This window comes from Lutra lutra, chromosome 9, assembly GCF_902655055.1.
Source record: "Lutra lutra chromosome 9, mLutLut1.2, whole genome shotgun sequence".
In the NCBI taxonomy this organism is placed as follows: domain Eukaryota; kingdom Metazoa; phylum Chordata; class Mammalia; order Carnivora; family Mustelidae; genus Lutra; species Lutra lutra.
This window is the reverse complement of record NC_062286.1, coordinates 90,615,933-90,688,021: the sequence shown is the minus strand read 5'-3', so window position 1 is coordinate 90,688,021 and position 72,089 is coordinate 90,615,933.

Genomic DNA, 72,089 nt, shown 5'->3' with positions numbered 1-72,089 from the left:
AAAGGAGATCCATTTTGACATACATAATAGTCTAGATTTATGCGATTTTGGTAGGTTTCTTTAAAAGGCTGATTCTCTTTTTGAAGTTTAAATATGATTGAATGACTTTTTCTTTTTTTTTTTCTTTTTTATTTATTTTTTTAATTTTCAGCATAACAGTATTCGTTGTTTTTGTACCACACCCAGTGCTCCATGCAGTCCGTGCCCTCTCTAATACCCACCACCTGGTTCCCCCAACCTCCCACCCCCCACACCTCTTCAAACCCTTTAGATTGTTTTTCAGAGTCCATAGTCTCTCATTGTACACCTCCCCTTCCAATTTCCCCCAACTGCCTTCTCCTAACTCCCCATGTCCTCCATGCTATTTGTTATGCTCCACAAATAAGTGACTTTTTCTTTTTTTAAACAAAGCCATCCTATCAAACACATGAAAAAAATGTTCATCATCACTAGCCATCAGGGAGATTCAAATTGAAACCACATTGAGATACCACCTTACACCAGTTAGAATGGCCAAAATTAGCAAGACAGGAAACAGCATGTGTTGGAGAGAATGTGGAGAAAGGGGAACCCTCTTCCACTGTTGGTGGGAATGCAAGTTGGTGCAGCCACTTTGGAGAACAGTGTGGAGATTCCTCAAGAAATTAAAAATAGAGCTTCCCTATGACCCTGCTATTGCACTACTGGGTATTTACCCCAAAGATACAGATGTAGTGAAAAGAAGGGCCACCTGTACCCCAATGTTTATAGCAGCAATGGCCACAGTCACCAAACTGTGGAAAGAACCAAGATGCCCTTCCACAGACAAATGGATAAGGAAGATGTGGTCCATATACACTATGGAGTATTATGCCTCCATCAGAAAGCATGAATACCCAACTTTTGTAGCAAGATGGATGGGACTGGAAGAGATTATGCTGAGTGAAATAAGTCAAGCAGAGAGAGTCAAGTATCATATGGTTTCACTTGTTTGTGGAGCATAACAAATAGCATGGAGGACAAGGGGAGATGGAGAGGAGAAGGGAGTTGAGGGAAATTGGAAGGGGAGGTGAACAATGAGAGACTATGGACTCTGAAAAACAATCTGAGGGTTTTGAAGGGGCGGGGGGTGGGAGGTTGGGGGAACCAGGTGGTGGGTATTGGAGAGGGCACGGATTGCATGGATCACTGGGTGTGGTGCAAAAACAATGAATACTGTTACGCTGAAAAGAAATTTTAAAAAAAGTTAAAAACAAACAAGCAAACAAATCCATCAGTTGTATTAAGTGGAGTTCACCTATGTGGGCCTGATGACAGTCCCACCAAAAAAAAAAAAAAAAAATGTTTAAAATGAGCTAGTGTGTGGGCCGACTGGGTGACTCAGTGGGTTAAACCTCTGCCTTCGGCTCAGGTCATGGTCCCAGGTTCCTGGGATGGAGCCCAGCATCAGGCTCTCTGCTCATCAGAAAGCCTGCTTTCCCCTTTCTCTCTGTCTGCCTTTCTGCATACTTGTGATCTCTCTCTATCAAACAAATAAATAAATAAATCTTAAAAAATAAATAAATAAAAGAAAATTAAATGACCTAGTGTCTTCAGCAGGCTTTCTGGGCTCTGCAGATGGAACCTGACACAAAGAAATTCTACCCAGGTTTTATCCACTAGGATTTGTTTTCATTGTTATCCTAGTCTAATTTTGCATTTGGACAATGAAATTTGTTTTCCATGCAAATTTCCTGGCTATCCATCCTTTGCTCCATTTTTCAAGTTCCATAATGTAGTCACATTATTTTCATTTCCTTCTACTTGTTTGGTTTGTATGTTTAAGTTAAAAAGAAACAAAAACAAACCTTTATTTCCTGATCCCTATAATAAAATTCTGCTTCAAGTATTTATTTACAATTAAATCTGTTGTAATAGTTTTTGAGTGATTTCTTTCCACTTTTATTTTTAAAGTAGAAGAGAAATTTATTGAAATTCTCAAAATTATCAGGCATCAGTCAGATGTTGCACCTCATCTAAATGTGTTCGGCAATCTCCAGGACTGGCCTCATTAGCATCTATCTTCTCACTTGCTATAATTAGTGATTGATGAAGAAGGTTTCTAATTATAGGCATGACAGTGGTCCAGCCTGACTAGATGATGCCTAAGGCTGAAGTGAGCACTTCCTTCTCTGGCTCTCATTCCTCAGCTCAAAAATGATAAAATAATTTGCTATGGTGTTCAGTTGCTAGAATCTTTAGGGACTCTTCTTTTCATCCTACCCTTTAAAAGACCACCATGTGTGAGTATTCATACACAGTTCATACACATAAACCATGCACCAAAATGATTGGTTTGTTTATTTAGTAATTAAACCAACCAAATAAACCAAATAAAGTAAAATTTTTAGGTAGACTAGATTAAACAATTTACTTAAATGTCTGGTCTGGTTTCAATGATCAATATATACCTATAAATAGACATATAAGGAATATTTCATATAAAAATGAAAATGGACCCTAAATTTTATAGAAATCAATTTCAGTCATGTGACATCATGAGCCAAGTTTTACCTAAATAAAGCAGAGAATGGGGTTTAGTCTTTGGGTAGTAAAAGTGATCATGTATTAGAAATAAGAATTTTGGGAATTATTGATATATTTTTTCTTATGTTAGGAAAGCTGTTGTAGTGAGAAAGGCATCAAAGTTATGACAACCATCTAGTTAAAACTGAGTTACAATAATAGGCTACTTTTGTGAACACTTTGGCAAAACTCACTGGAATCATTGGAGAAAGGTTATGAGAAAACATGTACTGGCAGATGGATGCCTAAGTGATACTTATTGTTAAAATAAAACTAATATTGCTATATTTGGAAAAACATAGGAAACTTATGGGTTGTGAAGGCTTTTATGTAATCAGTGAAAATATAGGAACCATTCACTTAAATAACCCATTTCAATTACTTTTTTTGTAAGGCAGAGTGGATTAGGCCAAATCAGTGAGGAACTGAAAAGGTGAGGAGGAGGTGAGGGGGAGGAGGAGGAGGAGGAACTAGGAAAGTGAGGAACTAGAAAACTTCTAATAATATTATTTTCATTAACCACTGAAGTAATGGACAATACAAACCAAGAAAATATATCCTGCTTTGATCAGAATAATTTATTTAGTATGTAGTAAATGTACAGCTTACAAGTTTATTTGGGGGAAGCCATGTGGTGTATTTATAATCTGAGCTAAGCCTTAACATTAGAACTCATCCATCAAGTGCCAAGGGCCCTTAATAAGTGGTACTATAAGTCATCATTTCTTCTCTGTTTCATATGTGTAAGACTCTGGAGTGGGGACTGTAGGAATGCAAGGAACTGTAAGCCGTCACTCCTTTCATCCTTGGGTCTAGTTATAGAGATAGTCTTTCACATAAGCAGTGAGTAAATGGTAATGACAATGAGGGTCATCAAAATGTTGAGGAGACATGTATAATTTTTAAGCTCAGCTGGTCAGAGAAACCATCTTAGAGATTGGCCTTGGATTGGGTCAAGAAACATAATAGAATAGGAACAGACCTGCAAAAGAAAAGAAAAGATGAGCTTAAAGCCACAAGACAGAGATGACTTGAAGAAAATTGAGGAAGATAAAAACAAAAAAATGGGGGTGCCAGGGCAGCTCAGTCAGTTAAGTGCCAAATCTTGGTTTCGGCTCAGGTCATGATTTCAGGGTCATGAGATCTAGCTCTGTGTCAGGCTCTATGCTCAGCAGAGTCTTCTTGGAATTCTTTCCTTCTTTCTCTCCCTCCCTTTTGCCCCTCCTCTCTCTCTCTTTCTCTCTCTCTCAGATAAATAAAATCTTAGAAACGCAGACACACAAAATGTCAGGCATATTTTGGTACTCATCTTGGCTTCCTGCCAGTTTCCTATTCAAAGATAAAGAAATGAGACAGAATAAAGATTGAGACCAGATTCTGGGGGACAGGGTTGATTGTAGATAGAGGAGCTATTGAGTAGGGTAGCTTTCATCCTCAAATCTGTCCCAAAGGCACCTTTTCATCTTATCCCTTTGCGCTTCTACCACCTATACCCTTAAGTCTTTGCCCCCTCCATAGTCTTGTCCACCCTGTGCAGAACTCCATGCTTCATACCTTTTCTTCTATTTCTATTTTTTCTTTAAAACTAGTAGTGGGTTTCATTTTGCAGCACATTTTTCTGGGGCAAGCCCCAAAGACCAGAAAACTTGTGACAAATTTTTACCAAGAAGAGTTTTCTGGGCCCAGAACCTAAACTTAGGCATCAAAGGTATTACTGTAGAAACAGTAACAAGAGATTTTGCTGTATCTCCTCTTGTGCCCAAAATCCTGTTTTTAACTTGAAGCCCATGAGGTTTTTTCCCTGCAAGGTGACATGTGACTTATCCAATAAACTGAGTCTGAAGCCCCTACTCCCCATATCCTCCATTAAGTCATTAATTATTGCAAACTTAGCAACTACACTATGTTGGGAACCATGGCATGGAAGGCCAAGAAGAAGACAAAGAAAGCTCCTATACAGATTTCACTCTGAGAAACTGAATAAACAATGGATGATGGCCAGGTCTATATAAAAATAGAATGCTGACCTTCCAGGGGAGCAACCCCCCATCTGCAAGAGACAACCCAGAAATCCAGCCTGCTGTACATCAGACTTACAGTAAGCCTGATTGCAATCTCTAAAAAAATCCAAGAAGCTAAACAACAACTTTTGTAACAATTAGTGAAAAATGGTCAAGACTTTGCTAATAACTGACAGCTTCCCTGAATTTTGTTCCCACTTCAAACTTAGGACAAGTCCAGAGAAAGACAAATATGTACCCCTAACCAATCCCATGGGATGCCCTGCTTCTAGTTGGTCCCCAGTAACTCCCCCAAGCCAATAACCTCTAATCAGGGAATACTTGCAGCCTTCCTTTTTTTTCCCACTAGACAGCACTTCCACTCCCCTGCACACCTTTGAGTCTGCCAAAACACAGGTGATGGTGGCTGATTCCCTTGCTATAGTAAGCTCTGAATAATAATCTCTGCCTTTCTCATTTACTTTGTCTTAGTTTATTTCCACATTTTAATGCAAAAGAGTTGCTTTTGGCAGTTCAGACACTGACCTGGTGGGTTGCATGTCTGGAAAAAGTAGAACTCTGTAGAAACACCAGTATTCTCTCCCCCAAATACGGAGAGGTCTGGTCCAAATTCCCAGCCAAGGAAGCTACAGGTAACTTGGTTATTGCCTGAGTAATAGCCTGTAAGGTGCAGAGCAGGAAAACAACTTTATCATTTTGACTGCACTGCCCTTGAATCAGCTGTACTATGGGGGGAAAAAAATGCCCCTAGGATTAAAGCCAGGGAAGGGAGTGACTTGACCAGGGTCGTTTAAGTTGCCATGGAAACCTTCTAGCCACATAAAATAGCCACAGAGGCAATGCTATGGCAGAGGTGATACTTTAGAGGACTCTAGGGAGCAGACTACAACCTTGCCTGTAATCTTGCTGGTTCCTACAGCAGAACCCATTCTGCTGTGGCAAAGGTGGAGAAGATGGGATTTCATGTTACCTTGCATTCAGGCCTTTGGCAGCAAAGACCCTAAACCTGGGATTAGCAGACTTTTACTGTAAAGGACCAAGTAGAAAATATTTTAAGGCTTTTCATTCCAATATTCAACACCACCATTGTGGCTTGAAAGCAGATATAAACATTGGGCAAATAGTGCAAATAAGTGTGTGAATATGCAAATTAATGTGCTTGTACTGCAATAAGTCTTTATTTATAGACATCAAAATCTGAATTTAATATACTTTTTGTATGTCGTGAAAGACTGTTCTTTTTATTTTTTTCCACAATCATTTAATAATATAAAAATCATTGTTAATTTGCAGGCCATAGAATAACAGTCTGTGGGCCAAATTTAGTCCACAGACCATTGTTTGAGGATTAGAGCCTTATAACATCAGAAAGGCATTATATATAGCAGCACAAGATGGGAGGGAAGGATGATTCTAGAAAATGGCTCCAGAGATGACATTTAGATCCAGGTGTATTTTGTCAAAGGAAGCATGAAAATACCAACTGCAGTTCTGGAAATAGAAGGGATCAAGGTATCCAATCAGCAGCCAGGCCATAGTAGGGGCACTGAAATGGAGTTCAGTACAAGGAGGTGAGGAGCTATTCCTACAGGAGAGCTGTTATGACACAGTAGGAAATCAGGATGGGGGAAGTGAGGGCCAGGTCCTGAATGTTGGAAAGGATGTTGTTAGAGCTCTTAGCCCTGGGCTGCAATCCCAAGTTTGGACCCAGGTTCTGTATAGTAGCTAATCAGAACAAAGGCAAGTCACCTAGCAAGGACTTAGTCTTAGCTCTGTGTGTCAAACATGCAGGAACAATCTCTGGAGGCAGTACTGAGGAGTAGTTAAGATCATGGGCTCTGGTAGCCTACGTACTAATCTCATCAGCACCCTTTCTAGCTTGGTGACCTAGGGCAAGTTGCTGGGAAATAAGGAGTAGTATCCCTCTATCCAATGTTGTTGAGGAAGTTATTGGTGTGAAAATACCATCTACTTACTTAATCACTTACTACATTAGACAGATTTTACTATTCCGCTGTTTTCCTCAACATAACTTTACTATCCCAGCTAATTCTTGGTTGGAATGTAAAAGTTGTAAGTAACTTTATTGTTTATCTCAAGAACCTTCTGAAGGACCAAATAACTCTTCAACAGAAAGCATCAGATAATAGCTTATACCCCAGGACTCTTCGACTCTTTGCTCTCTTTGCTGTGCCCAGTAATTCTAAGCTATGATGTCATGATCTGTACCCAATCCCTGTTTGAAACAGTCCTCTGTTTGAAAGACCTACCTTAAGTCAAAATTCAGGAATATCCCAACATTGCCTTTCTCTCTCTGAGATACAACTCAGATCCTGTCAAGGTAGTGCTCTCCCTTATAGCAGTGAGTAAGAGCCTCAGCTTTGTCTTATCAACATATTATTTTGGTGACATTTTTGAGAGTCAGCATATACAAAGCTCTAAGCTTGATGCTGATCTTATCATAAGTACTCTATCAAGTTAAGTGCACGGATGCCTTGTAGTATTATTCACAATAGCCAAAAGGTGGTAGCAACATAAATGTCTATTAATGGATGAATGGATTAACAAAATGTTATGCACAATAGTGTATACATACAATGGAATACAATACTATTCAACCTTGAATACAAAATTTTGACACACACAGCAACATGGATGAACCTTGAAGACGTTATGCTATGTGAAATAAGCCAGTCACAAAAAGACATATGTTATACGATTCCACTTATGTGGGGTACCTAGAGGAATCAAATTCATAGAGATGAAAGGTAAAATGGTGGTTTCCAGGTGCTAAGGGAGGGGAGAATGGGGAATTATTGCTTAGTGGGTATGACATTATAGTTTGGGATGATGAAAACTTCCTGATTGATTGATGATGGTGTTGGTTGCACAACAATGAATGCATCTAATGTCATGGAATCGTACGCTTTAAAATGGTTAGGTTGATAAATTTTGTGTTATTTATATTTTATCACAATAAAAAAAATATAGAGAGATGTCCTAAAAGACTTGAGACTTTTTCACTGTGGCCTTCACATGTCCTTGTCCCTTACCCTTAACTGTTCCATTCCATTCTTCTTGATACAAGTACAGAACTCTGAAATAATAACTGCTAATCTCTAATGTCTGTATCCTCAAAACTAGCTATAGTTTGACCAATATGCATCCTGCTGAAACCCATAAAATATTTGGTTCTCCTTCCACACATTAGAATGAGCTCCTTTGTGACTGTCTCGTTCTGGGAATATTTTAACAAAAACTTATGTTAATGATGGTCTGGTTGATTTTCTTCATCTGTGTGGGTTTTATGTGAGGGTGTGTGTGTGTGTGTGTGTGTGAGAGAGAGAGAGAGATGAGAGAGGGACAAAAGCAGAGACTAGAGAGATACACAGTAAGACACACACAGAGAGAAATAGCACCAGTGAGGTTGTTGGTGTATAATCTCAGGACTACATAGAATATTAATCCTTGGTCTAATCAGGTAGAAGAGATTTAGGAGGCCTTAAAGTAGGTCAGCAATGGCATCTGGGCCTGGATCTTTCGACTTAATGTTAAGTTCCACTGGCATACATCCAGAGGCCAAATGCTATTAACTTATATTCTCTTCCAGGCAGAATGGGTCAGAGTTGTATAGTTCTGAGGCTACGGAGATCCCTACCACTGGGAGGAACAGGAAAAGCATAAACAATCACTTCTGTTTTCTGGTCAAGTTTGAAGACAGGCTTGGGCAGGAGTCATTAGGGAATTCTGAGCACTGGTAGTGAGGAATCCCACTGATGTCTATGGGGAACATGTGGAATCCAGTAGAAAGTTCCTGGAGTACATGACAAAGACACCTGATAATAGACATGAGACATAATATTGGTTAGCACAGTGTGTCCTGACACAGGAGTTTATAGAACATGAGAGTAAATCTAAGTTCCCCTGACACTGGGTGTTGGGGGTGCCCATAGAGGATTTCAAGAACTTCCTGTGACAGAGGACTCAATAGGCTCCTAACCTGGAGATGGGCACGAGTATGGCATTGGGTTCTTGTGGGCTGTGATGGTTAATTTTATATGTCAACTTGAGGGCTAAGGGGAATGCCAGATAGCTGATAAAACATTGTATTGGGATATGTGAAGGTATTTCTGGAAGAGATTAGCATTTCAATCTATAGACAGAGTGAAGAAAAATCCCCCTCATGAATGCAAGTGGTCATTATTCAATACACTGAAAGGCTTAAATAAAAAAGGTGGAGGAAGGGCAGATTTCTTCTCTACTTGAGCTGGTACTTCCATCCTCTCTTGTTCTTGGACATTGTTGCTCTTGGTTCTTGAACTTTGGGACTTGGATTGGAACTTAAATCATTAACTCTCTCATTCTCAGGCCTTGGGGTTAAGACTAGAACTATACCACTGGCTTCCCTGGGCCTTCAGTTTCCAGATGGAATATCACAAGACTTCTCATTCTCCATATTTGCATGAGCCAATCTCTCATAATAAATCTCCTCTTATAACTATCTATCATCTATCTATCTATCTATCTATCTATCTATCTATCTATCTATCTATTTTGTTAGTTCTGTTGCTCTGGAGAACCCTGACTAATACAAGGACCAAAGCACTGAACAAAGCCTTGCCTTTTGCAGCTTTTGCTTAAAACAACAACCAATCTAAAGAATAGTCATCCAGAAAATGTTAACTTAGATTCAACACATTCACTTAAATAGAAACAAACAGGGAATGGTATGCCTATCATTTTGAAAGATTGATTTTAGAGATGTTTTAAATACCAAAAACTTGGTGCAGAAAGTAGCAATCTTTGATTATCTAAGAAATTATTTGAAGAGTGAATGCTCTGAGTCAATAGTGACAGGTGAGTGAAGGGTGAAAAAATTTTACCAAAGGCCAACCATCCTTATATATATGAAAAGGTTCAAGAACAAATATAATACAGTCACAAATTGCAGTCCAGAGTTTTGAACTGATTAACAAGCTGGGCAAGAGGTAACATTCTCTCAGTGAGCACCATTTGGTCCCAGTGCTGTTTGCTCTTAAACCCAGCTGCATAAGGATATCCAAACAGGTGGCTGAATATTTTACTGGTACAGTGGCTGGCATTCATTATCTTATTGAGAAAGGTAAAAACCTTTTTCTGTTATTCATGTACTACTTTTTATGGTCCAAAGGAGCAGTCACTTAATGGCTAAAGAGTAGGCAAATTAATAATAATGGACCAGACTCTCTTCCCATGCAATAAGATAGATCTTATTCTCTATTGAGTTATGTGGCATAAAAATCTCACCTAATAACAGTAATAAATAATGGGGGTAATTTCCATGCCAGTTGCTAACAGTTTCCTTGCTTCTAACCAGTGTTTTATATACTTGACCCACATACCATACTCTTACTATGGTGGGCTAGAAATCATATCAACTGCCTATAGGCATCACTGTTTTAACCTTCACCTCTCAGTGAAGATAGGTTCAGAGATTAAGTGACTTGCCCAAGGCAATAACTGACACTACAGTTGACAATTGAGACTACAATTGACAGCCCATAATTGACACTACAAAGATCATACACTTAAGCTCATCATTGGATCATATAAGTGCAGCTACTTGGTTTGATATTAACCCCATTTTAACGTAAACCAGTTTGGACCCAGAGAGACAACATGACTTGTCTAAAACATGTGAGTGGTAGAAGAAACAAAATTTCATATGCTGGGCTATTCAGATGGTGCTGTTCACTGTTCCGTGCTGCTTACGAAACTAGATATGAAACACAGTTTATATATTTATCCAGTATTACAAAATACTGAAATAGAAAAAAAGACTGTTTTCATGAGATGAAATTGAAGTAACATAGTAATGAATGCAGGATCGATGTGATTTTTTTGGTATTAATAACTACAACTGAGCCTTTATTTTTAAGATAGATCTAAGAGTTTCCAGAATTTATGGTTATATTTGAATAGGGTATTATATTATTATTGTTAATATCTTAAAAGCTATTTCTTCTTTTCAAATTTGAAATGCTATTCTAAATATTCATGATATTTAGCTCATAAGGGAAAAATAAAACCCAGACAAATCAAATGAATAAGTTACTAAGGTGTCGGTAACATACTAAATTATTAGGATAGATGAGAGCATTTAAGAATAACCACAATATGGGTGCCTGGGTGACTCAGTTGGTTGAGCGACTGCCTTCAGCTCAGGTCATGATCCCAGACTTCCAGGATCCAGTCCCACATTGGGCTCCCAGCTCCTTGGGGAGTCTGCTTCTCCCTCTGACCTTCTCCTCTCTCATGCTCTATCTCACTCATTCTCTCTCAAATAAATAAATAAAATCTCAAAAAAAATTTCTTGAGACTTGTTTAAAAAAATAAATAACCACAATATGAAAAATTCAAGTCATTCTCTTTAAGTGGTTCATAATTTCCTTGTCTTTATTACTTTTCCTGTCCCCCATTCCCACAAACAGCAAGTTAATAGAAAACAGAAACACAGGTGTGTGTGTGTGTGTGTGTGTGTGTGTGTTTGCAGGCTCTGGATATTACATTTGTGTATCCAAGCATTGATTATTTTATTCAGTTTATTTGGAATTTGGAAAAGCAGGAAAGTCATTTAACTCTTAAGCATCATGGGAATGGGTCACATAACACAGTCAGGAACCTCTCATAGCAAATTAAATATAGCCAGGTGTGAAGGAAAATAAATTCCATATGTTTAAAAATTATTGGAGTAGATAGAATTTCACTATAAAATGTAAGTGGAATTTGGAGGTCTTTTCATTAAAAAGTTTATTAAACTGCAACATGTCTGATGGGCATTGCTTATCTGAGAATAGTGTGAAATCATCATTGTGGGTATTATTTCAAAGTACCTTGTTCAAAATAGACCTATGACTTTATTTGCTCAAAGTAGGCTTCTCTTCCTTCATGGGTTAGAATATTCATTGAGTCCTTATAAAATGTCTGGAATCAAAATGAATGTTTAGAAACTTCTTTCTTCTTGAGAGATGGTGATGCATCTAGGATCTGGGAAGACAGCTGAGGGAAAGCTTTTAAAATGAACCTGGCCCTATGTTAAGTACTTTATATAGATAAGCATGTTCCATGGTCACCAAAAGCCTATGAGGTTTTATTATTATCCTCCTTGATCAGATGTGGAGTTGTAGAGATTTAGCAACTCACTCAACTTTCCCCCTGCTTGTAAGGACTAGTATTTGAATCCAGATCTGTCTGGTTGAAAAGCATTTCCACTGGGTCATGCTACCCCTTGTTGGAGAGAATTATAAAGTGATGAAGATAAGAAAATGAATAATAGCAAAAAGAATGTCTGCATACAAAGAGAGGATAGAACAATGGTAGAAAGGTGGTGGTAGATGGCAGACATGTAGAAATAAAGCTGGCTGGCTAGGTGCTTCCTTCTTGCTGGACCTTAGCCAGTCTCCAACCACTGCCCAACCTGAACACCAATCCTGAAGCTGTGTTCCCGGATGGGTGCCTTCTGTCATTTCCCCTTCATAAGGATCTGAGACTTCACTTTGTTCTTTTCATTATGGTGCTGCCTTTAATGATCTATGCTCAGTCCTGGCTGAACTTGACCTATTATTACAGCACCCACCTTTTTCTTGTAGGTTACAAAATAATCATTTGTTGGTTTTAAAAAGATTTTATTTATTTATTTGAGAGGGAATAGTGAGAAAGAGCAGCAGCCTGGGGCAGGGGTGGGGAGGGGCAGAGGGAGAAGCAGACTCCCCACTGAGGCTCTATCCCAGAACCCCAGGAACATGACCTGAGCTGAAGGCAGATCCTTAACTAACTGAGCTACTCAGGCACCCCAATAATCACTTATTTTTTTAAGATATTGCTGGATTTATAGTGACTCTCTAAGGCACCATGTTTAGGATGTTTTGTTTTGTTTTGTTTGTTTTGTTTTGTTTGGGAGGATTGATTGGATTGATTGATCATGTCTGTGATTAGAGGAGAAATGGGATTTAGGCAGGTGTGATATATATTTGCCATTTTTATAAAGGATAGGCAGGGCTTGGTTCTGCTTTCTGATGTATCCTCCAGCTAATCTGATAAAAAACAAAATTATTCCTATATCTTAAATGCAAATCAAACAACCACGGTCAGACACTGTAATTATTAGGGATAGAGAGATGACATCATCCTTGATATACTGATTACCATTTTTAAGTGCTTGACAGTTTTCAAAACATACTTACAGTCTCTCTGTTGATCTTCTTAATAAGTGTGATAGTCAGAATATGGCAAATATCATTATGCAAAGGTACTTCAAAGAAATTAATCTAATGGAAATTTCTGGCCAAGTAAGAAGATCACTATGTCAGCTTTCAGAGGAACACCCAAATCACAAAGACTTAAACAAGTTAGGGCAGTCTTCAAGGATGTAGTGGCTCAAGGACAAGGGGGCTGCAGTCCCCGCCCTTCTCCTGATTTCCCTCATGGTGACAAGATGGGCACTGTGGCTTCAGCTGTCGCAGCAGCAGAAGAAGAAAACTGCAAGGGAAATGTGACAGCACCTCTGTCAGGAGAGTAAAACTTTCTGAGTAATCCCTAGAAAATTTCTGTTCGCTCGGGCTAGAACTGTGTCACATGGTCAGCTCTTGCTGTGAGTGTATCTAGCTGTTCCCAGTAAAGCCAAGATGATATGAACATGGAAGAAGAAGAGCATCTACATTAGGTGGCCAGCTAGCAGCATCTGCCACAGATACCTACACAGGTACAGATCATTTGGGGAACTGCAGTAGGGGTAGGGATGTAGTACTGACCATATAAAAATAGTTAAAACCTTACTTTGTAGTTGTTTTTTTGTTTTGTTTTGTTTTATTTGTTTGTTTGTTTATTTCTTTTCAGCATAACAGTATTCATTGTTTTTGCTCCACACCCAGTGCTCCATGCAATACGTGCCCTCCTTAATACTACTTCGGGTAATCCCGTTTGGTTTCTGGTTTCTAAAAGCAACACTGCCCATAGCAACCCTTTCAAAGACTAGGCTATGGATCATCCACTCTGTGTGTGCACATGTGCTTGTACATAGGGCTGTATTTCTATGCATTTTTCTAAAATGTGATTTAACAGTGCAAAGATAATGAGCACCTTACACTGTGAATCATTTCCTTTTCACAGAATGTCTCTGGCACTAGCCATGCAGTGGGGTTAATGAATATTGTTTTTAGAACAGAAGGTGCTCCAGTATGGAATGTCTTCATGTCACTGAAGGAAAATGATGTATTAAGGTACAGCCCTTCAAGATACCAAAAAGTTTTCTGTTAATTTGCTTCCTGCTAAGGAAGGTGCATGATCAGCAGGGTGAGAAGTGAAAATGATCAGACATAGACTTTCAGCACCAGGAACACATGGTGAGGGCTAGCAGGGCTTAAATTCAGGAGCTCGAGGTTGGGGAAGACAGCATACTTCACATCTTACCTTTGCTTTATTCTGAATAAGATTGGAATGCTTTTCTGGAGAGGAGAAATTACATCTGGTGGGTAATTCCAGGAAGTATAGAGGCCAAAGACCAAAGGAGGAGAATGGGGAAGGGTAATAAAATTTATTAAGTGTCAGCTGTATGCTGGGATCTGTGTTGGGATCTTGAATTTTTAACTCACTAAATCCAGAGAACAGTCCTACAAGCGGCTTTTTATATTCCAATTTTATAGATAAGAAAGCTGAACTTTAGAGATGTTGAGCGCATTTCCCAAGGTCACATAGTGAGTTGAAAGGTCAGATCTTGCTAATCTCAGTGTCTGTGCTTGTTGCCCATACTGCCCTCTATAACTGATAACTATCCCGCAAAACACTACAACTAGATCTTAGAAAAATGTGCTAGAAACACAACCTACTCTACTGGCTCCAAATATTCCCTTCCCAACTCTGGCCAGTTCTTACTTCATTTCCTCTCACTTCATTTCTGATTCACTCTGTAAGAGGATGATTAATGCTTCCAAATGCTGTCTCTAGGGATTAAACTCTCAGGAACAGGAATAAGCACTAGCTAGCCTCAAATCCCTCCAGACCATTCCTCTTCTCTGCCTGAGTCCCAGGATGGGAAAACCAGTTCCTAGACTTATTGCCGTAGACTAGCTGTTTGGATCAGTGTGCATATACTAGCAGTGTGAATACACAAAATTCTATTTCAGAATAGTATTAAATTGATATTAAATCTGAACAAAGCAGTTGCTTCTCTTCCACTGTGATGCTCTGGGTTTACACTAATTTGCATCAAGTAGGCAAGGAACCATTTTTGTGGCTGAGCAGACTACTCAGGAGCTGAAGGGATGACCAAAATAGTAACTGTAATCCCAGTTGCCTATGACTTTATATGTCTTACCCCATGTAACAGCTCTGTAACTGTACAGTTACAGTTACTGTGAGACTTTTCCTATCTAAGGTTATTTGGTTTTGTAGTGTAGATCATAAGCTCTCAGTGTGCTCCAGGTCCAGAAGAAGTCCCCCCCCAAATATGAGTCTGCATGTTTTACCCTTAATGAGTAAATTAGAGAATGGCATGAAATGCATTGAGCAGTGAATGAAGATCTGGATTCTTGCAGCTTCTGCCTTCATAGAGGGAATTTCCCAGGCCAGCCATTTTGTAGGTAAGTTAGTGTTGGGATTAGGGTTAGAGCCTTCCTGTGTCTCTTTTCTGTCTCTCCTACTTTGCAGTGTTAGAGGTCTAACTGAAGCAGGGAAGATGCCTCTCAGAAGTCAAGATTCTGACTCATTACTGATCTTCACCCCCAGCTCCATGGAGAATGTAGTTCAAAGCTAATGCCCTTGATTTCCCTCCTCTGAGCATCCCACAGCATTGGATGTATGTTGAGAGCATGTTTACTGTAATTAATTTGTCCTTCAGACAGTGGATATATCCACTGATCATTTCAATTTCAAACAGGAATGGTTACTTCCACTAGCTAATGGTATTTGCAGCTGTTCTCTTTTGGTTACTCCTGGTTAACTCACCTGCTTAATGGGTAGACTGCTAATGATGGCACAAAGGGGTGGAATTAGATAGGATGATTTTATCAATGAAAGATGTATTTCCTTTATTTGAAGAAGTGTTACATGGTATTAAGTCTCAATGTTCTTCTTTCCCACCCTCTGCACCACCTATAGAACATCTTGGCTCAGCTGTTTTACATTAATAAAACAAGGTTATAAGTTCAAGTTCAGCCTTATGGATGTGTGATCTAGGCAGTCCCATTGGGACCCATATTCAGAACCCCACAATTGGTTTAATGCTCTGTGGTTGCCATCTTAACACTCTTCAGAATTCTCTGACAAGGGCCCCAGCATTTGTATTTTGTGCAAGGCCTTGCAAATTATGTAGCTGAACTTGCCTGGATTACCTACTTTCAAATGACCAAAAGGAAACGATTGGAGAGAGTGAGAATAGAAGTTGTCAATTTCATAATCCCTGAGACTTAGATGCTGTGAGCAGATGCAGACACAAAAGAAATGATTAGTGAGAGTGGAGCAGGGTAGCAGGACTTAGAAGTAGTTTTCCAACTTTCAAGTCACCTCCTTGCATCAGGCTTAATTATGTGGTTTATAAAATGAATTCCCTGAATAGTGACAGACTGCTACTCTCACCATTTGAAAAATGTTTTCCAGACTCAAATGCTGTTGCTTTTTGAAGTTCTTGGTTCTTTACTCCTGCTCCTGCATAAGCTCAGATGATCATAGCTTGATGATGAACCTGTTGTGCAAGAACCAGAGTAACTGGAGACAGGCTCCCCAGCACCCTGGTGTGAAGATGCCTCCTCTTGTTTCTGGACATCCTTCCCATCTGCCTACTTCTGGTATGGCTAATATACAGCAAACTAACAGGAGCCGGATGTTGTATTTATTTGAAAAGTATATTTCATTTATTTGAATGTATAAATAAAATTCTGGGCTATTGCCATCTTTCAAGAATCATGCCCTATGTGGTGCCCATTTTGGGGATGCATAATTTTCAGCAGCAGGCCTACCTCTGTCTTTCACTTAAACCAAGCTACCTTTTCCCTTGACTGTATGTAAGTCCTTTTACTTCCTATTTCCTGACTCCCCTGTGGCCCCTAGCCTTTCCACCGTTCTCTCATGCAAATCACTGTTAACTTGTGTCAGATCAGTCCTGATCTGATCTGATACATACTCCTCCCTGAAACCAAGGTAATCCTTCTAAAATGCAAGTCAAAGATAAACTAATGATCAGGACTGATTGTGCTACCATCCTACTTTATTCAGTTCAATGACTTCCTTTCTTTTTAAAAACAAGGTCCCTCCCCTGGTGACCTAAAGATCCTTCAGAGAGACACTGAAGATTCCTTTGCCTTCTTTCCTATCTCATCTCTCACCACTTCTTTCATGCACACCCTCACTTTGACAGTTCCAGGAAAAGGTCACACTCTGTCTGAACTAAAGATTTGTGCCCATTTCCTCTATTTAAAGCTACTAACACTGTCTTCTTCAACCAGATCACCTCTACTTGCTTTTCAGAGCATAGGTGAAATACCTTCTTCCAGGAAGGCCTCTCCAACCCTCCTCACTCCTAGGTAGTCAGGTACCCCTCTTCTGTGCTTCCAGAGAAAACTGGAATGATGCACCAGTCTGTCATAGCACTTAGAGCTGAGTCGGACACATATTTCCTTATTGGTCTTCTGCCACTAGGCTTGACCACCTTGAGAAAACGAGTGAATTAGCAAATGAGTTGGTTAATGGAATGGACCAAAGGATATTTTATTATTTATGAGATTTTTATAATGAGAATTTGTAAAATGAGAACTTCCATGTCCCTCAGAGAGGCTCTTAATTTGTCAAGCTAACCATATTTGGCATTTCCTTGAAAGGACTTAAATGAGAATCCTTCTGAATCAAGGCAACAATATAACATTGCAAATCAGGATTGTTACAGAATGATGAAATTTAGGCATGGAAAAGAAAATAGATCATTATATTTAAACAAATTCTATAAAGTATAATTTCTAAATCTATAAATGACAAATTTCAGCTTTGAGGGGTTATTTCCTACTGGTGGGGTGATCCAGGGCAAGAGTGCAGCTTCCTTGGAGTGGGGAGGTACACTGGTGTGAAATTCAGGGTAAAAGTCAATTTCCCCTTCTCTGTCTTCTCTAAAACTGAGCGCCTTCAGGTGGGCTCCTCTGAGAGGAGGAAAGAGAACATGGTCACAGTAGGGTAAGTAAGGATAAGGAACTCCATGTTCAACTTCAAATAAAGCCAGTTACATCTCCCCAAGAAGTGAAAACATCTGAGACCTATTAAAGATGAGTGGAACGTTACTGAGGTATCTCTCTATGCTTATTTCTATCCATTGAAAATTATTTTGAGTTCCATTATTGAAAGCAAGAATGATAACCACATGGCCCTGCATAGAACAGATCTCAGTCCTCCATCACAGTATGTCTTCCTTCTGAGCATGGATTAGGCCTCAGAATTATTCTCAATAATATATTAGAGTTGTTGAGTAGGGTAAAATCAGTCTGGCAATCAATTCTTGTTCTAATGGGTATGTTTACCTACCTGTCTATTGGTTGGGTATCTTAATTTTGGCACCTCTCCTTAATTTCATGACCACAGTTGTGGGGACAAGGAGAGCACATCAAACCCTACTCCCAGTATCAAAATTTGTATTTGTCAGGGTTCTCCAGAGAAACAGAACTAAGATGTGTGTGTACACACATGCACATGCAAGTATATACACATACATGTGCGTATATGTATGTGTATATACATGTATCTATGTGTATATATAATAAATATATCCATGTAATATATATATTTTTGTATATATATGTGTGTGTATATGCATATAATTATGCATATATGTGCATAATATATAGATACACACACACACACACACATATATATATAAAAGAGAAAGATTTATTTCAAGGAATTGGCTCATGTGATTATAAGGGCTTCCAAGTCTGAAATCTGTGGGGCAGACTGGCAGCTGGAGACCTAGGGGAGAGTTGATATTGCAGTGTCAAGTTGTCTGGAGGTAGAATTCTTGCTTCCTCAGGAGTCCTCAATCTTTTCTTTTAATGCCTGCAATTGATTGGATGATGTCAACCATCATTTTGTAAGGTGATCTGACTTTTTCAAAGCCTACTAACTTTGATGTTCATCACTTGTTAAAAATACCTTTATAGAAATATCTAGGTTGATATTTGACCAAATTTCTGGGTACCATAGCCTAGCCAATTTCACACATAAAATTAACCATCACAAGCTCTATGGGCTGAAAAGAATTCTACACATGTGATGAAAGGAATTCTTCCCTCACCTCCTTCTTTCTCTCCTTCCTTCTATGTATCTATACACTATTGGACATGGCATCTTATGTACCCTGTGCTATCCTAGGAACTGAGGATATAATGGAAGATTCCACAACTCTAGGGAGGAATTTTTATAGAGACTAAAATTTGAATGAAGCAATCTGAAAATCTTTCTGACCTGAGCTTTGGGCAACAAATGCAAAGCAGAACATTCAAGAGAAGTGAATATTATGCCTTTCTTTGGTTATAAATGATCCCAGCAAATAACTTCTGCAGAACAATTCCTTCTTCACTAATAGCAGGGTTTTAGTTCTATGTGAAAAGAATCTGAATATCTTCTGGTTTGAAGATTTTCCAGAAAACTCTCCCTTACTAAAGATACTTCTCCTCTGTGCTTATTTTCCTTCTCTTAGAATGAAATACACATTTGTTTCCTTAACGTGCCACCTCACAAATTGCTTTCTGTTAAATTTTTTGTGCTGATATAAACAGGCATAATAAATACATTACAACTCTCTATTATGGTAGAGTATATGTAACATAAAGTTTACCATCTTAACCACTTTTAAGGGTATAGGTCAGGGGCATTAAGTACACTTACATTGTGCAACCATCAAGATCATCTGTCTCCAGAACTCTTTTCATCTTATAAAACAAACACCATAACCATTAAACAATAATCCCCAATCTGCCCTTCTCCTTAGTCTCTGGTAACAACCATTCTACTTTATGAACCTGTGAATTTGACTACTTTAGATTCTTCATAAAAGTGGAATCATACAGTATTTGTCCTTTTATGACTGCCTTATTTCACTTAGCCTAATGTCCTTAGAGTCCATCCATGTTGTTGCATGTGCCAGAATTTCCTCCCGTTTTAAGGCTGAATAATATTCCATTGTATATATACAGTATATGTCCACCATATTTTATGTAACCTTTGATCTGTTGATGGACACTGGGTTGCTTTCACCACTTGGCTACTGTGAATAATGCTGCTATGAACATGGGCATGCAAACAACACTTTGAGTCCTTGCTTTCAATTCTTTGGAATATATATCTAGAAGTGGCATTGCTGGATCAATGATAATTTTATTTTTAATTTATTAAGTGCATTTCAAAAGGTCTTAATTCATTCTGTCTCCTCAGCTTCTTATTCCCAGAACTTTGTCCATCATTTTTGACTCTGTGAGGAGAGGAAGATAACTCTGGTGACTGATGAGGAGAAAGAGAGCATAGAGGCTTGGGAGCAGACAGTGAGGCAAGTATGCTTTCCTTACCCAGCCCCTATTCCAGGCCATGATATGAGAGTGAAGGGTTTATTGGATGGATTGAAGGGAAAATTGAAATTGAGAAGAGTTTGCTTCATTTCCCATTTGGGATTCATCTTGAAGGGTGGTCTTGACACCGCTACAGGAAGCCATATCTGAGTAAAATTGGTAGATGCAGAAAATAGCTAATGACACTTATGGGTGAATTTGAGCAAGAGGGGATGCAATTTATAATATGGGCATCAGATTGCCTTTCATTTAATGGAAAACATTCTAGACAAGACAGAGAGTCACCACTTGTCTGCAAGGTGGATAAGAATGGCACTAAGAACTGAGGGTAGAACTTGATGGCAGAGACACCCAAATCTAGGGAAATAGACCTCAAGTCCAGCAGCTACAAATGTCAACATGCAAGCAAACACATGATGCAACAGAAGAATATAACTACTGAAGTAGAAGGAGAAGGAATAGGGAGCACGAATGTGGAGGACCCAAGAATTATCTGAAAGAGACAGTTGTAAACTGAGTTATCATTAACAAACCAGGTTAGGTCTTCTGCTGCCCTGGAGGATAGTGCATGAGGAAGATCACAGCAGTGGTAAGAGTACAGATTATTGTATAGACTACGATGCTGACCTACAACATGCATATTTTCTCTTTACAGATTAACTATAGAACTGGTGAATCAAAGGAAAAATACATAATAAGCACATCTTATTAAAATATAATCATTTTAGAAAAACCTCATAATTAACTCAGTATTATATTTTATTTGAGTGAGAAAACCTCATCTAAGGTACCCCTCCTTTTGTGTACAAAGTAGTGTTTGGTGGCTGCTCTGTGAAAATCTTATTACTCCTAATACTTAGAAGAAAGAAGGCTCAGTGGAAAGTAGCAGGGGTAGACACATAAATTACTGGGTTTTTCCTGCTGCCGCCAACTCTCATTGAGGAAAATAGCTTCATAAACTGAAGAACGGAGTTAGTCACCTCCATGAATCATGATAGGTTTAATTACACTGACTTGTTGGGAGAATTTTAAGAGTTACAGAGAGTGAGGAGGAGGAGGTAGGAAAGAGACCCCACCTGTTGTGACATATGAACCATCACAGACTTTCTCTTCTCTCCGTTTAAGGTAACTAACCATGTTGCAGCCCTTTATGACCAGACAGTGCTTCAATATGTCAAGGAAATGAAGAATTCATAGAAACAATACTCACATTCTTCCATTTTTATCAGTGTTTCCCAGGAAAAGGAAAGATTTTTTTTTTTTTAATAATCTATCTTTGGTGCATCTGAGCCATAATACGGAACTCTACACAAAGTAGAGATTCTGTGAGGCTTCAGGTCCTCATTAGTTATTAAGAAGTAGGAGAAATTTCTTTCAAAAAGAAGGAAAGGAAGAAACAAACAAACCAAGCCAGCCAGCCACACTCTGCCATTTTCTTGCCATTATGTATTCAGCTCTGAATTAGTCTCCTTGGATATATGGGGCTACCAGCAAGGTCCATGTTCATGGTTTGAACCTCTAGCATGGGATAGAATAATTACTCACCCAGCAAATATCTCTTGAGCACCTATAATGTTTTAGGTAATCCTAAAAATACTGAAGTGTGTAGAAGTACTGAAAGATAACTCCATTCTCTTCTGATGTTTTCCCACCAAACCAGTCTCTTCTACCTCACTTATGAATAATTGAAATGAAAAAGGAAAAATAACTAAGAAGGAAAATAATAACAGGTCTCGAGCCCAAGGCTCACATCTAAAGGAAAGATCACTATACAAAAAGATCCCTCCTGAGTAAGACTCAGTCTTCAGCAAGAACTCTTGTTTTGCATTAACCCAAAGTAAGAAAATCTTCTTTGACATTTTTCTTAGGTTTTGTATTTATAGTTCAATCATGGTCTTTGGAATTTTGTATTCATAGTTAAAATATTGGGGCAATATATGTGCATATATGTGTCAGCAGTGGGGAAAGGGTAGTATGTGTGCATTTGCCAGGCTAAGAGCTGTGATCTTAATTTAGCAATGGAGGGGATTATAAAATGAGATGGAGTGAGTAGGAGGAGGCATGTCTTAAAAATGTGGTTCAAACTCATTTATTTCTTGTGTACAGTTAAGCAGTCCGTATTTACCTCTCACACACTACTTTCAGAAAAAGAAATGTAAGTCCATTTGGCAATGTAGTGTTTTCCCAGTTTGCTTTAAATGCACTCAAAAGGGGGGCACCTGGGTGGCTAAGTGGTTAAGGCAAGGCCTCTGCCTTTGGCTTGGGTCGTGGTCTCAGGGTCCTGGGATCGAGTCCCGCATCGGGCTCTCTGCTCAGCGGGGAGCCTGCCTCCTCCTCCTGTCTCTCTCTGCCTGCCTCTCTGCCTACTTGTGATATATATGTCAAATAAATTAAAAAATAAATCTTTAAAAAAATGCACTCAAAAGGATTCTGACCATCGTATCTTCTGTATCTAGTCAAAAGGATAACAACAGTTTACTACTATAGTTTTTTTTTTTTTACTATAGTTAACTACTATAAAATAATATTGTACCAGACATCCTCATTTATATATCTGTGAACTTTTCTGGTGATCTTTCTTACAGTAGGTTTTTATAGGTAAGATTCCTCAATGAAAGTTATACATATTAAATAGCATTAATTTGAAAAATTTGGATCAGATCGTGCTTCCACTTACGATGTGTAAGAAAATTCATTTCCCAACACCATCATCAGCCTCTGAGGTACTTTTTTTTATAGAACTTTATAGCAGTTTTCATTTGCATTTCTTTAATTTTTAAATAAGTTAATATTTATCTATGTTTATTGGCTGCTAGTATTTTTTATGAATGGCTTTTTTTAAATGTCTATTTTCCCCTTAGGTTTATAGTATCATCAAATAAAAGCATACTGAATGCATTTTGAAAAATCTATCAAATCCTTTCTAACCTTATGTTGACTGTCTGGAATGGTTAGGAAAATTTTATTGCTTTTATTAGAAATGTAGAGAAGCTGCATTTTTCTAACTAGCTAATGGTAGAGGTAATCACAGAATCCTGATCTTATCCACTTCCTTTGCTTCCCCCTTCTCTCACCAACTCTGGGTGACCAGCACACCCATTAGCAATAGCAGTAATTGAACATGAAGAGAATCCCATAAAACAAGATAAGACGATATGGGTGACTGCACATGAAATGTGGCTCAGTTCCAAGGGATGCGGTTTGCTTATACCAAACAGCTGTGAAACATCAGAAGGGACAGGAGATATGAAAAGAGAATGGAAGAAATCAGCCCCTCAAACTGCACCTGATAAACCAGGCATTTCCTTGGTCTGTGTTAACATCCACACTTTGTAGTGTTGAATGGAAGCTACTCAGGTAAAATTTCAAAGCCAAAGAAACAGAAATGGAAAAGGTCTAGGTCATAATTTACAACTGCAATAGAAAAAAAATATATGTAAATGCAATGGATTGCTTAAAAAGCTTTGAAGTCCTAATTTCTTTTTTTTTTTTTAAAGATTTTTTATTTATTTATTTGACAGAGAGAGATCACAAGCAGGCAGAGAGGCAGGCAGAGAGAGAGGAGGAAGCAGGCTCCCTGCTGAGCAGAGAGCCCGATGCGGGGCTCGATCCCAGGACCCTGAGATCATGACCTGAGCCGTAGGCAGCGGCTTAACCCACTGAGCCACCCAGGCGCCCCTGAAGTCCTAATTTCTAAGTAATGTAGAACACCCAAGATATCCAAAATTTATATATCTTGAAGAATTTGACAGTTGCATGGCAGAAGATGGTTCTACACTGAACTATATCCAATCCTATTGAATAAATATATTTATTGTTGAAACTAAAAAGATAAAGAGAAACAGAGACTCATATCTTTGTTTTCATCAAAGAATCTGATGCTAAGTACTTCTGAAAAATTCCCTATATCCTAACAGTTCTTTACAAATATTTTTTATATTAGAATATAGTAAGTGGTCAGAGGAAGACCTTACTGTTTTAAAATTAGTTTAAATTAACTCAAAACCCAGCATTTTTCAAAGACCTTTTTATATATGGGCTAGCAAAAGACTTAAGGAAATTTCCTTTGGGAAAGAGGGAAAAATGCCGGAAATAATTGTCAAATATAAAGTGGTTTCAGGAAAAGATTATTAACTCACAATTGCCCTACAGACATATATAAATACTGAGGAAATCTGAATTCCATTGGGATTTTCATCAATTAGTCCATAATGTTAGCAAAGAAATCTGAAATCTCCCCATTAGCTTTCAGAGTGGGGCTCAAAGGAAATGTAAACCAGATAAAGTCTGTTTCCTGAGACCCAGAGCCCAAGCTGTCACTGAGGTCCTCAGCAGAAGGGGAAGGGAAAACACACAGCCACACTCAGAGCAGTCTAAACTTACCAGTCTTGACACGAAGAGAAATGAGTGTTATTTACTTTGGCGACCACTTGCCTGATAGGAGATATAAGGTCAACCAGCTGGTTTCGAAACCTCATTTACTATCTTCTAGATTCACATTGCATTTATTGGAGAAAGAAGAGTAGCCAAAGTCTCTTATTTATTTCACTGTGATGAACACTAAAGGAAGCTAAAGTGGATTTTTGAAGCAACTATTACCTGCTAAATGCACATTACCCATTGGATTGTGGGGCTGTGGATTGTGGGGTTGTGTTCCAGCCCCAAGTCATTTTGCTGGCAAGTCTGATTAGAGTGAAATTTATCACAGGTGAAATAGAGTGTCAGTTTCCAGTGTGGTTGCTCTTCTGAAGTGCATACAGCCAGGAAGGGAAAGGAGAACATCATATGAACGCAAGAGATAATATTTGTGGTGTTGTGCTTAAGAATGTGTCCATCCAAAATGATTTTAAAAAGTCACTCATTGAGCATTTACCTACACTGTGGCAGGCACTGCTTACTATGTGCTGCAGAAGAAAAGCTAAATAATATTCACCAGTGATCAGTACATCAATCTAGCTGTGGAGCCCTTAAACTGAAAAGCTGCACTCCCTATTTGAACAGAATGAGTTTTTGAGAATTTGATGTAATGGCACATGAAAATGTGACTAACAGTAGTTTTGAAGAGGGAGGCATGGGGGATGGGACATGAGCTGCTGGATTTCTAAGGGCTCGGTTTTATTTCCTGGAAAGGTAAAAGAGTCCTTTTGTGTTCCAAAGAGTTGAACTCGATAGCACTTGGCAATAAAATCTTAGTTCTCAAGGTAATAGAAAATCGACAGGATGGATGACGATTATAGTGGTGGGTGAAGAAGGGGCTTTGGGGTATCCCAACCTGAACTGAAGAAATTGGGATTTCCTTACTATTGGGATCCTTACTATGACCATCCCAGAAGATATAAGAGAACAACATAGTAATGAACCCAGAAGGACCCACCGGTGGTGTCTATCTCTAGCTTCAATAGACACGTACCAGAGATGCAGATTTGTGCTTCCATTCCTATGTAATGAATATTATTTTAACAGGACCATTTATTCAGATTTCAATGTGGCTAGAAATGAAAACTCAATCACAATGGGGGTTGAGAGTTATAGACTCTCCATACCATTTTGTTGGTCTCTGGTAACAATGACTTACTTCTCTGACATCGAGTAAAGGAATTTTTCCAATAGTTGGGAGCTTGCTGTGACTAATTTCTTACAGACAAGTTCCCCTGATATCTGTTAGGGGCTATGTAGCAGAAATTTCTTGTAGAGTATGTCACGTCCTATGCTACATATCTGCCGAAGTGGCAGAAGGGAAAACTGGGTCATCCACCTCTAAGAAGACTTCTGATATCTTCCAGTTGTTTGCTTAGGGAAGCCACCTCCCAGTTAAATGGGAAGCATGCATACAGAGCAGTGTGGGCAATGCAAAACTGGTCCAGGGGTGAGGATTTCCATTTTTATCAGCCTAATTTAGCTTTGTTTTTAATATAGTCACAGCCTATTCCCCTGATTCTCTTTTGTAGATGTATGTTAACCCAAGGGAGAAACTGAGGTTTACTGACCATACTGTCACTTGAAACATCAGTGCCTATGCTGCTGGGTGTATACAAATACGAGGTCTGTGTTACTGTCATATTTGGGGCGTATCTGCTAGCATGAGAATGGTACAGTTCAAATGCACTGTAGGGAAACAGGTGGACTGCAGAACTTGAGAATACTTCATTTCTAGTTGAATTTAGATGAAGTGTAAAATCCCCTGGAATCATATACAAGGCTTAAAGTCTATGAAAGTGTGTGTGTGTGTGTGTGTGTGTGTGTGTGTGTGTGTGTGTGTGTGAGCTTGTGTCTGGGAAGAATACATGGCTTTGATAACATTGGGATGGTGGGCAAGAAGAGGTATTTGGCAGATCCTATTCATTAAAAAAAGTAGTAAGATTTAAGAACTGTTATTCTCTTGACTGTAGCAAAGTCTTTGGTAGTGGAAGATTATTCTGTTTTGTTCCACGTTGAGCAACCCTCAGCCCTTTTGCTGTATTAACATCTCTACATCATCACCTTTATTTGCAACGTAATCTCTGCTGCACAACTTGTAACACTGGGAAACATTTAATGAGTTACCAGCAAACACCAAAGATAAAAAGAACTTTGAATTTCATAAGCTGTTTAAGAGTCCTGTGTCCTACAGATTGCAACGTGTGTTTACATTTCTGTTAATAAAATTCTATCAAGCCGATGACAGGTACTGATTAAAAGTAATCACAAAGCAGATTCTTTCCATAATCCCTGAAGTAGACTCTTTAAACACTGACTTGCAGAAGCATTACCTGGCATGGAACATCTTTGATCCTCAGCAACTTCTATAGCCTATGTGATTTCAGCCATTCCCATGCAGGGGAGTCAGAGGAAACAGAAATGGCCTTTGGTGTTTGCTGAAAATATCAAGTATGGTTCAAGCTGCTGAAAATGTTGCTATCTACCTTAGTTAAGAAGTCTGAGTTGTGGCAACAAGTAAAATAGATCCCCACTTTAAAAATGGCTCAGAGGAACGCCTGGGTGGCTCAGTTGGTTGGACGACTTCCTTCGGCTCAGGTCATGATCCCCGGGTCCCGGGATCGAGTCCCACATCAGGCTCCCAGCTCCATGGGGAGTCTGCTTCTCCCTCTGACCTTCTCCTCGCTCATGCTCTCTCTCACTGTCTCTCTCCCAAATAAATAAATAAAATCTTTTAAAAAAATAAAAAAATAAAATAAAAATGGCCCAGATAGAGTAGAATTTTAGTTCTTCCTCACCGAACTGTTACATGGAAGACCCTGCATATATAACAACAGCTTTGAGAAGACAATTAATCAAAAATATAAGGGTCTTATTTTTCTAAACCCAGGAGAAATGAGTGGTATCATTTCTTCTTTGGTACAAAGTTATTGCCTGGAGTGAACCCAGCCTGACCTCCATATTCCTCCTATATACACGCTATCACATTTTACAGTCATCAGGGAAACAGCAAAGATTGACATTGGTTTCTGGGCAAAACTGGGTGTTATGTTTTCCCAAATGAACTTGCTGAGAGAGAGGGGATGGAGGAGGAGCTGAGCTCTGAGAGTGGGACTGGAGTCTGTTAGGGATTCTAGAGCTGGGGGCCCAGGAAGGGCTTCTTCTGGCTGGGGTGTGTGTGCAGAGAATCTGAGCTCCTCTTATAAAACACAGATGTTCTACTGGAAGGAAATGACTCAGAGTAATTGCTGGGCAGCATCCAGGGTCATGGTCTTAGAGTTTAAAATATCTGTCTATGACCCCACCAGCCCATTAAGATTTCCCGCTGACACTAGAAATCCAAAGGATTCTAAGTTGGCACAAAAGTTAGCCTCCTCTTCACAATCCAGATGTCTAAGACTTTCCAGGCTAGGAAACAAGTAGCAAATGTTTTGTGATTTTGTTGTTGTTAATTAAAGGCTGACGTCAACACCTTGAATAATAGAAATAGCCAAACTACACCCCAAAATAATATAAGTTGAAAGGAACAAATATGAATTCAATGAGTTAGATAAATTATGAGAAAGAAAGATTTAAGAAGTAAGAGCAGGTGTGTTATTCTTAAAGAAAAGAGGCAGCTGGAATCTACTGGTCTGGTCAGTGGCCCAGTAAACTAAATTTTAAAACTGATTGTTAACTGTTAGGAAATACAAAAACCACAAACCAGCTCTACTAGAAGAAGATATTCCCTTGTTTGCAGTGTAAACAGTATCAACAAAATGTGAACTTCTAAATTTGGGGATTATTTTTGAGAAAAGGTAACTGTTACAAGATAATTTTTAAAGGGTATAATTATAACTCATGCAAATATAAAATAAACACGTGGTGAAGATTTCAGTTAATGCATTAATTGAGGAAGTCAGTAAAACGTAACAAGCAATTCAAAGGAAAATTTGAAGAACCATATAATACACACACACACACACACACACGCGCGCGGAATACTGAAGATAAATATACAAATAAATGCAAAAGTGGCTTTTTGTAGAGGGTGAGTGTAGAAGGTGGGGGGATCAATTGTATTTCCACCTGGACATAACTAATTTGCATGTCTGTGGACAAGAATAATTTGCATTATTATTATCTCCAAATTACAGAATTCTATAATAGCTCAAAGACAATGAAAGAGGCCAACCTCAAGGATTCAGAAGATCTGGAATTAGATAAGGCCTAGTTTTCCATTGAAGATATCCAGTAATCTTGTTGGTCTATTTTAAAGTCTTTCACAATGTATCATGACATATGTGACACTTGAAAATATGGCAGAAATATTACTGTAAGCCTTTTCAATGTCCAGCTAGAGCTGTGGTTCTCAAAGTGTGGTCCCTGGACAGCAACAGAAATATCAGATGGAACTTATTAGACACACCAATTCTTAGGACCCATCCCAAACTGGAAACTGTGGGAGCAGGGCCTAGGAATCTGGTTTAATGAGACCTTAGTGTCATTCTAATGCACACCCAAGTTTGTGAAGCCACTGATAGATGATCCAACACTTATTACTAGTTAAGATCCAAACTCAGTAAAGTTAGACATTACCTTGTAGGGGACTGAAAAGTTGCAAATGAGTCTTATTTAGTGGAGATAAAAATAATCTCTGCTTTGAGTCAAGACAGCAGCAAAGACTATCATTCTTGCTTCTTTCCCTTAAAATTATATTTCAGCATTCAGTTTTTCATTGACTATGTGGCAATTTCTCCTGTCTTTGAACCAGCTTTGTCATCCTGCTGATTTCCTTATTAATGAGGTAAATATATTTGTGACAAGGGCTCACTAAATATTTGGGAACCATCGTTAACTTCATGAAAATTATATTTTGACATAATGTAACTGAAGTAAGAGGTACTTTGACTCATTAAAGGGAATGAAGTGAAACTGAAGCAATTGCAGATTATTATCATCATTAAAGGTCAGCATGTGGGACTGGATCTGTTTGGATCTTTTTTGGATGATAGAGACGTAGGAAAAATGTTAAGGTTCAAAGCCAATGGCCAAGAAAGAATTCTTTTTTTTTTTTAAAGGTTTTATTTATTTATTTGACAGACAGAGATCACAAGTAGGCAGAGAGGCAGGCAGAGAGAGAGGAGGAAGCAGGCTCCCCGCTGAGCAGAGAGCCCGATGCGGGGCTCGATCCCAGGACCCTGGAATCATGACCTGAGCCGAAGGCAGAGGCTTTAACCCACTGAGCCACCCAGGCACCCCCAAGAAAGAATTCTTGAGATGTCTTTGGTATAAAATGTGGTTTTTATTAAAGCATGGGGATGAGACCTATGATAAAAGTATGGGGACAGGACCCTAGTGGAAAGAGCTGCACTGGGGTCATGAGGAGTACACATGATATACTTTCAAGCTTGGAGAGGGTTATGGATAGCATAAGTCTCAAAGGAATTTTGAAAGGAAGGTTTCCAGGACCCTGAGGAGGCTAGCTATTGTTAGGAAAATGTCATTTATTACTTTCTAATAAAAGCTTAGTCATGAGACCCTTCAGATGTATATTGGTGGGTGATATGCTTGGCGGATGATTACCCAACATGTATCTTGGGGGTTAGAGATAAAGGAAGTTTCCAAAGAAATTTTCATATTTTAGAATACACTTACAGGACTTAAAGGAGACGCTTAACCCACTGAGCCACCCAGTGGCGTCCACACACTGTATTTAAGGCTAAGTTTGTCTTTTGCCCTTTGCAAAATATTAACATTGAGACAGCTGAGATCCTAGAGGAATGTCATTCTGACTGTTTCAAGGACTTGTCAGTGGGCTGCAAGTAGTAAGGAAATTTATTAATTTTACTTTGGCCTTTGTTTCCCACATCACCAGGCTACCATAAATCAGGCTTTATCCTAAGCTTTTCATATCAGTATGAGTTACCTGAATATTATCCAGTTTTCCCCATGGTTGTCTCTGGATGGATTCTCATGCTATTCATTTATTTCTTCCTGTCCATACATCTTGCCCCTCTCTGCTACTGTCATGCCACCATAGACATCCTGTTTTGTTGTGTCTCTCTAGGGGTCTAAGCCAATCCTCACATCTACCCATTGAGAATATCAGTGATGAAAACACATTAATGACTAAAAGAAAAACTGAGTTGAATTTTTATGATAAAAATAAACCTCAAAGGATTTTTAATTGTGCTCTTCTTGAAGCTTCTTATAAATACCCTAAGGATGCTTATTAGTTTTTACCTGCCTTTGTGGGTAGCTTGGTGGAAAAAAATGTTTAAGATAAAGAGACTTTCTGTCTTTGTCAACTTCTGCCAAACCCTCAAGGAGAACACACACTGTATTTTTTAAAACTTATTTTTATTTTTTATTACTTTTAAAAGACTTTATTTATTTATTTGACAGAGAGAGAGCACAAGCAAGAGGAGCAGCAGGCAGATGGAGAGGGAGCAGCAGACTCTGTGCTGTGCAGGGAGCCCAATGTGGGAGCTTCACCCCAGGACCCTGGGGTCATGACCTGAACCTAAGGCAGATGCTTAATCCACTGAGCCAACTAGATTCCCCACACACTGAATTTAAGGCAGCTTTCTGGGCTGGGAAAATGTACTCGGGAGTTCTGAGGAACAATTCTGCTCTGCTTTCAAGTGGAGGAGACTTACTACTAAATTACAGAATTTTCTATTTGCTCACGTAAAACTGGTCACTGAAGGGACTCAGTAGGGAGCCATAGACAGACTTAAAGGGCAGAGCATAAAAACTAGAGTGAAAGGTCTTAAAGATGATATTAGACTGAAGAAACCTAAGAGTCAGTCATTATTAAAGATGCCTTTCAAAATGTGTTGGTTCCAAGCCCCACTGTAAACAGAAAAGAGATGGCAGATCTAAGTACAGGCAGGAGCATGCACAAAATCCCTTTGCATCGACCTATGTTTATTTCCTGACCTTTTCTCCATGTGCTCTCTGCTGTGGTTCAGAGTTTTCTACACCTAAAACACATTAAACACAATGTCACCCATACAGTGTTTTCCTTGACCTGGATGCCATCTAAAACAAGTCATTTTTTAGTGTCTTTTAATTTGCTATTTGCCACCTTATCTGACTCATAAGTTGGCCATTCTCTCCTAGACGCCTTTGAGATTCTCCCAATTACAGGTTCAAGTTTTATACTACATGTAAGGAAATGGTTCACTAAAGAAACATAGGCATTATTACAGTCTTACAAGGAGAGGAAGAGAGAGCAAAATGTGGAAAGACCTTACAAAACCTTATAAAAGCCATAGATTTGAAATAGGCCATAGATTTGGAATAGAGGGTCATCAAGTCCTTGGCAAATTTAACCTTCCCAAGAAAATGAAGTTATCTTCATATACATAACCCAAGGTTCTGACAGATTAACTTGATTTTCTGTTTGCCATCTCTGCCCTAGTGGTGATAACAGAGGCAGTATGACTCACAGCACACAATCTTTTCATCTCTGTGAACCATCTTATAATGTAAACCAGAGTGGTTACTCCACTTCCCTTAGTCTCTGTGAGACCTTAACATGCTTTGTAAACAAGGAAAAGGCCCCCTCATTGCCTAACTCTAAATGGTAATGAATTTCAAAGACATGTGTGGTATTCCATTCACAAGTATTTCTAATTTGGGGCAGAAGCACATATGCAAAACAACGCGTTCAGCTATAAGTGGCATCTACAATGTGAATCTTTTTGCCTGAGTACTGCTCTCTCCCTTCTTGTTTTAACTTATTTAGAGGAAGCTTCTAGGAGGTAGGGAGAGAATGGTTGGTGGCAGTTCAGTCTGGCAGCCTGGATGTGTGTGGTGTTGGGAAAGTGTTCTTTGAATGAAACCACTGGCTGAATTTCCATCACTAGAAAGAATGTTCAAGGGAAACCATCTGCATGTAAATTCCTTTGCCTGGAAATCAGGAGGGGCAGAATTTTCAGAGATGCCCTGTAGGATGCCTTAAAATGCATTAAAAGTAAATGCATCTCTGTGCAGACAGAGCTCAAAGTTTCCCCCAGCTAACCCCAAATTGCAAAGTATAATATTTTCTTTGTTTGTCTAAATCCGTTCCTTTTTTATCAACAGTCTGTGAGATGGGAAGGAGATGGGAGAGGCAACACATCTGGGAATGAGAACCTTTTTTCTCCTCCTTGACATTAATTTTAATGAACATTTTTCTTATTCCTTTTTATTTAACTAAATTCTATCAAACTATTTCTTACATTAACTCTCCTGTATCTTTCTGCCCATGGCACACTGCTGCCATTTCACTTCAGATATAAATTCTTATGCCTGGAAAAGTGGGTAACTACCCCCCGATCTTCTTTCTTTCTTCACCAAAGTACTGCTTTAAGTCTTTCTAAAACTGCAACTGATCCAATCACTTTACTGCTCAAATTTGGCACTCACGTCGTTCATGTAGAATCTCTTTGAGTGTCTGCAGTGTGCAAGTGGTAGTTCTAGACCCTGAAGCATCACTCCCATTTTTTGTCTCAGCTTGTCTTCTACATTTTCCAAGCAATTTGTCTGCTCACTCTGTCCTGAACACAGCTATTGAGTTTTTGACCTCCAATTTTTGCTCACTGTTTATCCCCACCTGGTGTGCTTGCACCTCTTGTTACCTGCTAAACTTCTATTCCTTGTGGAAGGTCTGATCCAGTGCCACTCATCTGTGAAGGCTTCCATGAAGCTGCTCTGGACCTCATATCTTTTCTTTCCCCAAACTTACCTAATTAACAACAGTTGGCTTTACTCAGTCAATTAGCTTCATTTATTATTGAGCATTGCCTTTTATTTGTTCACTTTTCACACTATGTCTCCAAGTGATTATATGGTTTGGAAAAGAAGAACATATATATTTTTATTACTTTTTTTTTTACTTCTTTCTTTTCAGCATGGCAGAATTCATTGTTTATGCACCACACTCAGTGCTCCATGCAATCCGTGCCCTCCATAATACCCACCACCTGGCTCCCCCAACCTCCCAACGCCCCCCCCCCCCCATGAAAAACCCTCAGGTTGTTTTTCAGAGTCCATAGTCTCTCATGGTTCATCTCCGTTCCAATTTCCCTCAACTATCTTCTCCTCTCCAACTCTCCATGTCCTCCATGTTATTTGTTATGCTCCACAAATAAGTGAAACCATATGATAATTGATTCTCTGTGCTTGACTTATTTCACTCAGCGTAATCTCTTCCAGTCCCGTCCATGTTGCTACAAAAGATGGGTATTCATCCTTTCTGATGGAGGCATAATACTCCATAGTGTATATGGACCACATCTTCCTTATCCATTCGTCCGTTGAAGGGCATCTTGGTTCTTTCACAGTTTGGCGACCATGGCCATTGCTGCTATAAGCTTTGGGGCACAGATGGCTCTTCATTTCACTACATCTGTATCTTTGGTGTAAATACCCTGTAGTGCAATTGCAGGGTCATAGGGAAGCTCTATTTTTAATTTCTTTTTTTTTTTTAATTTTTAAATTAAATTTTATTTATGTTTTTTTTTTATTTCTTTTCAGTGTAACAGTATTGTTTTTGCACCACACCCAGTGCTCCGTGCAATACATGCCCTCCCTAATACCCACCACCTGGTTCCCCCAACCTCCCACCCCGCCCCCCGCCCCTTCAAGACCTTTAGGTTTTTTTTCAGAGTCCATAGTCTCTCATGGTTCACCTCCCCTTCCAATTTCCCCAACTCCTTTCTCCTCTCCACCTCCCCATGTCCTCCATGCTATTTGTTATGCTCCAAAAATAAGTGAAACCGTATGATAATTGACTCTCTCTGCTTGACTTATTTCACTCAGCATAATCTCTTCCAGTCCTGTCCATCTTGCTACAAAAGTTGGGTATTCATGCTTTCTGATGGAGGCATAATACTCCATAGTGTATATGGACGACATCTTTCTTATCCATTCGTCCGTTGAAGGACATCTTGGTTCTTTCCACAGTTTTGCGACCGTGGCCATTGCTGCTATAAACATGGGGGTACAGATGGCCCTTCTTTTCACTACATCTGTATCTTCAGGGTAAATACCCAGTAGTACAATTGCAGGGTCATAGGGAAACTCTATTTTTAATTTCTTGAGGAATCTCCACACTGCTCTCCAAAGTGGATGAACCAACTTGCATTCCCACCCACAGTGTAAGAGGGTTCCCCTTTCTCCACATCCTCTCCAACACATGTTATTTCCTGTCTTGCTAATTTTGGCCATTCTAACTGGTGTAAGGTGGTATCTCAATGTGGTTTTAATTTGAATCTCCCTGATGGCTAGTGATGATGAACATTTTTTCATGTGTCTGATAGCCATTTGTATGTCTTCATTGGAGAAGTGTCTGTTCATATCCTCTGCCCATTTTTTGATATGATTGTCTGTTTTGTGTGTGTTGAGTTTGAGAAGTTCTTTATAGATCCTGGATATCAACCTTTTGTCTGTACTGTCATTTGCAAATATTTTCTCCCATTCCGTGGGTTGCCTCTTTGTTTTGTTGATTGTTTCCTTTGCTGAGCAGAAGCTTTTGATCTTGATGAAGTCCCAAAAGTTCATTTTTGCTTTTGTTTCCTTTGCCTTTAGAGACATATCTTGAAAGAAGTTGCTGTGGCTGATATCAAAGAGGTTACTGCCTATGTTCTCCTCTAGGATTCTGATGGATTCCTGTCTCACATTGAGGTCTTTAATCCATTTCAAGTTTATCTTTGTGTACGGTGTAAGAGAATGGTCGAGTTTCCTTCTTCTACTTGTATCTGTCCAATTTTCCCAGCACCATTTATTGAAGAGACTGTCTTTTTTCCACTGTATATTTTTTCCTGCTTTGTCGAAGATTATTTGACCATAGAGTTGAGGGTCCATATCTGGGCTCTCGACTCTGTTCCACTGGTCTATGTGTCTGTTTTTGTGCCAGTACCATGCTGTCTTGGTGATCACAGCTTTGTAGTAAAGCTTGAAATCAAGTAACGTGATACCCCCAGTTTTGTTTTTCTTTTTCAACATTTCCTTAGCAGTTCAGGGTCTCTTCTGATTCCATACAAATTTTAGGATTATTTGTTCCAGCTCTTTGAAAAATACCGGTGGAATTTTGATCAGAATGGCATTAAAGGTATAGATTGCTCTAGGCAGTAGAGACATTTTAACAATGTTATTCTTCCAATCCAAGAGCATGGAATGCTCTTCCATCTTTTTGTGTCTTCTTCAATTTCTTTCACGAGTATTCTGTAGTTCTTCAAGTACAGATCCTTTACCTCTTTGGTTAGGTTTATTCCCAGGTATCTTATGGTTCTTGGTGCTATAGTAAATGGAATCGATTCTCTAATTTCTATTTCTATATTTTCATTGTTAGTGTATAAGAAAGCCACTGATTTCTGTACATTGACTTTGTATCCTGCCACGTTAATGAATTGCTGTATGAGTTCTAGTAGTTTGGGGGTGGAGTCTTTTGGGTTTTCCATATAAAGAATCATGTCATCTGCGAAGAGAGAGAGTTTGACTTCTTCATTGCCAATTTGGATACCTTTTATTTCTCTTAGGATGGTAGCAGAATTTGAAATAATTTATGCCCTTTGATGATTTGAGCAGGTGGTTTTAAATGCTATTTTGGATCTCACCCATGAGATGTATGGATTTTTGAATATAGCAAACTAATAGGATTGAAAACTCTCCAAAGGGAGATATAGTATAGGTCCTCAGTGGTTTACCCATAATTCTGAAAGTAAGAAAGTTCTGAAAACTATAAAATGTTTCCTTCTTTTTTGGTTGTGAATCTTGAACTGATCTGAGCTGATTTTGTGGCAAAACATGAACCAGATGTGAGGTTCCTTTAACTAACATGAATACTTATATATTATGTTGCAGAAATAGCATTAGGTTTGTTTACAGGTGCAGCCCCCAGCCTGTCAGGGTGTTAACATAAAGTAAATGAGCAACATCACCTCTATAAAATTAGGAAGAAAATGCATTTTAAAACACATTCGTTTCCATGCACAAATTGTCAGATTGTGGCCCTGTATTAACATTAGTTTTATTTTAAGGTGTTTTATCAGATAAAGAATTATGCACCACAGTTTCCAAATGTATATGACATGGGCTGAGTCTGAATATGCACTCAGGCCAGAGCTAACTGCCCCATTCTAGATCATGCCCTTACTTGAAACCATGTCTCTATAATGCCAAAGTGCATGCAGCCTCTCTAGGAAAAAAGGAAAACCTAAAGCCAGTAATAATAGATAATATCAAAATTCAAAGTGCTTTTCACTGAAACTTAATTGCCATTTCTTGCTTTGCCAATAATGCAGGTTTCTAAGAACTGGCAAAAAAATGTAGACATTTGAGAACACCTAAAGCATTATCCAAACCTGTGGACACAGTGGACCTCCATGCATCTATCTCACGAAAATCAGACATTCCTTCCCTGACTTTTAAAATGAAATCCTAGGGAGACAAAATTCAATGTGCCAAGTCAAATGCATTTTGAAAAAGTAAGAATGTGGAAAACACATGCCTAGAGTTTCATGAAGAGTTTATGTTTTAACGATTCACCATTTCCTGGCTCTTATAAATAAAAATAAAGCTATGGGTGCCTTAAGGCAATGGGATGGCCAGTAGAAAGGCAAATACCAGCAAAAGGCATGTTAAAAGCATCATTTGTCATCTGTTTTATTTTTCTTGGTTTGCAGTTCATGGAGAGATGTGCCTCATTCCAAGAAAGAAAAATTATAAAAATGTTCTACCTTGAGTAGTAACCTACGGGAGAAGCGTGTAGTACATCACCTTCCCTTCTTCCCCCTGCCGCCCACTGCACACAGCCAGTACACCAATTTCTCTCTACTGAGTGGTTCTCAAACTTAAATATATCAGAGTCACCTGGAGGGTTGTTCTAGCACAACCCGTGCTCACCTGTGGAGTCTCTGATCCAGGAAGTCTAGGTGGGGCCTAGGAATTGGCATTTTGAAGTACCCAGGTCATGCCGATACTGCTGGTCCTGGGATTGCTCTTGGAAGACAATTGCTTTGATGAAGACTGTTGTTGAACTTGTGCTCAACAAGCTTCAGGACAGCAATTCTAGAAAGGTAATGAACATAATCATCACCTGGGAACTTGTTAAAATTCAGCAGCCCCCTGTTGATTCTTAACCCTGGTTGAACATTAGAATCATTTTTGGGGAGATACTGTCCCCAGGTCCCACCTCAGACCTAGTGAGACAAAATCTTTGAGGCTGCGACTGAGGAAACTTAGTTTATAAAAAGCTCCTCAAATGATCTTATACCATGGAAGGTTCATAACCACTGCACATCTGATTTTAAAAGCATGTGTTTGTGGCCATGGGGTAGGCATTGAGAAACATGTCCCAGGCAAGTCTCATGCACTTTGAGAGTGTGTTGGGGATGAGATCAAACCTTTGCTCATTTTCCACCCACCCTATACCTCCAAGTGCAAGCTCTCCATATACAGTTCCAGCCTTTGCACTTGCTACCCCCTGTCAGGAAAGCTTATCTTCTCTACTCACCAGGTTAACTCTTTCATATCCTTAGACATTAAGCTCAGGGAGCTCCTCCCCCAGAAACCACTAGATACCCCTCTTCTCTGCTCTACCTCTGTTGTCTTTTACCATAGGTAGAGTTTCCTTCCACTTTTCTACCAGTCTCCTACTTAAGTGCTAATCCCTAAAGTCAGGGGTGATGATTTTACTTTGTGCTTTGTCTGCCCTTACTGAATGTAATCTTCAAATACTAGGTGCTCAATGAAATTAAATGGATTGATGTTAATTCAAATCTATAAAGAGAGAGAAAAACCTGATTTTTTTCTTTTCTAATATTTTATTTATCATATATTTTATAATATATGTATTTTTTAATTTTTATTATTTATTATTTTTATTATTTATAAAATCATACTATATATATTATTATTTATATTATTTATATAATCATACAATAGAGCATGAGTGGGTGGGGTGAGTAGCAAAGGGATAAGCAAAATCTGACCCCCTGCTGAGCAGGGACCCCCTAATCCAGGAGGGATATCATGATCCTGGGATCATGACCTGAGCTGAAGGCAGATGCTTAACCAACTGAGCCAGCCAGGCTCCTCATTGGTGATATTTTCACCAAAAAATAGGTTTTTAATGAAAACATGGGATAAACCTTAATGTCCTTCCATGAAAAGTGTGTAATATATTAGAATATAAGCTAACATTAATGATTATTTAAACAATTTTCAATATTCTACAAACAGAGCATTTATTTATTACTTCTTTTTTTGACTTTTTAAAAAAATTTTTAATCATTTTTATTTTCAGCATAACAGTATTCATTGTTTTTGTACCACACCCAGTGCTCCATGCTGTCCGTGCCCTAATACCCACCACCTGGTTCCCCCAACCTCCCACCCCCCCACCTCTTCAAACCCTTCAGATTGTTTTTCAGAATCCATAGTCTCTCATTGTTCACCTCCCCTTCCAATTTCCCCCAACTCCCTTCTCCTAACTCCCCATGTCCTCCATGCTATTTGTTATGCTCCACAAATAAGTGAAACCATATGATAATTGACTCTCTCTGCTTGACTTATTTCACTCAGCATTGTAAGGGCCTGCCCCTCCCAGAGGAACTAGCTTGTGGACCCCGGATGTAGGGGCGGGGCAGGCTGGGTGGAGACGTCCAATCAGTGGGGCGAACGTATATCCACTAGGGTGAATTGAAATTCAATTGGCCGCCTGTGTAGGGGTGGGGCTCAACCACCCCCCCATAAAGGTTGGTCTGCAAGGCTGTTGGAGGAAGAAGGACGAGAGCTGGTGGGAGCAGAGCTGTAAGAGCTGTTGGAGCTGAGCAGAGACAGCGAGCTGCAGGAGGCAGGTGGTTCTGTTGGCTCCCGCACTCAAGCTGCCCTCCAGCAGTGCATGGGGCCTAATCCCGCAGCGGAGGCGCCTCCACGCGCGCCCTGATGGCGCCCGCCCGCCAGCTGAGACTGGAGTGAGCGCTGTGGCGACGGAATGCTAGAGCTGCTGGCCACCAGCGCCCAAGACGGCCCGCCATCTGGCAGCTGCTTCGTGTGCATGGTGCTGCCCCCGGAGGTGGAGCATGCCGGCTGCCCATTGCCCGCGATGCCCATGCAGGGCGGCGCGCTGAGCCCCGAGGAGAAGCTGTGGGCCACAATGCTATAGAGACCGTCCTGCAGCAGAAGGAGACATTGGTGTGCTGCGAGGGGCTGGCGGGTGGCAAGGCGCAAGGCCCGGCAGCCACAGGCAAGGACATGATGGGCGATCCCCTGTGGGACCCCAGCCACGTCATGGAGCAGCTCAGCCGCTCGCTGCAGCCACCAACGGTCCCGCCGGCGGCCGCCCTGAACCACCAGCAGTCCTGACACCTGCTGCCTCGAGCAGCTAGTGGCCCCGAGCCCAGCAGTCCCGACGCCAGCGGCCCCGCCCACACCGTGGCTTCGGCAGCGGCGCCACAGGGAGCAGCGGAGCCACAGCAGCCGAGCTGCTTGCGGCCCCCTGCTGCCAGCGCCCCGGCTCCTGCGGCCCCAAGATGCCTGCAGCACCGAGTCGCCAGTGGCCCGGATGCCAGCGGCCCCGCCCATACACTGCGATCCTTGGCAGCGGCGCCGCGGGTAACGGCCTAGACGGCAGCAACCTCGCCGGGAACCCTGAGCTGCTGCCTTGCCAGAGCTGTGTCATTCCGGGGAGCGGCTTCGTCAGGGAAGAGGCTTCCTCCAGAACAGCCTCGCCGGAGCAGCCTTGACAGAGTGGCATCATGGGGAGCAGAATCTGTGTCATCGGTGTTGTCCTCCTTGTCATCATCACTGTCATCATTGCCTTTTCTTGGGAGCAGCCCTGCCTGGGAGCGACCTCACCAGCAGCAGCCTTCTTGGGAGCGGCCTCAACCGGGGAGCGGCCTCTTCTGCGGAGTGGCCTCCTCAGAATCATCATCGTCGTCTTTTCGTAAGAGACAGCCCTGACCGGTCAGTTTGATTTTTGATGCTTGGTGTGAAATAAAGCTTTGTTTGATTTTCACTTTATATCAATCTCGTTCCTTTGATCACAGACCCTAACAAGCATAATCTCTTCCAGTCCCATCCATGTTGAAAAACCTGATTTTTATGCCTCTGGAATGTTCTCTCTCCTTTTCTCTTTTCCTTTCTTTTTAAAAAATATGAATCAACATACATAGGATAAGACAGCTTCCTGGGATGAGAGAAATGCCTTATGTTAAATAAAAGCAGCAATAATACCTTCAGTAATCATGAGAAAAGTCTCCTTTTTTTTCTTTACTCAAATGAGATCTGCTCTGATACTATGAGGTCATTGTAAAAATACATTAAAAAAAAAACTACACTTGAATGTCTGCTGCTTTAAATCTTCTCACTTAAGTTCATCCTGAATTTTTAGGCTGAAATTTTGGAGAGTGTAACCATATGTTCCAACAATTATTTTGACTATGAAATTCCTTAGTGCACTCCAGGAAGTGATCCCGGAATCCTGAAATGGCAGGCAGGAACCTGTACCGATGCTGTGGGCTCCTCTGAAAATACATGGAGTATCAACTTGCTCAGGACAGACTTCCCGCCTTGCTAGCCTTCAGGACAATCACAGATCACAGATTTCTACCTTGTCCCCTCTCTCATGTGGCTCTCTCTTGCCCTGTCATATAATCCCACAACACTGTGCAACAGTGGTTTGCTACAGCAAAGCACAAGTCTTTAGGTTTGAGATGGGGCCCACCCCAGGGCATGTTTTGTTTTGTTTTCAGCCCAAGATGGGCCCAGTGTATATCTCAGCATCCACATAGTTTATGACATATTTCTCCTTCTATTATAAAAGCTGAAACTTTATAACCAATAATATTCCATGTCTGGCTAAGGGGGAAAAAAGGGGAATATCAAGGAAAGAAGGGAAACAAATGTCTTACTTGGTTCTAGGGAATTTTTGTTTTTCCTAGCATATACTCTATAACGGTATGCATGTTTCCTGCATTAATGAACTTAAGACCTAAGGGCTGGGCAGCCAAGGAGTCCTTGAGGACTTCTGATTATATAGGATAATAAGAGGTATAGGCCCAAAAGCCTGATTGCAATGAGTTACAGCATGAATGGTCTTGGGGCAACAAATGCAGACCTCTTTTTAGAGAAACTTGATGAATAAGGAAGGAGAGGAATGGGGTGTAATTATTATTATACATTATTATTAACATTATTATATTATTAATAACAATAAGCATAATTATTAGCTGATGCTTAGTAGGCATTCCAAAGCCAATTTTCCTAATTTAATTTCTCTGTTTCCTACCAGTATCCTACAGTTCTGGGAAAAGAACTGAATTTTTTTTTTAACCCTCCTGTGTCCTGGTATATTTTTACCTGCCTATCTTCTCCATGAAACCATAAGCTTGAAGACAGGAATGCTTTATTACATGACTAGCACTGTTCTTGGTATAAGCTGTGCTCATTCCATGTCCATTGAATAAAAGAATGTATGGACACTTCTCAGAAGAGTAGTTTCTCCACCCAATAAGCCATATATTGCATGTCTTGAATTTTTTCTCTGTACGTGTATTTTCTTCTTTGCTTATATCTATTAATTACTTCAAAATGCAACTGGCAATTCATTTCCTCCAGAAATCTTTTCCCAATTAACCTAAACAGTCATTTTGCATATTTTAAGTGTATTCAATTTGTATGAATTTAAACTTAATAAATTCTCTTCTGTAAGTATTCCTAGGTCACAGTATGTTCATAAGTTTTCTATCCTCAAATATAACAAGACATTGAGCATGTTGAGCAAATGTTAACTGACATACATAAACTATAAAATACATCTCAATATGCAGGTATCATAAATCAGTATCATAGGTCTGCTACCTCTGATCTGCTGGGCGGAAATATTCATCAGTGTCACAGTTCTGTGTTATATAAAACAGAAGCTCATGAATTAGTGACCTTCAAAATGTCAAAATAACACTCCAAAATAATGCATCCTGCAATACATTATTAACATTCTAATTTTGTCTGTTGTGGCAAAAGTGAAGTGGCTAACAGAAGTGTCCTAGTCATTTAGTTACAAAATATATTGTTTCTTCATTATGATAATTGAATTTCACACATTTGGTGCACTTATTCATATTTTTACAAACATCTAACAAGTGAATTACTTGAGAATTATTAAAAATTAAAAGCTAAGTATGGGGGCACTTGGGTGGCTCAATGAGTTAAGCCGCTGCCTTCAGCTCAGGTCATGATCTCAGGATACTGGGATGGAGCCACACATCTGGCTCTCTGCTCAGCAGGGAGACTGCTCCTCCCTCACCCCACATGCCTCTCTGCCTGCTTGTGGTCTCTGCCTGTCAAATAAATAAATAAAATCTTAAAAAAAAAAAGTCTGAAGCATTCAATGAGGACACAGGACTCTCAGTATGCAAAATCTGCATAGAAATTGTACTAATGGGAAATACATAAGTAGAAAGAAACATCAATCCATGTACTATACAAATAAAGTTGTAGATTATCCAGCAGGCCATATTCTGTACACCTATTATAATCAGGGGTTACATAGTTCTGATTCTATTTCCCTGCTTCCCCTACTAAATTGGGACCTACACTAGGGCAGCATCTGTATTCTATTCATCTCTTTTCTTAATTCCTAGCATGATGTTTGGCATAAAATAGGCCCTTATTAATTATGGAACTGAATTAAAAACATACATGTGTATCTACCTAGCCAGGTATCTTTTACCCTTTTTTCATCTTTATATATATTTATTTATGCCAATGTACATCTAAATTTATTAGTATGGAAAAATGTTCACAGTGCCTTGCTGAGAGGGAAAACAGGTTTCGAAATATTTAGAGAACCATCTTACCTGTATAAAGGTGTATCCATATATCCATAAGCTAAGAATGCAGAGATAGGCCTTTAAGGATAGTAAATAAGGTGTGGTTTCTAGATGATTTTCACTGAGATCTCCATATTTTTTCACATTGTCTGACTCTTTTCATGGTGAGCCCAGGTTAACTTTATAACAGTGAAACAGTTTTCAAAATGTAAGTAGGATATAAATTGAACCAGGAAGACTCAGGTCCCAGGCCTGCTCCCTACTTCTGAGGCAAACTACTTGTCTAAGTTGAAATTTAATCATATAAGAGAAAACAAATGAAATAGATCTGCCCTTTTAACATTCTGGTATTGCTTTGAAGACGACCATGGGTATGACCTGGGCACAAAACTCGGGCATTACTTTTGTTTGTTTTAATTTTTACTTTCAGCCCTCATTGTGTTCCATCAATAGGGAACTTAATCCTGGCTTTTCCTGGAATTTCACATCCTTGCCCCCACAAAGTTTTATGTGAGTTCTGGCATCTTACACAGTATTAAGGTTTGGGATTTGCTGGGAACAGGTGAGGCTGTCACTGGTTGGGGGTCCAGAGACATAGCCAATAGGATGTCCATTCCACTGGCCCAGAGTGGCTCTCTCCTACTTCCAGATAACATTTGGGGTGCCAGGTATTTTGCAAATATTCTAATAGCCCCACCTTTGCAAGCCACCTTTTCTCTCAGTTCTTGCTCACACACAGATGCAGGGTCCAGAACCTGGGCTGGAAAACTCCTCTGCTTTCAGAATCAGTATTTGTCCTCCTTTCTGCTCAGAACCCAATAGAGGCACTTCCTTTTCTGGGGAAAGGGTAGCAAAAGCTTTATTGCCCTGGTCCTCATCCCTCACCTGCCTTGCCAAGACATGTTATCTATACTGTGGAATCCTCTCCAGCTCTGGGACTCATAAATGTCTTCTCTTTTACATCTTGTCACAAGACTGTGCCAAGGCTATGAGTACAGAGTACCTAACTGAGTGAAGTAAAAAGGTACAGGAATAAAAGGAGGAAACAAAACCCAGAGGTATTTTGAAGTATTTTCTTGACCTTTGTGAAAATGCTGTGATCATAGGAGAGTATGTAGAGTGGACTCAGACCAAATAGAAGACAGTCTACCAGCCTTGTCAATAGGGTTCTGAGGGGCATTAGATCCTAATGTCCTAAGACATCCACCGAATGTAATACATTATCTCCTCTCTCTTTCACCTAAAGCGATATTAGCCATACCTGCTCCTTTTGGGAGGTGAGAAAAATAGTTACTCAAAACAGCCCCTCAGGGGACTCCTTCTGTCCCTGAACTTGTTGGGAAAGACCCGCAAGACTGCTAACTGTGCTGAAATTCAGGTAAGGAGATCCTTAACTAAGAAGATAGTTAAAAAAAAAAAATTGTAGCAAAAATGTGTAGATGTCTACCCCAGAAATGAAGGATTAAGGAAAACGTTCTCGGGAGTGAGTGCCAGGTATGAGAGTGATTGGCAGGAATCTTGTACTCAAGAGAATGTGATAATGCTAGTCCTGTATTAATGAGGGCATGAGGCTTTGGGATGTGAAGAACAGAAGCTTGGAATACTCTGAAAACAGGAACAGGAAATAGGAATTCTTTTGGTTTTTGTTGTTTGAATGTCTTAAGAGGATATGAAAATATCCTGGACCCAAAATTGTGGCATGCTACAAAGCTAGCCCTAGTGTTCCATATTTTAAAGGGAAGTGCAGAGATTACAGTCAAGATTACAAAGTGAAGAGGAAGTATGGTCTTTGAGGTCAGACAGGTGGCCCCAGTTAACAGTCCACCTTCAACATTTCCTTAATTTCAGATACTCAGTTTGATTTTCCATAAAAACAGAAGCTGCTATTTATCTTGTAAGGTTGTGGAGAGAGTCAAATGAAGCAGATGTAAAGAGTCTACGATAGTGTCTGGCATATAATAGATCCTCATTAACTGCCAGGCATCATCATTTCTCTTGGTTTTACTTTAGTTGCTCCACAATGAGACAAGTATACCTACTGTCTTAAGAAATAAAAATATAAGGGTGCCTGGGTGGTTCAGTGGGTTAAAGCCTCTGCCTTCAGCTCAGGTCATGGTCTCAGAGTGCTGGGATTGAGCCCCACATCAGGTTCTCTGCTCAGCGGGGAACCTGCTTCCTCCTCTCTTTCTGCCTGCCTCTCTGCCTCCCTGTGATCTCTGTCAAATAAATAAATAAAATCTTTAAAAAAAGAAAGAAAAATATAAACTATAAAAATACCTCATCTTTTCCACTTTTCTAGCCTTTGGAGAACTACTCAAATGATAAGAACTTGTGGTTAAAAAGAGGGAAAGAGAGTGTTGCCTGGGTGGCTCAGTCTGTTAAGTGTCTGCCTTTGGCTAAGGTCATGATCCCAGAATCCTGGGATCCAGGCCAGCATTGGGCTCCCTGCTCAGCGGGAGGCCTGCTTCTCCCTCTCCCTCTGCCCACCCCGCCCCCCCCCCCGCCCCTACTCATGCTCTCTCTCATGCTCACTCTCAAATAAAATCTTTTAAAAAAAAACCCATCTCCTTAAAGAGCGAGAGAGAGAAAGAGAGAATGACAAGGTTACAGAATCTATGGCTTTCCTGAGAAGCATAAGGAGCTATTTTGTCTCTTCCCATCTGCTTAATGATAAATAGATTCATTGTTTATCTATTTTGTTAGGGGAGAAAATGGGATGTGTGGGTAATTGTTTTTCTTGTGTGGTGCGTGTAATTCTATTTTTTTTAAAGATTTTATTTATTTATTTGACAGAGAGAGATCATAAGTAGGCAGAGAGGCAGGCAGAGAGAGAGAGGAGGAAGCAGGCTCCTTGCCAAGCAGAGAGCCTGATGTGGGGCTCGATCCCAGGACCCTGAGATCATGACCTGAGCCAAAAGCAGAGGCTTAACCCACTGAGCCACCCAGGTGCCCCTGTAATTCTGTTTTTGTAAAGTGCTGATCCTGGTCAATTTTAAATACCTTTAATTTTGGAAGATTCTATTTTCTTCTGGAATCCTCTTGTACCCACAAAATTAGTAATGGAGTATCATTTAAATAATATACTCTGGTGAGACCATTACAAAATGGTTAAGAGAAGCATTTTGAAGGTTGACTTAAAATACATTGACTTTGAAATAAATATAGATCTGGTGTAAAGAATGGATTCAACTAGAGGCACACATTATTTTCCTAACAGATAAGATTTTGGGGAAGATACGTATTTTAGTTTAAAATATTCTAGTTTGAGTTTGGTTGTACCATAGCTTACATAATACTAATTAGATGCTGGCTTAGAAATATGTGTTAGCCATAAAATTTTGGCTAGATTCACATCAGAAATCTGATAGGGCAAAGACCAACATGATTATACACATGTTTAGAATCTTGAGGAAAAACATATTATGCACCATGTAGTAAAATTGTTCCATGATATTAAAGAGAAGCAATAAAATTGTTCTGTGAAGAATCTGAGCACTGCTAGGTTCAGGGTGACTAGATTGAGGCTTTATTTCTTAAACATTTAACTGAGCTGGATGGTGGTCTTTGACACTCAGCTCTCTTGAGCCAGAATTTCTAATAAAACCAAATGTAGAAAGCGTCCATCTTACAAATATTTTTTAATTTCTTTTGTTAAAATTAATGGAGATTATTTAATGCAATAGACTTATAATGCTTGCTTTGAAAGCTTAGAAAAACTCCTACTTTATAAACTATTTTATATTGGTTATTTACTGTTAATAGATATCTAGATATATGATTTTACCTGCTGTATTTAAACTAAGGAAGTAATAAAGTTATTGAATACCTGTTATGTATTCAAATAATTCAAGTTAATATCCAAAACCATGAAATTATCAAAACTGTTTTTCTTAATCTGTCCAGCATTTCAATGCTAAATTCACATTAAAAGTAATAAATATAGGAGGAGTCAAGATGGCGGAGAAGTAGCAGGCTGAGACTACTTCGGGTAGCGGGAGATCAGCTAAATAGCTTATCTAAAGATTGTAAACACCTACAAATCCAATGGGAGATCAAAGAGAAGAAGAACAGCAACTCTAGAAACAGAAAATCAACCACTTTCTGCAAGGTAGGACTGGCGGAGAAGTGAATCCAAAGCGACTGGAAGATAGACCGCGGGGGGAGGGGCCAGCTCCCGGCGAGCGGCGGAGCAACGGAGCAAAATCAGGACTTTTAAAAGTCTGTTCCGCTGAGGGACATCACTCCAGAGGCTTAACTGGGGTGAAGCCCAGGCGGGGTCAGCGCGGCCTCAGGTCCCGCAGGGTCGCAGAAGGATCGGGGGTGTCTGAGTGTCGCAGCTTACCGGTATTAGAACGGGGAAGCCGGCTACAGAGACAGAGCCGAGGAGTGACTCTCAGCTCGGGGTTGCCTTGAACCGGTCGCAGGCTCGGTCAGATCGGAGCGTGGCCGAGGCCAGGGTGATGGGAGTCATTGGGCACTGTTCTCTGAGGGTGCACTGAGGAGTGGGGCCCCGGGCTCTCGGCTCCTCAGGGCCGGAGACTGGGAGGCCACGATTTCGTTCCCGTCCTCCGGAACTCTACGGAAAGTGCTCAGGGAACAAAAGCTCCCGAAAGCAAACCCGAGCAGATTACTCAGCACGGCCCGGGTAGGGGCGATGCAACTCTGCCTGGGGCAAAGACGCTTGAGAATCACTACAACAGGCCCCTCCCCCAGAAGATCAATGGGAAACCCAGCCAGGACCAAGTTCCCCTACCGAGGAGTGCAGTTTCAATACCAAGGAGAGCGGCGGAATTCCAGAGGAGAAGAAAGCAAAGCATGGAACTCATGGCTTTCTCCCCATGATTTTTTAGCCTTGCAGTTAATTTAATTTTTTTTTCTTTTTCAATTTTTTTTCTTTTTCTCTTCTTCTGCTAAATTTTTTTAACTTTTACCGTTTTCTTTTTTAACGTTTTTTAAATAGTTTATCTAACATATATATATTTTTTTTTCCTCTTTTTATATTTTTTCTTTATTGGCTTTCTTTTTTTTAATAGTTTCTTTTTTTTTTTCTTTTCTTTCTGAACCCCTTTTTATCCCCTTTCTCCCCCCTCACAATTTGGGATCTCTTCTGATTTGGCTAAAGCATATTTTCCTGGGGTTGTTGCCACCCTTTTAGTATTTTACTTGCTCCTTCATAAACTCTTATCTGGACAAAATGACAAGGCGGAAAAATTCACAACAAAAAAAAAGAACAAGAGGCAGTACCAAAGGCTAGGGACCTAATCAATACAGACATTGGTAATATGTCAGATATAGAGTTCAGAATGACGATTCTCAAGGTTCTAGCCAGGCTCGAAAAAGGCATGGAAGATATTAAAGCAACCCTCTCGGGAGATATAAAAGCCCTTTCTGGAGAAATAAGAGAACTAAAATCTAACCAAGTTGAAATCAAAAAAGCTATTAATGAGGTGCAATCAAAAATGGAGGCTCTCACTGCTAGGATAAATGAGGCAGAAGAAAGACTTAGCGATACAGAAGACCAAATGACAGAGAATAAAGAAGCTGAGCAAAAGAGGGAGAAACAGCTACTGGACCACGAGGGGAGAATTCGAGAGATAAGTGACACCATAAGACGAAACAACATTAGAATAATTGGGATTCCAGAAGAAGAGGAAACAGAGAGGGGAGCAGAAGGTATATTGGAGAGAATTATTGGAGAGAATTTCCCCAATATGGCAAAGGGAACAAGCATCAAAATTCAGGAGGTTCAGAGAACCCCCCTCAAAATCAATAAGAATAGGTCCACACACCGTCACCTAATAGTAAAATTGACAAGTCTTAGTGACAAAGAAAAGATCCTGAAAGCAGCCCGGGAAAAGAAGTCTGTAACGTACAATGGTAAAAATATTAGATTGGCAGCAGACTTATCCACAGAGACCTGGCAGGCCAGAAAGAGCTGGCATGATATATTCAGAGTACTAAATGAGAAAAACATGCAGCCAAGAATACTATATCCAGCTAGGCTATCATTGAAAATAGAAGGAGAGATTAAAAGCTTCCAGGACAAACAAAAACTGAAAGAATTTGCAAATACCAAACCAGCTCTACAGGAAATATTGAAAGGGGTCCTCTAAGCAAAGAGAGACCCTCAAAGTAGTAGATCAGAAAGAAACAGAGACAATATACAGTAACAGTCACCTTACAGGCAATACAATGGCACTAAATTCATATCTCTCAATACTTACCCTGAGTGTTAATGGGCTAAATGCCCCAATCAAAAGACACAGGGTATCAGAATGGATAAAAAAAACAAAACCCATCTATATGTTGCCTACAAGAAACTCATCTTAAACCCGAAGACACCTCCAGGTTTAAAGTGAGGGGGTGGAAAAGAATTTACCATGCTAATGGACATCAGAAGAAAGCAGGAGTGGCAATCCTTATATCAGACCAATTAGATTTTAAGCCAAAGACTATAATAAGAGATGAGGAAGGACACTATATCATACTCAAAGGAACTGTCCAACAAGAAGATCTAACAATTTTAAATATCTATGCCCCTAACGTGGGAGCAGCCAACTATATAAACCAATTAATAACAAAATCAAAGAAACACATCGACAAGAATACAATAATAGTAGGGGATTTTAACACTCCCCTCACTGAAATGGACAGATCATCCAAGCAAAAGATGAACAAGGAAATCAAGGCCTTAAATGACACACTGGACCAAATGGACATCACAGATATATTCAGAACATTTCATCCCAAAGCAACAGAATACACATTCTTCTCTAGTGCACATGGAACATTCTCCAGAATAGATCACATTCTTGGACCTAAATCAAGTCTCAACCGGTATCAAAAGATTGGGATCATTCCCTGCATATTTTCAGACCATAATGCTCTGAAGCTAGAACTCAATAACAAGAGGAAATTTGGAAAGAACCCAAATACATGGAGACTAAACAGCATCCTTCTAAAGAATGAATGGGTCAACCAGGAAATTAAAGAAGAATTGAAAAAATTCATGGAAACAAATGATAATGCAAACACAACGGTTCAAAATCTGTGGGACACAACAAAGGCAGTCCTGAGAGGAAAATATATAGCGGTACAAGCCTTTCTCAAGAAACAAGAAAGGTCTCAGGTACACAACCTAACCCTACACCTAAAGGAGCTGGAGAAAGAACAAGAAAGAAACCCTAAACCAGGCAGGAGAAGAGAAATCATAAAGATCAGAGCAGAAATCAATGAAATAGAAACCAAAAAAACAATAGAACAAATCAACGAAACTAGGAGCTGGTTCTTTGAAAGAATTAATAAGATTGATAAACCCCTGGCCAGACTTATCAAAGAGAAAAGAGAAAGGACCCAAATAAATAAAATCATGAATGAAAGAGGAGAGATCACAACGAACACCAAAGAAATACAGACAATTATAAGAACATACTATGAGCAACTCTACGCCAACAAATTTGACAATCTGGAAGAAATGGATGCATTCCTAGAGACATATAAACTACCACAACTGAACCAGGAAGAAATAGAAAACCTGAACAGACCCATAACCACTAAGGAGATTGAAACAGTCATCAAAAATCTCCAAACAAACAAAAGCCCAGGGCCAGATGGCTTCCTGGGGGAATTCTACCAAACATTCAAAGAAGAACTAATTCCTATTCTCCTGAAACTGTTCCAAAAAATAGAAATGGAAGGAAAACTTCCAAACTCATTTTATGAGGCCAGCATCACCTTGATCCCAAAACCAGACAAGGATCCCATCAAAAAAGAGAACTACAGAACAATATCCTTGATGAACACAGATGCAAAAATTCTCACGAAAATACTAGCCAATAGGATTCAACAGTACATTAAAAGGATTATTCACCACGACCAAGTGGGATTTATTCCAGGGCTGCAAGGTTGGTTCAACATCTGCAAATGAATCCATGTGATACAACACATTAATAAAAGAAGAACAAGAACCATATGATACTCTCCATAGATGCTGAAAAAGCATTTGACAAAGTTCAGCATCCCTTCCTGATCAAAACTCTTCAAAGTGTAGGGATAGAGGGCACATACCTCAATATTATCAAAGCCATCTATGAAAAACCCACTGCAAATATCATTCTCAATGGAGAAAAACTGAAAGCTTTTCCGCTAAGGTCAGGAACACGGCAGGGATGTCCATTATCACCACTGCTATTCAACATAGTACTAGAAGTCCTAGCCTCAGCAATCAGACAACAAAAGGAAATTAAAGGCATCCATATCGGCAAAGAAGAAGTCAAACTATCACTCTTCGCAGATGATATGATACTATATGTGGAAAACCCAAAAGACTCCACTCCAAAACTGCTAGAACTTGTACAGGAATTCAGTAAAGTGTCAGGATATAAAATCAATGCACAGAAATCAGTTGCATTTCTCTACACCAACAACAAGACAGAAGAAAGAGAAGTTAAGAAGTCAATCCCATTTACAATTGCACCCAAAACTATAAGATACCTAGGAATAAACCTAACCAAAGAGACTAAGGATCTATACTCAGAAAACTATAAAATACTCATGAAAGAAATTGAGGAAGACAGAAAGAAATGGGAAAATGTTCCATGCTCCTGGATTGGAAGAATAAATATTGTGAAAATGTCTATGCTACCTAAAGCAATCTACACATTTAATGCAATTCCTATCAAAGTACCATCCATTTTGTTCAAAGAAATGGAGCAAATAATCCTAAAATTTATATGGAACCAGAAAAGACCTCGAATAGCCAAAGGAATATTGAAAAAGAAAGCCAAAGTTGGTGGCATCACAATTCCGGACTTCAAGCTCTATTACAAAGCTGTCATCATCAAGACAGCATGGTACTGGCACAAAAACAGACACATAGATCAATGGAACAGAATAGAGAGCCCAGAAATGGACCCTCAACTCTATGGTCAACTCATCTTCGACAAAGCAGGAAAGAATGTCCAATGGAACAAAGACAGCCTCTTCAATAAATGGTGTTGGGAAAATTGGACAGCCACATGCAGAAAAATGAAATTGGATCATTTCCTTACACCACACACGAAAATAGACTCAAAATGGATGAAGGATCTCAATGTGAGAAAGGAATCCATCAAAATCCTCGAGGAGAACACAGGCAGCAACCTCTTCGACGTCAGCCGCAGCAACATCTTCCTAGGAACATCACCAAAGGCAAGGGAAGCAAGGGCAAAAATGAACTTTTGGGATTTTATCAAGATCAAAAGCTTTTGCACAGCAAAGGAAACAGTGAACAAAACCAAAAGACAACTGACAGAATGGGAGAAGATATTTGCAAATGACATATCAGATAAAGGGCTAGTGTCCAAAGTCTATAAAGAACTTAGCAAACTCAACACCCAAAGAACAAATAATCCAATCAAGAAATGGGCAGAGGACATGAACAGACATTTCTGCAAAGAAGACATCCAGATGGCCAACAGACACATGAAAAAGTGCTCCATATCACTCGGCATCAGGGAAATACAAATCAAAACCACCATGAGATATCACCTCACACCAGTCAGAATGGCTAAAATAAACAAGTCAGGAAATGACAGATGCTGGCGAGGATGCGGAGAAAGGGGAACCCTCCTACACTGTTGGTGGGAATGCAAGCTGGTGCAACCACTCTGGAAAACAGCATGGAGGTTCCTCAAAATGTTGAAAATAGAACTACCCTATGACCCTGCAATTGCACTGCTGGGTATTTACCCTAAAGATACAAACGTAGTGATCCGAAGGGGCTCGTGCACCTGAATGTTTATAGCAGCAATGTCTACAATAGCCAAACTATGGAAAGAACCTAGATGTCCATCTACAGACGAATGGATCAAGAAGATGTGGTATATATACACAATGGAATACTATGCAGCCATCAAAAGAAATGTAATCTTGCCATTTGCGACGACGTGGATGGAACTAGAGGGTATCATGCTTAGCGAAATAAGTCAATCGGAGAAAGACAACTATCATATGATCTCCCTGATATGAGGGAGAGGAGATGCAACATGGGGGGTTGATGGGGTAGGAGAAGAGTAAATGAAACAAGATGGGATTGGGAGGGAGACAAACCATAAGTGACTCTTAATCTCACAAAACAAACTGAGGGTTGATGGGGGGAGGGGGTTGGAAGAGGGGGGTGGGGTTATGGATATTGGGGAGGGTATGTGCTATGGTGAGTGCTGTGAATTGTGTAAACCTGGCGATTCGCAGACCTGTACCCCTGGGGATAAAAATATATGTTTATAAAGCTGTAAAAAAAAAAAAAAAGAAAAAGAAAAGAAAAGAAAAAAAGAAAGGATGAATACCCAAGTTTTGTAGCAACATGGACGGGACTGGAAGAGATTATGCTGAGTGAAATAAGTCAAGCAGAAAGAGTCAATTATCATATGGTTTCACTTATTTGTGGAGCATAACAAATAGCATGGAGGACAAGGGGAGATGGAGAGGAGAAGGGAGTTGAGGGAAATTGGAAGGGGAGGTGAACCGTGAGAGACTATGGACTCTGAAAAACGATCTGAGAATTTTGAAGGGGTGGGGGGGTGGGAGGTTGGGGGCACCAGGTGGTGGGTATTGTAGAGGGCATGGATTGCATGGAGCACTGGGTGTGGTGCAAAAATAATGAATACTGTTATGCTGAAAAAATAAAAAATTTAAAAAAAGAAAAAAACTACCTGAGAAGAGGTCTGGGAAAAACTGGGCAAGGTTCTTCTCATTTTTAAATCTTCTTTTATGACTGTCAGTATTTCTGGGCATATTTTGGGTGATGTGTATCTTTTCTCTTTATTTCTGCATTTTCTTAAAGAGGTTATGGATATGTATCTGCATATTCTTGTTGTTTGTCCATCTTATGCTTTAAAAATGCATTTTCATTTATTAGTCTTCCCTGTTTTATTCTTTATTTATTTATGTTTCTAAAATAAAGGTTACTTTCTTCCTTCAAAAAAAAAAAGAGTAATAAATATAGGGACACCTGGGTGACTCAGTCAGTTAAACATCTGCCTTTGGCTCAGGTCATGATCCTGGGGTCCTGGGATCAAGGCCTGCATCAGGCTCCCTGCTCAGTGGAGATTCATCTTCTCTCTCTCCCTCTGACCCCCACTCGTGCTTGGTGTCTCTCTCTAGCACTCTTTCTCTCTCAAATAAATAAATAAAATCTTAAAAAATTAATATAAGATAACTTGCTGATTATTCAAAATAGCATAGACTCATAAGAAGTATGTTCTATTCCCCTATCTGCACTCTATATGTGTGGTATATTCAGAAGTGTTAAGAGGAATGAAGTCATGTGGCTGATGTCAGAAGGTGAGGTATGTGTCTGTGGTAAAAGAAAAATGCTCTATGGTGTGTCTCATTACCAACTTCCTATTCCCCTGAAAGTGGTCTTCAGCCTGCTTTCCTTCCTGGCCTGCCTGACTTCCGGCCTTTCCAACTGCCTGCCTTCTCATAGGTTCTGGGGTGGGGCCTGAGGCTGTACCTTAGCTTGAGTCCAAGTGTTTAGAGAAGGTGTGATTTTTCTCCTTTCGTGGTGCTAGAACTCAGCTTGTCTTCCCTCTCTGAGAGAGGAGGGAAGAGTCATCTGGCTTCTATTTACTTTTGGTAATTTTGTGCACACAAGAAACATAGAGAGGGTCAGATCTATATGGGCATCCAGGCAAGATACAGACCAATAGATTACAGCAAGGGAGTGAAGGGGCACGTGAGTGGCATAGTCAGTTGAGATTCTGACTCTTGGTTTTGGCTAGGATCGTGATATTGGGATTGGGGGATGATCCCTGAGTGGGGCTCTGTGCTCAGTGCAGGGTCTGCTTGGGACTCTCTCCCTCTCCCTCTGCCCCTTCCACCACCTCTAAAATAAACGAATGAATCTTGAAAAAAAATAAAATAAAGATGATGACACCATCAAGATGGCATCATCTGTTGTTCCTAACTTTAGTCCCCCTCACAAGAAGACACTAGACAATTCATAGACAGAACCTCATTGAGAAAATCCTCAAATCCAAGGGTAAGGCTGGCAACAGAGACCAAGACAGAGAGCACTAGGTGGGGGAGGGGAGCTGCTACACTCCGAGGGTGTTTTCCTTCCCCCAGGCCAGCACAGAGCCACATCAAGATCCCCCTGGGCCTACAGTTTCTCCAGTGGGAGAGAATCTAAGGTGAACAACAACTCCCCTGGCATTGTGGGATGTTTCCCAAGAGGCCCCCTCAGATCTTGCCTCCTGGAGACACTCAGACAGGAGATAGGGAGAAGGAGGTGGGGCTTACCGCAGCCAGCACTCAGGTCTGGGTGGATTGCGTTCTTCCTGTAGCGTTCCTGAGCAGAGATCCCAGTGAGTGGCTCTGCAGATATGGCCCTATATGGCCAGGAATTTCAGCTGGCAATCCAGCTTGGATCCCCAGCCGGCTAATCTAACCAGCCCCAGCAGGGAAGGAAAGGAAATCTGTATCCCTGCTTAACTGCTGAATACAGCCTCTAGTCCCTCCTAACCAGTAAGCCCGACCGGGGAATCAGGCCTGATACAATCAGTAAAGTCATTAACTAATTAGTGAATTATATTAAAATATATATGGGATGGAATATTCAGCCACCAAAAAGAAAAAAATTCTACCACTTACAACAACATGGATAAACCTTGAGGGCAATATACGAAGTGACCTAAGTCAGAGAGAAAAACAAATCCTGTATAATTTCACTTACATGTGGAATGTGAAACAACAGATTTTATAGAAAAGAGAAGTTTGCTGATTGCTGATTGCCAGGGGTGGGGGTGGAGTGGGATGGGGTAAATGGGTAAAGGTGGTCAAAGGCTATACATTTCAATTTATAAGATTTTGAAAAGGTCTGGGGATGTAATGTATTACATGGTGACTCTAGTTAACAATATTGTATTATATATTTGAAAGTTGCCAGGAGAGCACATCTTCAAAGTTCTTAACACACACGCACACACATACTCACACACACAAACATAAGTGCAGGGAGTGATGGATGTGTTAACTAATCTTATTGTAATCATTTCACAATATATATGAAATCATCCCACTGTACACACATAACATTTCTGTTCTCCCTCTCCTTTTTTCAAACTCACTTTGGGTTCTGAGTTTATTTACTGAAATACAATACCAGGAAGTAGCTGTCATTGGGGCTCTCTTAGAGGTTGCCTATCATGGAGTTCTTGTTATTTACATAGTTGAGGAAGACTCCTGGTTTTTGCACACTTGGGTCCTTCTCTCTTCTGGAATGTAGGTTGAACAGAGTGAGGCTCTTCAAATGAGGAGTATATGGCAGACATGATAGGACTTTTTTCCCAATGGTAGGTTACACAAAGACTGTAGCTTCCTGCTTGGGGGTGCATTCTTGTGTTATATGTCAATTATATCTCAATAAAGCTGGAAAAAGTGTCTGTAATGTGTATTTCAGTAATAAACTCAGTGCGCAAAGTGAGTGTGAAAAAAGGAGAGGGAGGAGAGCTAGGTTATGTGTGTGCTCAGTGGCTGGAGAATTACTGAAGATAAATATTTCATTAGATCATAAAAAAAGTGAGATGAGTTTCATTCTTCTACTTATAGCTGTTCAGTTTTCCCAGCACCATTTATTGAAGAGACTGTCTTTTTTCCACTGGATATTTTTTCCCGTTTTGTTGAAGATTATTTGACCATAGAGTTGAGGGTCCATATCTGGGCTCTCTACTCTGTTCCACTGGTCTATGTGTCTGTTTTTATGCCAGTACCATGCTGTCTTGGTGATCACAGCTTTGTAGTAAAGCTTGAAATCAGGTAACATGATGCCACCAGTTTTATTTTTGTTTTTCAACATTTTCTTAGTGATTTGGGGTCTCCTCTGATTCCATACAAATTTTGGATTATTTGCTCCAGCTCTTTGAAAAATACCGGGGGAATTTTGATTGGAATGGCATGCAGAAGAATGAAACTTGACCATTCTCTTACACCGTACACAAAGATAAACTCAAAATGGATTAAAGACCTCAACGTGAGACAGGAATCCATCAGAATCCTAGAGGAGAACATAGGCAGTAACCTCTTCGATATCAGCCACAGAAATTTCTTTCAAGATATGTCTCCAAAGGCAAAGGAAACAAAAGCAAAAATGAACTTTTGGGACTTCATCAAGATCAAAACCTTCTGCTCAACGAAGGAAACAGTCAACAAAACAAAGAGGCAACCCACGGAATGGGAGAAGATATTTGCAAATCACAGCACAGACAAAAGGTTGATATCGAGGATCTATAAAGAACTTCTCAAACTCAACACACACAAAACAGACAATCATATCAAAAAATGGGCAGAGGATATGAACAGACACTTCTCCAATGAAGACATACAAATGGCTATCAGACACATGAAAAAATGTTCATCATCACTAGCCATCAGGGAGATTCAAATTAAAACCACATTGAGATACCACCTTACACCAGTTAGAATGGCCAAAATTAGCAAGACAGGAAATAACATGTGTTGGAGAGGATATGGAAAAAGGGGAACCCTCTTCCACAGTTAGTGGGAATGCAAGTTGGTGCATCCACTTTGGAGAGCAGTGTGGAGATTCCTCAAGAAATTAAAAATAGAGCTTCCCTATGACCCTGCAATTGTACTACTGGGTATTTACCCCAAAGATACAGATGTAGTGAAAAGAAGGGCCACTTGTACCCCCAATGTTTATAGCAGCAATGGCCAGGGTCACCAAACTGTGGAACGAACCAAGATGCCCTTCAACAGACGAATGGATAAGGAAGAAGTGGTCCATATACACTATGGAGTATTATGCCTCTATCGGAAAGGATGAATACCCAACTTTTGTAGCAAGATGGACAGGACTGGAAGAGATTATGCTGTGAAATAAGTCAAGCAGAGAGAGTCAAGTATCATATGGTTTCACTTATTTGTGGAGCATAAAAAATAACAGGGAGGACATGGGGAGATGGAGAGGAGAAGGGAGTTGAGGGAAATTGGAAGGGGAGGTAAACCATGAGAGACTATGGACTCTGAAAAACAACCTGAGGGTCTTGAAGGGGCGGGGGGGTGTGTGGGAGGTTGGGGGAACAAAGTAGTGGGTATTAGGGATGGCACGTATCGCATGGAGCACTGGGTGTGGTGCAAAAAACAATGAATACTGTTAGGCTGAAAAGAAATTTTAAAAAATAGTGAGATGAGAATATATACAGCATGAGACTGATTCCAGTATTATCATTTTATTTAGACTAATGGTAAAATCTTTCACAAGGAAATTATCTCCCTTTTACCCAGTCCTTTATAAAAATTTGTTTCTAACGGAACTGTGTCCTAGAGTCCTGTTGATTTTTATGTATCCACGCTTAAATTACAATGAACAGTCTCCTTGTCATCTTCAAGAAAAGCATCATTAGGGGCACCTGGGTGGCTTGGTGTGTTAAACCTCTGCCTTGGGCTCAGGTCATGATCTCAGAGTCTTGGGATTGAGCCCAGCATCCAGCTCTCTGCTGGGTGGGGAGCCTGCTTCCCCTTCCCCTTTTGCCTTCCTCTCTGCCTACTTGTGATCTCTCCCTCTCTGTGTCAAATAAATAAATACAATCTTTAGTGGGGAAAAAAAGGAAAAAAGAAAAGCACCATTAATTCACAGTTATCACTGGGTAGATACTATGGAGTTTTATCTAGTTTTATCTAGTTTTCATTAGTGTTGATACATGATCAAATAAAATCACTCGTTGAATGTATTTATAATGAGCGAATAAAGCACTATCTGAAACCTCTGTAACTCACAGGTTACAGAGGCAATCTTTGAAATAATATTTCATTCACTAGTGGGAAGTGATCATGGAACCATTTCTTACAAATACATTTATATGTATTTGTGCATGTAAGTGATACATATGACATGTATATATGTATATCCCATGGATATGTATGTAAATGTACATAGGTACATAAATAAGAACTCAAATAAAATTTAAATAAATTTAAAAATTTACATAAGGCCAAAAAAATTCAAAGCAGAGGTGACTCAAAATTCTAATGAAAACACATACATGATGAAAAATCTCAAGATGCAAGAAAAAGACAGCTCTATTCCATTCTCAGAATTTCATTTAAGATCAGAGTTGAAGGAGTGGCCTTTTCCTTAGAATTGCAATGTGCTTTCCAAACACCTTTCATTTTAATGTGACTCTGAGTGATAGTCCCTAAGATCCTAACATTTGGGCACTGTAAACATTATTTTACTCTTGTGGCCCACTGAACAACCTCCAAAAAAAAAGAAACTTTGGCAACTATCTGTAAGGGAAATGAAGTAATCATCATTTTCTATTTCTCTCTGGATTTCTGACACAAGCCTGACAATACTGAGTGAAAATGTTCTGGAAAGTAGAACTGGGATGTGAATACAAAGCAATATTATGGCTTTGTCCCTCAATGTTTCCCCAGATCCAGTGTTCCTGAGAAAAAAATCTTCCATTCTCCTCTTTTGACTATATGTATGGCTGTGCCCTCTGGTGTAATAATTTCTCTTATTCTGAGGCAGAACCTTCATCTTCATCAATTAATGCATGTAAATGGATGTGAAGATGTATTCTCAGATTCATCTGAAAGATATTTTCTGACCTCAATTTTTTTTTTACATTTATTCTGACCGATTCAATTTCTTAATGAAGTTTGCCTAGGAACAATCTGAAAAGCTGTCTAATGGTAAGAGGTGAAGAAAAAGAAGAAGAAGATGAAGACAAAAATGAAGATGAAGATGAAGACGAAGAAGAAGAAAGCATTATTTTGCAATCTTTACTCAGATTTTCTAACAAAACATTTGCCAAGCCATATGGATCTAACTAAATCCCCTTGGTGTTATGAGTTTCAGTAAGCACATGCCCAGGCTATTTGCATTCTAGGAAACAAATGTAGAGCACATGTCTTGGAAACAACTTAATGTGAGAGTGAATAGTCTGGACTCCAGAACCAAGAACGTGAATCTTGGCTGTAAAGGACAGAGGATAAAAAAAGAAACAAACAAACAAAAAGTCTACATATAGAAATAAAACATTTGTCTTTAATGTCTAAGCTCTTTCCTTAAGACAGTGGGAAATCATTTTAATGAATGAGAGGAACCTGCCACGTTGTGGTGCTAAGTCATAGAAGTTTGGCTGTGCGTGTTCGACCATGTGACAGCTTTTATGAAATAGAAAATATTGTTGCATTTTTCAACTGTAACTAAAGCTAAAGGCAAGGTTTATGGCTTCATTCACAGCTTACTGATTAGGCAGGTGGACCAAATGCTGACAAAGAGGAAACTAAGGAAAACAAAAACACTTATACTTATGGAAATGTTACCTGATCTAATGCCCTCCCCCCACCAAAACAAGAAAACATTAAAATTTTCTGAATGGTTTTAAGTAAGGCATATCTTTCAAAAATTTGGTGGAGAGGATGAAGTTAGGATTTATTCATAATAGAGATACCATTTTGTTTAGATTTTTTTTAATTTTTTAATTTTTTCAGCATAATAGTATTCATTATTTTTGCACCACACCCAGTGCTCCATGCAATCCGTGCCCTCTACAATACCCACCACCTGGATCCCCCAGCCTCCCATCCCCCACCCCTTCAAAACCCTCAGATTGTTTTTTCAGAGTCCATAGTTTAGATGTTTTGTTGAGAAAATGCAATGATGCAATTAAAAAAAAATACCTTATTGTGGGGGCACAGAGGTGGCTCACTGGGTTAAGTGTCTGACTTCTGCTCAGGTCACGATCCCAGAATCCCGAGATTGAGTCCCCCATCGGGCTCTCTGCTCAGTAGGCAGTCTGCTTCTCCCTCTAGAGCTTGTGCTTTCTCTCTCTCTCTCTCCAAGTAAATAAATAAATAATCTTTTAAAAAATACCTTATTATATATATTCAAACCACAGAAAATCTCATTGTAGAGATTCATGGGTAAACTTAAGATATGATAGAGAGAAACCTTTTTTTTTCCCCTGCTTTACTTCACTCTTAAAGAACACATAGGCAGCCCTGTAGATGGGGTGTCATCTTGTTAATTGTGTAATTCAGCTGAATACTACTCACCATTTTGCAATGTATGAATAGGTATATTAGAATTTAAGATTTGGGTAAAATAGTTTGTTAATGAAATTGACATAAAATCAGAGTTTTGTTTCCCTTTTAATAACATTCACTGTGACCCATGGATGACATCCCTAGTCCCCAGTGACCATCTCAAAAATCATGTGAGCAAATTTAGAGTACAGGTACAGAGTGAGCTCCAGCCGAGTCACTACTTCCAGGAAATTGGACCAGTTACTTGACTCTGAAGCCTCACTTTTCTCCTCTATAGGAATGAGGATAATACTACCATCTATCCCCTGAGATTGTAGTGGTAAAAATTAAACCATGGGCCAAGCACTCAGTTAGCACTGAATAAATGTTATTCTTCTTCATGGTGAATGGAAGGCTGGATGATTACAAGCCAAGTAATTCAAGGGGGAGAATCACTGACACTTTATTGAGGGCAAACCAGTAAGTAGGAGCAGGGTCATGGTTAGGAGTGAGCAAAACAGGCTTCTGGCTTCTGTCACCACACAAAACTCCTTTTTTTCTTTTCTGCTAGTTCAAAGTTCAGTGGTCCCAATTTGCTCTTCTCCAAAAAGTTCAAAACAGACAATATAAGAATAGAACAAAATGGATTGAAAAGAGAAAACTTTGTCACCAAGCCCTGGTAGTGTCAGGTCTACTTAACTGTGTTGTACAAATACAATACGATGATATTTTTATAATATAAAATAAAATGATTATATGAAGTTATGTCATTTGGCTATTTATGTTAAAATGTTTATAGCTAACAAAACTAAGTTTTCATGTTTATTTTTATATGGTAAAGATTTGCTATGCAGTTCATAGATACGGTCATTTTTAAGCAATACACTGTACCTAATATATTCTGAACTCTGTGGAACCACTTCATGTACAATGGGTCTCTCCAGACACGTCTTCCATCACGAAGACAGACCTCATCTCAAAACTAAGCAGCAAAGCTAGAGAGCGTACCTTGTGCTTTAGGCCAAGAGGCAATGGTGTCATGAATGCCTGTACCCCAGAGAGGGGATTCATCAGAAAGACAGAATCATGTCCAATAGAGTATGTGAGAGATTGAGGAATTCGTCATGCACTTCAATGTGAGCAAGAAACGGGTCTGATGAAAAAGCAGCTTCCAACTCAAACAACACTGTAGAGCAACCATCCATCCACAATCATGGTCAGGCCAGAGGACAGAAGTGGACCCAAAAGTGTGTGTGAACAATAGGGAAAATGGAGAAAATCACTCCAAGGAAGCTGAAGTGTGTGCAAATGGTTAAGTTCAAAGAATCCGTGGTTTCAGGAAGAGGGCCAGCAAATTGCAGGTATAGAACTCTAAGAAACAACACTGGAGAGAAACCACCTTTCAGCGAACACCATCTCTCTGGAAGGTGGAAACCTGTTCAAACATTGGAGTGAAGGGACACAGGGAGTGCCATGTAGTTAGCTGGGAGATACAAGTTTGGGCAGCGTGTGTCTTTCCCCTAAAACCTTATTTCATGAAGACAGAAGTTATTTCAAATGTACTTGAGGAAGGCAAAGGAAAGTGCCCTATATTAAGTCTAAGAGTCCTTACTTTCAGGAAGCAGTTTCAGGAAGTATCATTTGTGAAGATGGAAACACTTTTCAATGTCTGAGTGACAGCATCTACAAAGTTCCCTCTCCATACCTATGAGAAGGAATCCTGTGATGAACAATCCTTCCACTACCACCTCCCAGGCAGACGGGAGTGTTATCCAACCTCTGTGGTGCAATACACGGTAGATAATATGTCCTGGACTCTGTGGAACCAGTTCCTGTACATGGGTCTCTCCAGGCATGTCTTCCATCATGAATACAGACCTCATTTCAAAACAAAACAGGGAAGCTAGAGAGTGTGACTTCTGCTTAAAGCCAAGAGGTAACATTGTAGTGAAGGCCAGTTCCCCAAAGAGGGCATTCATCCAGAAGACAGAAGCATGTCCAATGCAGTGTGTGAGAGATAGAGGAAGGTGTCATGCACTTCACTGTGAGTGAGAAATAAGTCTGTTGAGAAAGCACCTTTCAACTCAAACAACACTGTAGAGCAACAATCCATCCACAAACAAGGTCTGGCCCAAGGACAGAAGTAGACTCAAAAGAATGTGCAATCAATGGGGAAAACTGAGATATTCTCCCCTAGGAACCTGATATGTTTGCAGAAGGTTAAGTTTAAAGAATCCCTGGTATCAGGAAGAGGGTCTGCCATATGCCAGGAATGTGACTCTAAGAAACAAAACAGGAGAGAAACCACCTTTCAGTGAATGCCAACTCTCTGGAAGGTGGAAGCCTATTCAAACATTGGAGTGAAGGGTCACAGGGAGTGCCATGTACTTAGCTGGGAGATACAAAGGTGTGCAGCATGCGTCTTTCTACTAAAGCCTTCCTTCATGAGACAGAAGGGATGTCAAATGTACTTGAAGAAACCAAAGCAAAGTCCCACATATTAACACTAAGAGGCTTTAGTGTCAGTAAGGCAGTTTCAAAGAATACGATTCATGAAGATGGAAGCACTTTGCACTGTCTGACTGACAGCATCAGCAAAGATACCTGTCCATACCTTTGAGACAGAATCCTGTGAAGAACCATCTTTCCACTTCCACCTCCCAGGCAGTCCCAACTGTTAGGCAACCTCTATGGTGCAATACATGGTAAGTAATATATCCTGGACTCTGTGGAACCAGTTCGTGTACAATGGCTCTCTGGGGCACATCTTCCATCAAGAAGACAGACCTCATTTCATAACTAAGCACAGAAGCCAGAGAGTGTACCTTGAGTTTAAGGCCAAGAGACAACATTGTCATGAAAGCCACTTAACCCAAAAAGGGCATTCATTCAAAAGACAGATTCATGTCCAGTACAGTGTGTGAGAGCTTGAGGAAGGTGTCATGCTCCTCAGTGTAAGCGAGAAACAAGTCTGTTGAAAAAGCACCTTCCAACTCAAACACCACTGTAGAGCAACCGTCCATCCACAAACATGGTCTGGCCAGAGGACAGAAGTGGACTCAGAGGTGTGTATGAAGCACAGGGAAACCTGAGATATTCTCCCCAAGGTTAAGTTCAAGGAATCCCTGGTTTCAGGAAGAGGGTCAACAAACTGCAGGACTAGAACTCTAAGAAACAACACTGGAGAGAAACCACCTTTCAGCGAACACCATCTCTCTGGAAAGTGGAGGCCTATTCAAAGGTTAGAGTGAAGGGACACAGAGAGTGCCATGTAGTTAGCTGGGAGATACAAGTTTGGGCAGCATGTGTCTTTCCCCTAAAACCTTATTTCATGAAGACAGAAGTTATTTCAAATGTACTTGAGGAAGGCAAAGGGAAGTGCCATATATTAAGTCTAAGACTCCTTACTTTCAGGAAGTATCCTTCGTGAAGATGGAAGCACATTACAGTGTCTGAGTGACAGCATCTACAAAGTTCCCTCTCCATACCTATGAGAAGGAATCCTGTGAAGAACCATCCTTCCACTACCATGTCCCAGGCAGACGGGAGTGTTAGCCAACCTCTGTGGTGCAATACACAGTAAGTAATATATGCTGAATTCTGTGGAACCACTTCGTGTACAATGGGTGTTTCCACGCTTGTCTTCCATGATGAACACAGGTATCATTTCAAAACTAGGGAGGGAAGCTAGAGAGTTTGCCTTTTGCTTAAGGGCAAGAGGCAACATCATAGTGAAGGCCGGTACCCCAGTAAGGGTATTCATCCGGAAGTCAGAATCATGTCTAATACAGTGTGTGAGAGATAGAGGAAGGTGTCATGCACTTCACTGTGAGTGAGAAATAAGTCTGTTGTGAAAGCACCTTTCAACTCAAACAACATTGTAGAGCAACCGTCCATCCACAATCATGGTCAGGCCAGAGGACAGAAGTGGACTCAAAAGAGTGTGCAATCGATGGGGAAAACTGAAATAATCTCCCCTAGGAACCTGAACTGTTTGCAGAAGGTTAAGTTCAACGAATGCCTGATTTCAGGAAGAGGTTCAGTAAATTGCAGGAATGGAACTCTAAGAAATAACACTGGAGGGAAACTGTCTTTCAGCGAACACTATCTCTCTGGAAGGTGGAAGCCTGTTCAAACACTGGAGTGAAGGGACACAAGGAGTGCTATACACTTAGCTTGGAGATATGAGTGTGTGCAGCATGTGTTTCCCCTAAACCTTGTTTCATGAAGACAAAAATTATTCCCAATGTACTGTACCTAACTAAGGCAAAGGAAAGTGCCTTATATTAAGTCTAAGAGTCCTTACTTTCAGGAAGCAGTTTCAGGAAGTACCGTTCGTGAAGATGGAAGGACATTGCAATGTCTGAGTGACAGCATCTACAAGGTTCCCTCTCCATACCTATGAGAAGGAATCCTGTGAAGAACCATCCTTCCACTACCACATCCCAGGCAGACGGGAGTATCAGCCAACCTCTGTCATGCAATACACAGTAAGGAATATATGCTGAACTCTGTGGAACCACTTCGTGTACAATGGGTCTCTCCAGGCATGTCTTCCATCTTGAAGACAGACCTCATTTCATAACTAAGTAGGGAAGCTAGAGAGTGTACCTTGTGCTTAAGGCCAAGAGGCAATGTTGTAGTGAACGCCACTTAACCCAAAAAGGGCATTCATTCAAAAGGCAGATGCATGTCCAGTATAGTGTTTGAGATTTTGAGGAATGTGTCATGCACTTCACTCTGAGTGAGAAACAAGTCTGTTGAGAAAACACCTTCCAATTCAAACACCACTGTAGAGCAACCATCCATTCACAAATATGGTCTGGCCATAGGACAGAAGTGGACTCAAAAGTGTGTGTGAAAGATAGTGAAAACTGAGAAAATCTCCCCTAGGAAGCCGAAGTGTGTGCAGGTTAAGTTCAATGAATCCCTGGTTTCAGGAAGAGGGCCAGCAAATTGCAGTTATGGAACTCTAAGAAACAACACTGGAGAGAAACCGCCTTTTAGCGAACACCAGCTCTCTGGAAGATGGAAGTCTGTTTAAACATGGGAATGAAGGGACACAGAGAATGCCATGTGCTTAGCTGGGAGATACAAGTGTGTGCAGCTTGCTTCTTTCCACTAAAACCTTGTTTCATGAAGACAGAAGTTATTTCAAATGTACTTGAAGAAGCCCAAGCAAAGTGCCATATATTAACTCCAAGAGGCCTTATTTTCAGTAAGGCAGTTTCATGAAGTATCATTCAAAAAGATGGAAGAACTTTGCAATGTCTGAGTGACAGCATCAGCAAAGATCCCTCTCTGTACCTATGAGAAGGAATCCTGTGAAGAACCATCCTTCCACTACCACGTCCTAGGCAGACGGGAGTGTTAGCCATCCTCTGTGGTGCGATACACCGTAAGTAATATATGCTGAACTCTGTGGAACCTCTTCGTGTACAATGGGTCTCTCCAGGCATGTCTTCCATCATGAAGACAGACCTCATTTCAAAACTAAGCAGCAGTGCAGAGAATATGGCAGAGAAGTAGGAGGAGGTGCTGTTTCAACCTGTCTCCTAAAGTGAGCTGGTTACCTACCAAAGGACTCTGATCACCCATGAAATCAGCCTGGGGTTAGAATTATACAGTTCTGGGTCTCTACAGGGCAGAAGACACCAGTGGGCAGATAAAGTGAAGTGGAAACATCAGACTGATATCGGAAGATAAACAAAAGGGGGAGGGAGCCACTAGAAGTGTCCCATTGGATAGTAATACCCCAATAGGAGAGTGCCCTGTAATTGGGGAACAGCATTAACTTGGATTCTGGTTGAAAGCACTAAAAAAAGAGCAAAGGATGGGGAAATTGGGGGAATCAGGTGGTGAGGGACAGGGGCGTAGGCCCACAGACCCAGGACAGCCACAGATGGTGCTGAAGCAGAGAGAGTGCAGCGAAAAAGTCAGGTCTTGGTCCTGAGCCATGGGCTTGCACCTGAGAGTGTCTGGGTAGTGGAGCCCCTGAGGGTGAGGGCGCCTTGCCAGCCAGCAGAACCACAGCCTTTTGCACTCTCCACTCACGTGCTGCGTGACCAGAGTGAGTCGCGCCCTACACCCTCCCCTGAGAGAGGTGCGTGCAGGAGCCAGCCAGAGCTCTCTTAGACCCAGAGAGTCTGAGCACTCCCAGCCCTGGCCAGCATGAAAATCGAGTGTGCTATCTCTGCTTGGGACCTCTCTGGCAGTCTGGACCTGCCAGACAGCCAGGGCTAGTATTTCTCATGGTTTTGGGTACAAGTGGGAGTTCCTGTGACCCCAGAGACTGTGACTGGGAATGTGTTCTGCCAGCAGCAGAGGGGGAATTTATGTGCTCTGGAGCACCCAGAGGGGAAGAAACTGAGGCTTCTCTCTGAGAGGGAGGACTGGGTGCACTTTGCTTTCCTCTAAACCTCGGAAAATCATCAAAAGCCACCAAGGGGAGAAAAAACAAAGGAAAAAACAAACAAAAAAACCTCCAGAGAACAAAAATTTGAAAAACCAGTTTCCTCAGAGCCCACCCCCTTGATGGGGGCAGGAGGACTTAACTCTAGGAATACTGCCTGAAAACCCAGGCAGCAGACCCCTCCCCCAGAAAGCCAACAAAAAAAAAAAGGAGGGGGGCAAGAGGACAACCACCACTACTTCATAAATACAACTTTTATTTTTAATTCATTCCCACTAATATATATATATATATATATATATACACACACACACACACACACACACACACACACGTATAACTTTTTAACCTATTTACCATCAAATGAGATGTTCAGTACATCAAATTCCATAATAACCCTTTAACCTGAACTTTTTGATACCTATACCTGTTTTTTCTTTTACTTTTCTATTTCTTAATTTTTTTAATTTAACTTTTTTTAATATTCATATAAATATAAGGTTCAAGGGAATCCCTTTCCCCCAAACAATGCTACCCCTATAGGTAAACCAGTTTTAATCCCCCTTTATCTTAGGAAAGTTGAGTCCTTTAACAAAGATATCAAGATACATCTAGGAAGAATCAAAATAACCTTCCATGCTCACACTGAGAATTTATAACCACTCTCCCATCTTTTTCTTCTGCCAGTGTTTCTGTGTATTTGTTTTTGTGCTGGTAGTATATAAATCTTATACTTGGGGTTCTTTTTTTTTTTAAGATTTTATTTATTTGACAGACAGAGTTCACAAGTAGGCAGAGAGACTGGAAGAGAGAGAGAGGGAAGCAGGCTCCCTGCGGAGCAGAGAGCCCAAAGCGGGACTTGATCTCAGGACCCTGAGATCATGACCCAAGCCGAAGCCAGAGGCTTTAACCCACTGAGCCACCCAGGCGCCCCCTTGGGGTTCTTTTTGACGAGGTTCTATTTTTGTTTTGATTTATTTTTTTTCCCTCTTGTCATCTACTTTTTTTAAAATTTTTTTTAATTTTTATTTATTTATTTATTTATTTGACAGACAGAGATCACAAGTAGGCAGAGAGGCAGGCAGAGAAAGAGAGAGGAGAAAGCAGGCTCCCTGTGGAGCAGAGAGCCCGATGTGGGGCTCGATCCCAGGACCCCAGGATCATGACCTGAGCTGAAGGCAGAGGCTTTAACCCACTGAGCCACCCAGGTGCCCCTTGTCATCTACTTTTGTCAGTCTTTTTGTTTGTCTGTTTTTGTTTGTATACTTCATAAATCTTACCTTGGGGCCTATTTGGGCTAGGCCTTCTTTTTTATTTTATCTTTCTTTTTTTTTTTTCCTGTCTCTCTGTCTCTCTTTTTTTTTTTTTTCTTTCATTTTGGTGGGGACTCTCAATTGCTCAGAATCGTTCCAGGGTGCACCTTCCCTGAACCACGGTCGATACATTCAGCTAAACATCCGTTCAGCCATCTCTCACCAAAATGACTAGGAGGAGGAAAGCCCAACAGAAGAAAAAATTCAGAGACTGGGCCTTCTGCATTAGAGCTATTGGATATGGACATTGACAGTATGTCAGAAAGGGAATTCAGGCTAACAATTATCCAGGCAATAGCTAGGTTGGAGAAAGCCCTTGATGACAAATGGAATTGATTGTGGTTTTAATTGGTAGCTTCCGGATGCCAAGTGATGCCTAGCATTTTCTCACATGTTTGTGAGCCATTCGGTTGTCTTCCTTGGAAAAATGTCTGTTTATGCCTTTTGCTCCTTTCTTCACTGGAGTGTTTGGTTTCTGGGTGTTGAGTTCAATAAAGTCTTTACCAGTTTTGGATACTAGCCCTTTATCTGGTAAGTCACTTCCAAATACCTTCTCCCATTCCATGTGTTGCCCTCTACTTTGGCTGACTGTTTCCTTTGTTGTGCCAGAGCTTTGTATCCTGATGAAGTTCCAATAGGTTGTTTCTGCTTTAGTTTCCCTTGCCTTAGAGCTGTGTCTAGCAAGAAATTGCTGCAGCCTAGGTCAAAGAAGTTGCAGCCTTTCTTCTCCTCTAGGTATTTCTTGGTTCCCTGTCTCATATTTAGGTCATTCATCCGCTTGCAGTTTATTTTTTGTGTATGCTGTAAGAAAGAGCCCCGCTTAATTCTTTTGCTTGTTATTTAACATAGTCCTGGGAGTCCTAGCCTTTGCGCCTAATTGAAACTGCACTGTGCTTAAAAACGTGTCAAGTAACACATTCCCTTCATGAAGACATAAGCGTTGTAATGGCATATAATGGATAGAAGGTGTAGAATAACTAGGAACAAATCCATGCGTTTACCTCCTTGGAACTACACTCTGCTGAACGTGTCCTTGAGTTGACAATTTTTTTTTCATTTGCATGTTATGTGAGGACACATTAGCTGAAAAAAAAAAACAGGTACTTAACTTCTTGAAACTACTCTGTGCTTTTAAAGCATCGCTTAAGTAACAACTTTCTTTTTCACATATGAATTCAAGTACTTATGTGAAGAGTCCAGAGAACATGTCCTTGTCCTTCATTCCTTGGAACACTAATGTCTTGAAAAATCTTCAAGAAACATCCCCTGTCATTTCAATGCAATGAAATGGCACTGTGGCCACAATCTTAACCAACAGTGTTCTTTTATCCATGCTCCAGGCAACATCTTCTTTCCCTTAGAACACAAGTGTTTTCATATGGTTTCACTTATTTGTGAGCATAAGAAATAACACTGAGGACATGGGGAGATGGAGAGGAGAAGGGAGTTGAGGAAAATTGGAGGGGCAGATGAACCATGAGAGACTATGGACTCTGAAAAACAATCTTTATTTTGAAGGTTTTTGAAGGGGCAGAGTGTGGGAGGTTAGGGGGGCCTGGTGGTGGGTATTATGGAGGGCACGTATTGCATGGAGCACTGGGTGTGGTGCATAAACAATGAATTCTCTTACACTGAAAAGAAATTAAATAAAAAAAAAAACCACACACACACAAGTGTTTTCTCTTTGTGCATAAGACTACTAAAAGCCAGTTGTTGAACTCCTCAGAACAACACTGTGTTTAAGGAACTTGTCAAGGCATGAAAAAATGTTCATCATCACTAGCCATTAGGGAGATTCAAATTAAAACCACATTGAGATACCACCTTACACCAATTATAATGGCCAAAATTAGCAAGACAGGAAACAATGTGTGTTGGAGAGGCTGTGGAGAAAGGGGAACCCTCTTCCACTGTTGGTGGGAATGCAAGTTGGTGCAGTCACTTTGGAGAACAGTGTGGAGATTCCTCAAGAAATTAAAAATAGAGCTTCCCTATGACCCTGCTATTGCACTACTGGGTATTTACCCCAAAGATACAGATGTAGTGAAAAGAAGGGCCATCTGTACCCCAGTATTTATAGCAGCAATGGCCACAGTAGCCAAACTGTGGAACGAACCAAGATGCCCTTCAACGGACGAATGCATAAGGAAGATGTTGTCCTATGGAGTATTACATAATACACTATGGAGTATTATGCCTCTATCAGAAAGGATGAATACCCAACTTTTGTAGCAAGATGGACGGGACTGGAAGAGATTATGCTGAGTGAAATAAGTCAAGAAGAGAGAGTCAATTATCATATGGTTTCACTTATTTGTGGAGCATAACAAATAACATGGAGGACATAGGGAGATGGAGAGGAGAAGGGAGTTGGGGGAAATTGGAACGGGAGGTGAACCATGAGAGACTATGGACTCTGAAAAACAACCTGAGGGTTTTGAAGGGGTGGGGGGGTAGGAGGTTGGGGGAACCAGGTGGTGGGTATTGTAGAGGGCACGGATTGCATGGAGCACTGGGTGTGGTGCAAAAACAATGAATACTGTTACACTGAAAAGAAATTAAAAAAAAAAAAGGAACTTGTCAAGGAACATCTTCCTGTCATGAATATATAGTGTTTTATTTTTTTTTTAAAGGCATGTGCTGATCTACTTGAAACTACACTACTTACATCACCCATCAAGTAACGTGGATTTCACTCAGGTTTGTGTACGTGTATACATAGCAGGGAAACTCCTTGAAGCTATGTTATGTTTAAGTGTCCCTAAAGGAACATCTTACTTTCCTTAGGACACAGTTTTTTATATGAGTTATATTTCCAAGATGGCTGATTACTCGGGGGATCCAGAACTTGCAGTGTCCTTTGGATAGGACTAGATCAACATTCAACTCTTTTGAATAACTAGGAAGAAGACTGGAGGAGGAAGGAAACAATCTATACATGGAGGGAGGGAAGGAAACAGTCTGCA